This window comes from Oryza sativa, chromosome 3 (genome assembly GCF_034140825.1).
Source record: "Oryza sativa Japonica Group chromosome 3, ASM3414082v1".
In the NCBI taxonomy this organism is placed as follows: Eukaryota; Viridiplantae; Streptophyta; class Magnoliopsida; order Poales; family Poaceae; genus Oryza; species Oryza sativa.
In genome coordinates this window covers 17,012,453-17,083,700 of record NC_089037.1, presented here as the reverse complement: position 1 = coordinate 17,083,700, position 71,248 = coordinate 17,012,453, and the positions used below count along the sequence as shown (strand labels likewise).

Sequence of the window (71,248 nt, the reverse complement as noted above, 5' to 3'; positions counted from 1 at the left end):
AAATTACACATTTGATCGTTAATTTGCACATGTTAAAAGGCACGCCATTTATTTAGGAGAAAGCCGCCACATTGATCATATAGTTATGATCATAGAGTATATAGCAAATTCATGTTTAATAAAACATACCATTGTATACTCGAAGGGGAGACTCTAAACCGAGTGTAACTTAATAATTATTCCAAACGAAGTATTAATCTGTTTAAAATTACTAAAGTAACCGGAGAAGCAACAGCGATGTGTGGTAGAGTTGTGGATGTACGACTTTATCCACCAAAATTCAAATTCTAGTATCCATAAATATTATGCACATATCTATTGCTTTTAACAGTATTTTAGTGAGATAACAGATGTGCCGCTGGTTTCTGTTAATTATAGTATGTGTTAGGAGATGCTTTCATGAGGGATGGGGATGTAAGTATAGTGTTGTATGTGTAGTGGTATGTGTACATGTGCGTTTGCTGCGTAAGAAAAAAATTACTAAACTAACCAAAAAAAACTAAATTGAGACTCAAATGTGAGAACAAATAGATAGGGATTAATAAATAATGAAAATCATAACGAAACTTACAAAATAAGTACAAGAGGATATTAATTAGTTATAAATTTTAAAATTACTAAATAAAGAAATTTATAATTGAGACTTACAATCCTAGTTTAACTACTTATTAATTTTCAACTCTCCCATCTATTGTATTATTAAGACAGTTTTGAAAAAAACAAAACACCACGCCAACCAATAAGTGATTCCGGGCAATCAATTCTATCCGCGTGTGTAGGGCAGGAATTTTTATATTAATCCGAGAAAAAGACAAAATATCTACCATTAGATTGTGGTTGCATCTAATTATTGATCGATATAATTATGTGCAAAACAAAATTACATCCATAGAAATAAGGGAAAAGTCAACATACCCACTAAACTTTAGATGGAAGTTTGTCTAGCACCTTAAGCTTTAAAACCGGAAATCTAACCACCTAAACTTTTCTATACCATCCATACTACCCTCTAAGTTGGTTTTGCATACTTCGAAATCTTAAACTAACAACTTTGAATCTAATATAACATATTTGCATATCATCAGTTGTAAGTCATCAATTTATTATCCTTGAATAGTGATATCATACTATTATTATGTTGGTACTTCTTTATTAATGAGAGCTAATAAGGTGTAAGTTGAGATTTTAATATATATATATATATATATATATATATATATATATATATATATATATATATATATATATATATATATATATATATATATATATATATATATATATATATATATATATATATATATATATATATATATATATATATATATATATGTCCAATGTATATGTCACATGATCAAACTCATCCAATTTATATATAAATTAGATAAAAATTCCTATTCAAAACCATCTTAGGGTGGTATACAAACGGTATTGTAAAAGTTTAGGTGTTGAATGTGCGGTTTAAATTTTATGGTGCTAGACGGATTTCCATATAAAGGTTAGGGATTATTTGGACTTTTTTTCTCAAAATAAAAGGAAGAGTTGTATATAAAAAGGAATGCAAGTGGATATCATAATACGATCCGGACTATGAGGCCTTTAGCCGATTGGAAAACAAAAGGACAGGGACCAGTTGAAAAAATTGAGGTCCTTCCAATTGGAAAAATTACGCATGTGGGATGCCGATTGGACATGTGACCAAGGAGCAGGGAGGCAGTGGTTGCCATGAGAGAGTAAGCCGAGGAGCAATAAATGATTAGAATGGTAGTGGCGGTATCTGAAATACTATAAAATACAACCACAACTACAACTGATTTGATTTCAATAATCCCAATGAAGATGAAAGAGTAGGGGGTGATGGATAAGCCGTAAAGGCGTAGGGTCGCGGTGGTTGTCTGGACTTCTATAAAGTAAAGAAAGAATCACACGATAATCAGGTTCGACCAATAAAATTTTAATGATAATAAAGCAGGGAGGAGTGCAATGGTCAAGCCATAAAAAAGTAGGGTCATAATATTTGATTAGAATTTAAAAAAACTGTAAAAAAAAAAGGAAATCGGCGAGACAACGGACATCAGATCCGATTTTTTTAAAGGTGGATTAATATAAAAGCCATATAGGGCCAATAAGCAAGTAAAGAGACATTTAAGGAGTAAGGGATGATGGCGGGTGTGAATTTTAAAATTTATAAAATTGAAAACCCTGTGATCATTAGGTTTGATTTTTATAATTCATAAGACAACGGCATGACTATTTAACAAATTTTAAAGAAAATTTGTGTAAAAAGATTAGATATAATTTTTTATAAGTGCTAGACCCTGCTAGTTTTATTTTAAGACAGTTTACTAGACATAGACATATACTACCTACCTAGGACGAATTTTTCAGGATTTAATGGCTTTGTGCTTTCAGTGGTAGGCGACGTACCCGTCGACAGCGTGACGCCTATGGTGACTTCGTCAATCTCTAGGATGGAATTGCCGACCCAGTCTTCAAAGATGCTCGTAGAGGTAGAGTTTGTGTGCGTTCGTTCATATAAGTGAGTGTGCGTGCGTTGTGAGTGTCTGTGCGTTGTACGGTGTATTTGTTAAAAAAATATATGTAGTACTTTTTTTTTTGACGCCATATGCAGCGTCAGGATTATTAAACATCCATTTTATGGCTCGAGATATTCCAACGATAATCACGGCGATTAATTAGCGCGCGCGAGATCTCCCACGATGACGCACGCCAGGTGGAAGTCGCGCTTGCTCACACCAGTACGACCACGAGTAACCAACCCCACCCGCCGCACTCGCCGCACCGGTGACGCGCCGCGGCGGCGCGTCAGCACGAGCACGTCCTCCTCGAACGGCGCGTGCCCGCTCACCCTGCCCGGCCACCCCGCCGCCGCGGCCTCGCCGTCCACCTCCCGCTCCAGCTCCTCCAGCCTCTCCTCCGTGAACCGGTATGCGCCGGCGCCGTGCACCGCCACCGTCGTCCATCCTCGCGTCCCCGGCGAGCACCCCTCTGCCATGGCCGCCGAACGCCACGAGCGAAGGGACCACGTCGACGCGCAGCGCCTTCCTCGCCGCCGCCGGCCCGCCCGTCATCGCCGTCGTCGTCGGTTTTGTATTGAGTATGAATAGGGTTTTTAGCTCAGTTTTACAGTTGTAAGTTTGCTCGAAAATTGCCCCAAGTTTGCTCGAAACTCCTCTGTTTTTACTCTGCTCTGAATTTCTCCTCTCAGTTCTTCACCACTGTTGCTGTTTGTGCCGTGCCGGACGTGTGCAGTCTGCACACAAGGTGTTCGATGAGGGGATTTCTTCGCCAACAGCACCGGCGGGAACTCCTCCGCCGGAGCGTAGCCGGCCACCGTGAAGAACACGCCGACGACGTGCTTCCCCTCGTGCTGGGAGATGGGCACCCTGTCGCCGCTGCCGGAGACAACGTAGTCGCGGGACGGCGGCGCGGCGAGGACGGTGTGGATGGTCTGGTCGCGCCCTCGTCGCGCGTTCCGGCTCCAGCTCGTCCACCCTCGCCGGCGTGAAAGGGTACGTGTCGGCGCCGTGCTCGGCGATCAGCTCCACACCACACTCCGTGACGGCCTCGCCGGTCGTCGCCTCGAGGACGACGACGAGGCGCGGCACTTCGCCCGCGGCGTTGAACCGCGCGACGAGGGCGCGCCGGCGCTCGGAGTCGGAGAACGGGACGGCGTGCCACGCGAGGTGCGCGTCGAACGACTCCTCACCGTCGTCGCACGAGACGAGGACGATCTCGAAGCTCCGCGCCGTCGTCCGAACACTCTCTCTCCTCGTCGCCTTCCTTATTACCGATGATCTAGCGAGTGATCAGCGTGTGATTGCGTGAGGTTGCTGAAATAATTTTCTGGTCGTCCTATGAACATTTGCCAAGAAATTGGGTGAGGTGGAAACTGCTAAGCTAAGCACGGGTCAGCGAGAGGAAGGATACAGTTTTAAATAACAAAAGATGGAAGAAATTGATGGGTGAGAAGATAATCAAAATAAGTAGGTTCAGATCTTAATTATGGCGCCAGTGATTTATGATCAGATGTTCTTGTCTGAACAATGACAACAGATGGCGGGTCCAAGTCCTCAAGTCTCTGAACAATGGCTTACACGCGCAAGTGCATTATAAGAGAGCGTGGTAGAGACACCTCCTAAAAGCCATTAGTCAAACAGACTCGACGATGAACCTGACAAAAGGATTACTGTTATCACCTTGTGGATTAACAGTTTCACGAACAACATTTAGCACAAGTGTGTTTTTTTTTCCGGTTGAGGAACATTTAGATTTGGGACTGTCTAGACATCTGTCGTGTGATTTTTAAGAAAAAATCATCCAAATTTTTTCTCCCCTCAGATCTGCATCCAACGGTATAAAAAAAAACAGTACAGATAAACCGTCCAGGTAGCCTGTGATTGTGCATGTTAGTACAGTAGTATTCAGTAAAGATTAACACAAATGTTACATTTATAACTAAAATTACAGTGTTTTATAACTAAAATTACATTTGTAAAAACAGTAGATATGACATGTAAGTACACTGTAATTTTAGTATAAGTGCACTGTAGATTTTGTTAACTAGAATATTTGTCGTTTTAGTACAAATACATTGCTTGAGAAACCGTGCAGATATCTGAAGTGTTAAATGTTGCATTTATAACTAAATTACAGTGCTTTATAACTAAAATTACATTTGTAAAAATAGTAGATATGACATGTAAGTGCACTGTATTTTCAGTACAAGTGTATTGTAATTTTAGTACAAAGTGCACTGTAAATTTTGGTAAAGAAAGAAATAGAGCGAAGAAATAAATAGCTACTGATATGCGTGATGTACAGAAATCCATCAATACAAAGTCAGGTTGACTCGGTCATGGACTCAACTGACCCTGCTTTTGCGCAAATCTTGGAAAAACATCGTGCGGCTAGAAAAACGTCAAATCCTATGAAAAAAATCACCCGACAAATATTTAGCAAAATCGTTTAGATTTTGCACAAAGTAACATGTAATTTGGGCCACAAATGCCTTTGTAGTAAATGGGCCGTGAGCCCGTGAACCAAAATTCATGCTTTGGCTCAATTGACGTCAACTAATCGTCCTGAGACCTGAAGAGGTGAGACTGTCAGCTGAAAAGATGAAAAGGGCTGGCTATTACAGAATAGTAGTAACAAACAAGCAACCGGCCTAGAATTCCACTACAATTTTAACTTGAACCCGGTGAGCAATGTGAAATGTGAACACCCTTACAGAAAAACCGACCGTAGTCAAAACTGAGCTAAGGTTGTACATATATATACGCTTCTTGATCTCTATAACCTGAAGAAAGATAAGCTTTTAAGTCGCAGAACAGAACTACATACAACATTCATGCTATTTTCACGCTTCAAGGCTGTAATAACAAGCAGATCAAGACAACTACCAATCCGCAATCGTAATTACACACGATTTTGCACACATTAATCCAAACCCAGCTCATTTTAATATCCACAAATACCAATGTATCATCCAGCCCAAACATATTATAAGCAAAACCAGGAGACGATTGTTTTATTATACTCATCACATAGGATTCACATCCCAAACATTCAGGCACGATTCAACCGGCACAGAGATAAAAAGAAGCCAGGGGAAACAAAACAACTCCTTTAGACCTTTCTGCAGACGTCTCCCTCGCACACATACCCAGCGGGGGCAGCCTCAGCATTCTCCTCTCCCATCTCCACATCGCCCTTCTCCTCCAGCGCGCACTTGGGATGCAGATCGAAGTCACATTCCTTGCACCTGTAGGACCATGAGTCGCCCATCTCGTCGCATCCATCGCAGCCATACGTGGTGCAGCGAGTCAGCACAAGCTCATGATCGTGCAGATCATGCTTTAGCTTCTCAGGCCACCCCTTTGCCATGTCATTGATCTTCTTCTCCTTCTCCTTCTCCAGCTCCTGAAGCTTCTCCTCGGTGAATGGAAAAGCGTCGGCGCCATGGGCCACCAGTGGGGTCTTCGCATCTTTGGTCACTGTCTTCCCATCAGGACCAATGGCGACAAGCGAAGGGATCCCAGTGATTTTGAAGATCTTACTCAATTGTTGCTTCCTTTCGTCTCCCAAAGGAAGAGCAAGCCATGGCATGCCAGAGAAGAACTCATCGTAGGAACTCTGCTCTCGATCGCTAGAAATAAATACGATCTCAAAATCATTGTGCTTCTCCTTGATCTTGTTGTATTCGTTTACAAGTTTAGGCAGGAAGGCTCGGCATGGAGGGCACCATTTAGCTGAAAAGTAGAGGAGGACAGTCTTCCCAACAAGTTCTGATACAGGAACCTTCACATTAAAAAGCAGATGTTAATCTTCATGTACTAATCACACATTCAGATAGGTAAATAACACATCAGAGTGTAGGCGAAAATGTGCAAGAATCTACAATGAAGTCATTATAACATCTTTCTTTTGGAGCACTGCCGTTCATATTGCCATTCTCCGGGACTTACGATTGTAGCATATAATATTCTCTCATATGTAAAGTTACATCCTCGATCTATGGGAACATTAAGATGGGAACAGGATTTCGGACTTAATTTTCCTTGTTACAAGGCATTAACAGTACAATACATGCATTCAGTAAAAAAAATAAAAAATAGTACTCCGTATTACCTATGGAGCATGGGAAGTCATGATATGAAAAGTTTGTGTGCTTTGGTACAATTAACAGAATTTAGGTCCCAACGCTAAAATCAAGAAAGAGTATATCTAATGACTTCAAGCGACAAGTTCAGATGCTGTCATACTCATTAAAATTGATCATAACGGCTAAATATACTCCAATGTTGTCTGTAACAAGCATAATTTACCTAAGTTACTGCATAACGGGATTAACTTTGATACAATTTTCCAAGTCGCAAAAAAGAGATCTTAATCAATGATACCAGGCATAACAATCTACAAACATACCTTTGCCCCATCTTTCCCAAGGACAAAGTCCAAATCACCAGTGACCAGAAGGGACTCCAGGGTCTGTGATTCTGCTTTAGCTTTTGCCTTCTCAGCAAGAATTTCGAGCTTCTCTGCACTGAAAGGAAAACCTTCCCATGCATCTGGACCATGCTCATCAATTATGTCAGCAATATCGTCATTCAGTGTCTTCCCATCAGGACCAATCAGGACAAGCATAGGAAGGCCACTGAGCTCAAAATAACGAGCCAGCTTCTCACACATCTTATCTCCCTGAGGAATGGCAAGCCAAGGCATGTCTGCAAAACTCTCATTGAATGATTCCTCATCACCGTCCAATGATACCATTACAACTTCAAACTTCTCCCCAACTGCTTTAAGTTTTTCATATATTTTGGCAAGCACTGAGGTGAATTGAACAACTGGACCATAGCCATTCACCACAAAGCACAAACCAACATACTTGCCTTCGAGGTCAGAGATGGGCACCTGGGTACCATCAACAAGAAGAAAACAGCTAAGAATGTCTGGATCTGCAAAATCATGTAAAAGACAATAAAGAACTGTCATCGATCAGTTACCTTGTCTCCCTTGTTGGTGATTAAGTAGTCGCGGGTGGGTGTACCAAACAGACTATGAATAGTTTGATTATCTTTAGCTGCCTTTTCCTGTTCCTTCAATTCATTGATCCTCTCTGTTGTAAAAGGGTAAGCTTCTGTACCATACTCATGCACAAGCTCCACTCCATCTTCAGTGTAAATTTCACCAGATTTTGCATCAAGGATTACAAGGTGTGGAATACCCATCACCTTATAGCGTTCATTAAGCTTGGCGAGAGCCTCGGAGTCTGAGAAGGGGACTGCCAACCAAGGCATCTTTGCAAAGTAGGCATTGAATGCGTCTTGATCACTATCCCCTGAAACAAAGACAACCTCAAAGCTCTTTCCCTGGGAGACCAGCTCATTGTATGCTTCAATAAGCTTAGGCGTGAAGCGCCTGCATGGTGGGCACCATGAGGCCGAGAAGTAGAGGGCCACTGTGCTTGCCTTGATGCTACTGATCTTGACCTGCAGGACAATAAGGCCTTGAGCAAACAAACTTTGGTGGTGTAGAACAAATTAGTCCTACTCATATTGATTTCACACAAGACATGATTGTTTTCGCATATTTTGCGATTTTCATAGAGGCAGAGCTAAGTTGTTTAGTACTATGTGTGGTGGAATCGAACTTTGCCACATTCCATCACTTTTTGATGAACTCTACTATACATTTCACACCATGTCTTTTTCAACAAAAGGAAAGAAAAGAACAAACTCACTCCCCCTTCATTTCTCTACTGTTTGTGACAAGAAAATACGGCACCAAGCCTGAACTAAGTATGCTTGCTGGACTGAACAGGAAATACGGACATAATACTAACAGTACTAAATTTTTGTAAACATGTTCAATTAATTGTTATCTGCAATTATGCCGAAGACTAATTAGTGATTTCTTAGACACAAGCAAACGCAATCAATCGTCAATCGACCCCACATGGACACGGAAAACCCCTGATCACACTAGCACGGTACAGACTACAGACTGACAACCACCACTTCTAGTCGCCCCCACAAATTCACACACGATCGAGAAGAAACAAGGACGCGTCACGCACGCACGGTACGGTCGATCGGGGGCGAGCATCAAACAAAGAAAGCGCACAATCGCAGATTCGCAGTAGCAAAGCAAAGCAAATCCGCAAGAGCAAAAGAGAGGGGGGAGGAGGAAAAGAAGAGGGAGTGGTCGACCTTGTCGGCGGAGTTGCGGAGGAGGAAGTCCCTGCCGTCGGCGGAGGCGAGGATGGTGGCGACGCCGCCATCGGCGGCGGCGTGCGTGGCGTCCGCCATCCCGGGTGGAGAGTGGAGCGGAGTTGAGGAGTAGAAAAGCAAAGGGAGGGGGATTCGGGGTGTGGTCGGCGGAAGGAGAGGAGTGGGAGGGGTGGGGTTTATATAGGGAGCGGAGAGAGGCGCGGCGGAAGCGACGGGTCGGATCGGATGGATGGATGGAGATGTCGTCGGCGTTTACTTGGGCGGTGGCCCAACCCCCTCTCCCCTGCTTTTCCTTAGCACGCAAGATTGTGAGAGACTTTGGGGGGAGGATAGCCAGTTGGCATTTGGATTGTACAATATCCTGGGCGTATAGGATTCCACGATTTGTTTTCTAAAAAAATAATTCTTGCATGCGTGGTTATGGTGGCACTGGTAGGTAGGCTCGTTCTCGTAATTACACACATTACTTACACCTCAATTTTTATTAGCACGCTTTTTAAACTGCTATACAATACTTAGTCTGAACAAAATCTACACCTATATATTTAGAAGTTGCTTTACAACATTAAATAAAATTCATATTTTAAGTTTAAAAATAATTAAAACTCAATTAATCATATTTAGTTAATCTTGAGCAAGTTTATTCTTCATTGCCATCCCATGCATTTTCACTGGCTGAGTTCTTTTCAAAACTTTCCCAACTCGCATTCCTCATTTTCCGCGCGCACGTTTTTCAAACTGCTAAACAGCACATTTTTTTTTCAAAAAATTTTCTATACGAAAGTTGCTTTAAAAATCATATTAATTCTTTTTTTAAAAATAGTAAATACTTAATTAGTCTTAAGAAAATACGTCGCTATGTTTTGCGTGCGCAGGAAATGAGGTTCCGATCATTGGGATCCAAAATACACATTTCTTTCTATCTTGGGAAATAATCAGTCGCGGATCTAGAATTTTTTATGAGCGTGAGCGAGCCTTACAATAAATTATAAAGTATACTCAATTCTATGCAAATATATAGATTGTTTTGGGTTGAGCATTTGCTTTCTTAGTTTGTTCTAAGCATGTTAATTAACTATGTACACTATACTCCTGCTTCTCCCAATGACAATAGCAAAAGTAAGGGTCTGTTTGGCACAGCTCCAGCTCCACCTCCACCTCTCCTGGAGCTGGAGCTTAGCCAAACAGTTTCAGCTCCACCTAAAATGGGAGCAGAGCTGGATGGAGCTGGAGCAGCTCTCTCACAAAATGACTCCATTACATACCCAATTCCTGGAGCTAAATTTAGGAGTTGGAACTCTACCAAACAGGCCCTAATTAGGATTAATTTATTGGGGGCATGACTGTATGCTAGCCGGCGGAGACCGGGCAACTGCCTGCGCTAGCCGCTGTGTTCATGGGGAGGTGAAAGTGAGTTTGTTTGTTTCATTTTCCGCGTGCATACTTCCCGAACTACTAAACATAATATTTTTTTAACAAAAATGTTCTATATGAAATTTGCTTTAAAATCCATTTTTGAAGTTTAAAATAGTTAATACTTAATTAATTATGTACTAATGGCTCACCTTGTTTTGCGTATCTTCTCAATCTTCTCTTTTCCTCTCCTCTCAAACTCATACAAGAGTAAATTGTATCGGTGATACACAAACTTGTTAGGTGTGTGCAATTTAGTATATAAACTTATAAACTGCTTGTTTCGCTCCATGAATTTGTCTAGTCTGTGTGAAACAGAACCAAATTGGCTTGACAATGTTAATTTTACGAAGATTATGTTGATTACGATGTAATGTGCATACGTTTAGTGAGTATATATGCACAAAACATGCTATATTTAGACATTTTTATAAATTTTCTCTCTACTTTATTCTTCAATGGAAATGATGAATTCTATATGTTTCTAATGATTTTCCAATCTTTTTCTACGATAACTATATCTCATTCTATCATTTTATTGAAAGATGTATATCTAATAGCAACCTTCATATATATATATATATATATATATATATATATATATATATATATATATATATATATATGTTCATGTAGTATCCTAAATTCAACCCTTAAATCAAGAAGATTAGTCATGTGGTATCTTTTTTTTTCTTTCGCAACACGTATTCACGTAATAAGTTTGTGTACCATCGATACAATTTAATCAAACAATAAAGTCCTAAATGTATGATCATCCGGTACACTTTGCAGAGTGCAACTGTGCAACCATGTGGTCGATGGGTAGTTTGTCACGTGTGTGTATGAACTTCATTAGCCACTAGCCCAATACTTGCAGGTGAGTCAAGTCTTCCTTGGTCTTTCTTTCTCTCTCTGTTTTTTTTTTTTGGCTGCTTCCACTCGTCTTAAACGGCGCAAGGACGGTTTCGAGGCATATTCCGCGTAAATATGCTCGCCCGGCCGTGTACAATGTCCTGCGAGTCTGGTTCTACAATTGCTCCTACGGCTTCAGAGTACGAAGTATAAGAACAAGGCAAGACCGCAAGATACGTACTATACATAAGTATTTTACAGATGATTATGCTATTACTACTCGCATACATGCATGTGCATAGGAGTATATTTTATACTGGCAACTACTCAGGCTGTTTTCTTTTATTTATGTTTTGTTTTCTATTTACTTTTTAGAAACTTGGTCTTTAATATATAATATATCTGTTTTTTAATAGATGACACTATTATTTTTTTATCACACATTTGTTATGAGTTGTTTTATCGCTAAAAGTATTTAAACATGATTTTTATCTTATACATTTACATAAAATTTTTAAATAAGACGAAAGTCAACAGAGTCATCTATTAAAAAACGAAGGAATTACTTTACTCTTTTGTTAATCATATTCTCCATTAGAACTAGTAAAAATAAAATTATTTGACGGGATTTCTTCCCCTGTGAGCAATCAACGAATATTGTTTATATTTATCTATGAAGAAGTCCAACTTTTTTCATATATTAGTATCGAGTGATGTCAAAATTTGATTGCAAACATGAGCTAGCTATAGTACCATTATTCACTGGGACGAACACATGGATTTTGTAATTATTTTTGTGATTGTTGTATAGTTTCATAAAAAAATGTTTTTTTAGATAATTTTGTTATGGTGTGATCCTTGTATGTATGTTCTGAACAACCTTTTCTCTCCTTCCCTCGAGGGGTCTATTAAGTTATCTTGCATATTTATTGAATCTACATATGAGGGGGGATTTTTATGGTCCTTAACCTTTACTTAGATGTACTATTTTTTTTACGTGTATATGGTACCTCTGGATACTTGAGTTATTAAAATATAAAAAAATATACGCTAAACCTCTTGATACCTACTCAAACTGTAAAATCACTCACTCCTTTTTCTAGTTAATTTTTTAAGTGTGTTTTGGTAAGGTTGGGATGAACTATAGCGTAGTGTCTGGTATCTCTGTAATTCTGTAAAGGGACATTTTGGAGAAAATTATATATACATCCTTCGATCAAAAAAGAAGATCGAGAACCATGACTCGATTCCTACTCATCACTTCATCAGCGTCGAAATTTTGGGCGGCTGGCCCTGCTGACGTCAACGCAGCAGATACGGTGCTTGTTATCTAGTAGTTGGTGCTAATTAACCTTAGCACAAGCAAATCTTTTTGACCAACCGGCTTAATAAAGTTGGGAATTTGGGATTGGTAAAGGAAAGTATAACGCTCTACGTAACTAGCTATATGCTAATTAACCTTAGCTGTATGTATAAAGTCGCTAATGCCGCTACTTCACTTATCCAAGCCATGTTCTTCAATAACGCCGGTCCGAGTACACTTGATGCTGCCGAAATCTTCGACAAGCTGAGAGTCGCTCCGGATACTTACTTCAAGAACATTAAAGAAGCTGGAAGTATGGGAGCAAGTCTGGCATTGGCGATGACCAAATCCCTTTATCCAAGAGTTGACATTGATGCCATTGATGGCTTTGCAGACGGAACGAGCGAAGAAGCTGCTCTTGACCTCATCAATGATGCGCAAAAAGCCGCTGACAAGATTGCTGCTGACGTGGTTGAGAGATTCCAAGATGTTGACTTTCGGCCGACTGGGTCTGATAATTCTGATGATGAAAAAACTGATACTGATTGATACAACAATGATTTTGATGATTAATGATGATGGAGGCTCAATTTGTACAATACTGATAAATTTATGCTATGCTTAGTGTTCCATACTTAGCTTCTGATTTCTTAAAAGCCTTTGTCAAGCCTTATTGAGCCTAAAACCCGCAAAAGCTTATTAAAAACCTTCAGTCCTCATTGACTAAGTCGAAAGACCAAGCAGAGCAATGATAAATCAAGTAAGCAAATTGAATTGATAAAAATCACACTCCATTATTATCATGGTAGCCCCTCGACTGAAAACTTCAAGGAAAAGCTTGAAATTAGCAGTCAAAGAGAAAAGATACAAACGAAATGCCTAAGCATAAAATCGACGAAGGTGTTCAATATTCCAAGAATTGTTGATAAGAGTACCATCTTCGCGCTTGAGTCGATAAGAACCTGGCCGAGTGACTTCAGCAATTATGAACGGTCCTTCCCACAAGGGAGATAATTTATGCCGATCCTGTGTGGTTTGAATTTTCCTCAGAACCAGGTCGTCGACTAAAAAGGCTCGCGATCGAACATTCCGATTATGATAACGGCGCAACCCTTGCAAATACCGAGTCGACTGAATTAAAGCTGCTTCACGGGCTTTTTCTAGTCGATTGATGTCGTCTACTCGGCCTTCTTCATAGCGTTCCTCGTTGAAGTTTTGAAATCGTAGTGATTCAAATTCCACTTCACTCGGCAACATTGTTTCTGCACCATAAACAAAAAAAAACGGCGACTGGCTGGTAGCCCGACTGGGAGTAGTGCGTAAAGACCAAAGTACGGACGGCAGCTAATCTACCCACTTGCCAGCATAGGGACGTAGTCGGTCGAAAACTCGTGCTTTTATCCCTTGAAGTACCATGCCATTGGCACGCTCGACTTGTCCATTACTCATGGAGTGTGCCACGGAGGCATAGCAAATTTTAATGCCGAAGTCTTCACAAAAGTCTTTAAATGCTCCGCCAGTGAATTGAATGCCATTATCAGTGATGATCCGATTAGGTACCCCAAACCGATGCACAATGTTGATGAAAAAATCTCTAGCTTTATCTGCTATGATCGTGATGACCGGTTTAGCTTCAATCCACTTGGAGAATTTGTCAATAGCCACAAAGAGATGCGTGTAACCGCCAACTGCCCTTTTAAACGGGCCAACCATGTCAAGCCCCCAGACCGCAAACGGCCAGGACAACGGGATGGTTTGCAACTCTTGGGCTGGCAGATGAATTTGTCTGGCAAAAAATTGACAACTTTCGCATGTCCGCACAATCTTGTCAGCATCAGACACAGCTGTAGGCCAGAAAAAACCTTGCCGGTAAGCTTTGCCGACAATGGTCCGTGCAGCAGCATGATTACCACAAATACCAGAATGTATATCCTTCAACAATTGTCTCCCTTCTTCCAAAGACACACAGCGCTGCAGTATTCCTGATGGACTTTTCTTGTACAGCTCAGTCCCATGAATAATGTAAAGTTTGTTGCGCCTGGAAATCCGCTCGGCTTCATTTTTGTCTTGAGGGAGTTCTTGTTTGGTCAAAAATCTTATGAAAGGTTCTCTCCAGTCGGCTTCGATCATGCTTACGCCTTGAGTATCCATGGCTTCAATTGTTTCTTTTCTGGGTACAGTTGGTTCATAAAGATGCTCAACGAACACATCAGAAGGGGCTGCTTCCCGTTTTGAACCAAAATTTGGCCAGTCTGTCGGTTGCCTCATTGTTATGTCGGAGGACATGGGTGAGCTCGAGTCCATCGAATTTATCTTCCAACTTGCGTACCTCTTGTCGATAAGCGGTCATATTATCATCTAGACATGACCACTCTTTCATGACTTGATTAACAACCAACTGAGAGTCTCCACGGACGATTAATCGGCGAATGCCTAGAGAGATGGCAATCCTTAATCCGTGGAGTAGCGCCTCGTATTCCGCCACGTTATGGGACGCAAAAAAATGTATCCACAATATGTAGTTCAATCTTTCTCCAGTCGGGGAAATTAAGACGACCCCAGCTTCAGTGCCTGTAAGCCTCTTCGACCCATCAAAATGCATAGTCCAATATTCCATCTTTTCCTCTGACATGTCTTCTTGGCACTCGGTCCACTCGGCAAGGAAATCAGCTAAAGCTTGTGACTTGATCGAAGTTCGTGGCTTGAACGATATGTCCAAAGACATCAATTCTAAGGCCCACTTCGCAATCCGTCCGTTTGCTTCGCGGTTATGAAGTATATCCCCGAGTGGAAACGATGTGACCACCGTGACCGAGTGACTTTGAAAGTAGTGAGATAATTTCCTGACGGTAATTAAGACACCATATAATAACTTTTGAACCTGAGGATATCTTGTCTTGGAGTCAGCTAAAACCTCGCTAACGAAATAAATTGGTCGTTGGACTTTTTGAATATGGCCTTCCTCTTCACGCTCGACAACCAGGACCGTGCTCACGACCTGGAAGGTCGCCGACATATATAACAGTAGCGGCTCTTGTGGATGCGGCGAGGCCAAAACTGGCGGAGTGGTGAGAAGTTTCTTGACGTCTTCAAAGGCTTTTTGTGCTTCGGGTCCCCACTGGAAATCGTCAGTCTTCTTCAGCAGCTTGAAAAAGGGCATCCCCCGCTCACCGAGTTGTGAGACGAACCGGCTGAGCGCCGCCATGCAACCAGTTAACTTTTAGACGTCTTTTTGAGAGCTTGGCGGTTTCATGTTGAGGATGGCGTTGATTTTCTCCGGGTTGGCCTGTATGCCTCTTTGAGATACCATAAATCCGAGCAATTTCCCTGACGGTACTCCGAAGATGCACTTTTCAGGGTTTAGTTTCATCCTGAAAGCACGAATGCTTGCAAAAGTTTCTTCTAAATCCGTGATCAGGTCATCCTTCTGCTTAGTCTTGACGACTACATCATCAACATAAGCTTCAACATTGCGGCCGATCTGAGTTGAGAAACATCTCTGAATCATGCGTTGATAGGTTGCTCCTGCGTCCTTCAATCCAAAGGGCATGGTGATGTAGCAGTAGGCCCCAAAGGGCGTAATAAACGAGGTCTTTAAGCAATCAGATTCTTTTAGTCAGATCTGATGATATCCCGAGTAGCAGTCCAAGAAGCTGAGTAACTCGCAGCCGGCCGTTGAGTCAACCACCTGGTCAATGCGAGGTAACCCGAAAGGATCTTTAGGGCAAGACTTGTTGAGGTCGGTGTAATCGACACACATGTGCCATTGCCCAGTCTTCTTCCAAACTAGGACTGGGTTAGCCAGCCAGTCGGGATGAAGGACTTCCTTGATGAAGCCCGCTGCTAACAGCTTGGTTAATTCCTCTTTGATCGCATCCTTCCTGTCCTATGCAAAACGGCGGAGTCGTTGCTTGATGGGTTTGGCGTCTTCCTTAACATGTAAAGAGTGCTCAATCACCTCTCTAGGAATACCAGGCATATCGGATGGTTTCCATGCAAAGATATCTTTATTATTTTGAAGAAAGGTGATGAGCGCGCTTTCCTATTTACAATTTAGCTTAGCGCCTATTACAGCAGTCTTATCAGGATCAGAGGGATCTAAGGGAATCTTTTTCGTCTTAGCATCGCTTTCTTCGGTCTTCGTCAGCTTGGTTGCAGGCACTTCTCCCTCGCTTGCCGTGGTCGCAGCCAGTCAGATCTCTTCGCGAGCAAGGGTGATCTCGCAGATTTGGGCCATCTCGCAACTTTCTTTGTCGCATGTGACGGCTTGCTTGATGTCGCTCCGTAGTGATATGACTCCTCGAGGACCAGGCATCTTCATCATCATGTAGGTGTAGTGTGGGACGGCCATGAATTTGGCTAGAGCCGGTCGTCCGAGTATAGCATGGTACGCTGTCTCGAAATCAGCGACTTCGAAACAAACATTTTCTGTGCGAAAATTCTCCCGAGTGCCGAAAGTGACCGGAAGAGTGATCTGGCCGAGTGGTGTAGCTGATAATCCTAGGATAACACCATGGAAGGGTGCATTACTCGGCTTTAATTCCGTGCGAGGAATCTGCATATCGTCCAGGGTCTTAGCGAAAAGGATGTTAAGTGCACTGCCATCATCGATGAGAGTTCTTCGGAGCTTGACGTTGCGAACCACTAGGTCTAGTACCAGGGGGTACCGCCCCGGGTGGACCACTCGGTCGTGATGATCCAAGCGGTCGAACTTAATTGCTATCTCTGACCACCGAAGGTATTGGGGCGTGTTAGGCTGAACCGCATTGATCTCCCGTTCTGTTAGCTTCTGCTTTCTCTTAGATTCATAAGCCAGAGGTCCGCTGAAGATGTGATTGAGTTCTTTGCGATGGTCTTGAAAACCAGTCGGGGCATCGTCTTCATCATCTTTCTTCTTTGACGTGCTTTGATCTCCGTCTGAGGGCTTACGTGCATTCTTGACGTATTGCTCCGCAAATTGTTTGTAGACGAAGCAGTCTTTGGCCACGTGGTTGGAGTTGGGATGATGCGGACATTGGGAGTTCATTATCTTGTCGAATGTGTTGACGCGGGGACGTTGTCGGGACGATGGAGAGGTTGTTGCCACAAGTTCTTCGGGCTTATGCTTGCGATCCTTGCGGTTGTTACTTCCACTCCCTCCTGTGGTCGGCGTATCCTTCTTTGGCTTCCAAGTGGTGCCCGACTGCTTGGACGCCATGATAGCATCTTCGGCTTTGGCATACTCATTGGCTTTTTCAAACATCTGCTTAACCGTCTTGGGAGGTTTTTTGTCCGAACTTGCCGACTAGGTCGTCGTGGCGAATGCCTTTAGTAAAGACGACGATGATGACGTCATCGGTGATATCGGAGATCTTGTTGCGTTGCTCGGAGAAGCGTCGGATGTAATCTCGAAGGGATTCTCCAGACTTCTGAATGATGTTGTAGAGATCAAAGTGTGTACCAGGGCGTTCGAAAATGCCTTGGAAGTTGGCGATAAAGTGGTCGTGTAGTTCTGCCCATGATCCGATTGTGCCGCGGGGTAGCCCGTGAAGCTATGACCGGGCAGAATCCGCTAAGGCCACAGGTAGATAATTCGCCATGGCTTTGCTATCTCCTCCTGCTGCGCGGATTGCGAGACCATAGACGGTGAGCCAAGACTCGGGGTTGGTGGTAACATCATATTTCTCGATTCCAGTCGGCTTAAAGCCGGTTGGCCAATCCACTCGACGCAGATCGTTTGTGAAGGCAGCAACTCCGTCCATGTCGTCGTCGTAGCGATCCGGTGAATGATGGCCTCTTGCCGCGCGGCGCTGGTTGATGGTGTCGCGAAGATCGACGGGGCACCTTCGATGTGGTGAGTGTGGTCGTTCAACTCGGCGCTCCCTGTATCGTTCAGGAGGCGAACGAACAGATAGTTCATCATGTCCCCTGCTCCTGCGACTAGATCCGGCGCCGGTAATGCTGAGGCTTGGCTGGTGATAGTCTTGAGATCGAAGATGAGGGACTCGGCTACCAGTCGGGGTGCGGGTGCTTGCGGAGTTGGCTGGAACCGAGGTAGCGATCATGGTCTTCGTTTGGTTCAAGATGTTGACAACATGATCAGCTTGGTTGAGTGTGTCTTCCTTGAGGAGGGTGTCGAGGAGAGTGATTGCTGCAACCGCGTTCTGCTAGGGGGTGCGAAAAACCGCTGTTCCATCGACGTCTTGTTGCCCGATGAGGTCTCTCGCTTGTCGCCCGGATTCCAAGGCGCGCTGCCGTCGATCTTCAGCCTCCTTTGCAACTCGCTCGCGGTCTTGCTGCTCACGTTGTAGTCGTTCCCGCTCCTGTCGTTGTCGTTCTTCCTCCAGTCGGCGACGTTCGGTTTCTTGTCGTGTGCGCTCTTCCTCCGCTTCTCGCGCTCGGCGCTGTTCCTCCGTTTCGTTGTTAGCCATGAATACGCCAAAAAAGAGAGGCGTTTAGTTATCCTCATAGCTGTCGTCGAAGTCGCCGTGGTCATAGTGGTAGCCGAAGTCGTCGCAGTCGAGGATCTCGGTTGGTCAAGAACTGACGCCAGGGGAGCTAAGGTAGCTATCCAACTCTTCCGTCGAGACTGTCCCAAGAGGTTGGAGTATAACGCCAACCTCTCTGGATCTAGATTGGATCGGGGCCGAAGCCGGAGCTTGCCTAGATCTTCGAGTGGGAGATGTCTTGGTTGTGAAGACAGCGGCCAAATCATCAGGAAGTCTCATCAGGATTGAGGGATAGGGCCCGTCGTCTTGATCTGGTCGCGGAGGAGTAGATTGGATCTCGTCCGAGTGGTTTGGAGCCGACTCGGGGGAGATGATCTTAGAGTAGGCCTCAGCCGAGTTCGGAATACCAAACGGCACGGGGACCTGGTTTCTCCCAGACTGGTTCGAATCCTAGTCAAGGAGAGAGATCTTGCGGAAGTCGTTGGTGGTGAAGTTGAGGCTGCCGAACCGAAACGCCTGCCCGGGAGGGAAGGCGAAGTCGTCGATGCCGGAGATGGAACCCATCGCACTTAGTCGGCAAAAACTTGACGCAACCCCTACCTGGCGCGCCAACTGTCGAAAAAAGATTTCGGCAATAATAAAAGGGGTGGCTATCAAGCTAGGAAAGTGGATGGGTTTGGAGACAAGGAATTTTATACAGGTTCAGGCCTTCTTATTCAAGAAGTAATACCCTACTCCTGTCCGGGGATGATTCCGCCGAGTGTGTTATTGATTGTATAAACTGGGAAAAAGATCACACCCCAAGAGGCACACAGATCCCTTCTTATATAGGGGAAGAGGTCCGCTTTACAAAATACTGTCCATATCCTAACGGAATATGGGATTATAGATAAAATACAATCGTAACCGACTAGGATCCTGAGTATTTCCTTGACATACAAGTTTAGAATTTAACCCGGGTCCTCAAGAAGATATTCTATCTCTATTCGGCACCCAGTACCCAGCTGGAATATAACTGCCATGTAGATATGGGGTATCCATAATCTCCATAGTATTATATTTAAATTTTGATTCCGCCACTAACATTAACGCGCAATAGAATTTTTTTTGGCTCCGCTATTGTTTTTTTTAATCCCTTTTTGACGTTGTAATCTTACTCCCCATCCTCTTTTCGCGAACCATGTGTTCTAGCTCGCTAATATGCCGTAATATTCATATCCTGTTTTTCATTTTTAAATAAACATGCGAAATACACTTACTTAAAAAAAACTGTAGTCCTCTCTACACATCTATATTGCTCTCATAATGAAAATAAAATAGGATGACACAATTATTATCAGGAGTATATATATCAATACTCATTTAATGGAAGTAAATGACGGTGGTGAGTGATAAATCTGTTACTACTTTACCTAAGCATCAACTCCCTACTCTTTTTAGAAATAAAAAATATTGTGACACCCTACATATCAAACACCCCATCGCCTACTCTCTATTTTGTTGTGGAAGAAAAAAAAAGACAGTGTAGGGCGAGACAATGTACATATCAATAAAAAAAATATCCCGAAGAAATTAACGGATGATATATATAGAAAATGATGATAATAATATTTTAATGATATTTGTTTTAGTTAAAATTTTGTTACAAAACATGGGTAATATATACATTAATCCTATAAACATATAAACAGGGTGATGACTCGTGGATGTGAAAGCTTGGTTGCCAAGAAATGTATGCGCCTTCATTGATTTAATTTGTTGTTTCCTTTTCACATTGGCCTCTGCGACCTTTTATTACTCTACTCGATCTTATTCATTTTGTTTGACTGTATATTACAATCTCCTTAAAGATAAGTGATGACGTCGTCCTAATCAAATGGTTGGGTTAATTAGAGAAGATATCGCTCAACCATTGACCGCTGAGCTGCATGAGATTCCCTTGCAAAATAGGAGGTTCACTTGGAGTAATGAGCGGCAATGAGCCACCCTCGTCAAGTTGGACCGTTGCTTCTGCAATGAGACTTGGAACCTTGCCTTCCCCCGTCAAGTCCTTCACGCCCTCCCCACAGGGCCTTCTGACCACTGCCCCCTCATCCTGTCCAACCCGCAATGCCCGCGCAGGTCGAGAAACTTTAAATTCGAGAATTTTTGGACAAGGATCCAAGGATTTAAAGACAAGGTCAAGGCTGCCTGGAGTCAGCCTTTGTCACACATTGAGCCTATACTCGCTTAAATGAAAAGCTTAAACGTACCGCAGCCTGCCTTAGAGAATGGGCCAAAGGCATCTGCACCGAGGCCAAGCTTCAGTTTCATATGGCCCTTGACGTCATTCAAACGCTGGATGTAGCCCAAGAGCACAGAGACCTCTCTATCCCAGAAACAAGGCTAAGAGCAACCCTCAAACGCAAGATCCTTGGCCTTGCCTCCATAGAGCGGGCAAGGAAAAAGCAGGCCTCCAAGGTAACCCACATCTGCAAAGGCGACGCAAACACAAAGTTCTTCCACCTTAAAGTGAATGTGCGAAGAAGAAAGAACACCATTCAACGGCTGAGGAAGGACAATGGTTGGGCGATGACGCATGAGGAGAAGGAGGCAACAATTCATGACCACTTCGCAAGCATAATGGGGCAGCCGGAGCCAAGGCCAAATGAGCCAAATTGGGAAGCTCTCGACATTTCGCCAATCGACCTAACCACTCTAGGGGAGCCCTTCTCAGAGCAAGAGGTGCACCATCAAGGAAATGCCCACCGACAAAGCCTCAGGGCCAGACGGCTTCACAGGGATCTTCTTTAAAGTCTACTGGGAAATCATCAAAGAGGACATTCTTCTGGTCTTCGATTCCATCTGCAACCTCAGATGTGCACACCTGAATCTGCTCAACTCCGCGAACGTCGTCCTAATACCTAAAAAAAAGAAGGGGCCGAGGGGGTCGTGGACTATAGGCCAATTAGCCTCATTCACAGTATCGCCAAGATCTTCTCCAAGATGCTTGCGGTGCGGCTAAGGTCATACATGCATACGTTGATTTCGGTCAACCAAAGCGCCTTCATAAAAGGAAGAAGCATTCATGACAACTTCCTTTTTGTGAGAAACATGGCCAGAAGACACCACCGCCTGAGGCGGGTAATGTTGCTCTTCAAACTAGACTTAACTAAGGCCTTCGATTCAGTCCGCTAGGACTACCTTCTAGCCTTGCTACAGCGAAGGGGTTTCCCAACAAGATGGATAGATTGGCTAGGGTCTATTCTGTCAACTTCAACCTCTCAAGTACTCCTCAACGGCTTGCCAGGGCAGTGGATCAAGCATGGCAAAGGCCTTAGGCAAGGGGACCCCCTCTCACCACTGCTATTCATACTTGCAATTAACCCCCTGCAGCGAATCCTCTCCAAGGCAGCAGAGCTCGGCACAATCTCAAAGTTGCGGGGGAGAACGACCCGACTAAGGATCTCGATGTATGCAGACAACGCCGTCATCTTCATTAATCCCACCCGAGGCGATGTCACAGATTTTGTAGATATCCTACATCGCTTTGGCACTGCCACTGGACTCGTCACCAACCTTCAGAAATCCCAAGTGGCGGCCATCAGATGTGACGGCATTGAGTTGACAGAGGTTCTTGAGGGCGTCCCGGCGGCAAGGGCAAACTTCTCCATAAAGTACTTGGGCCTCCCCTTGGTATTGGGTAAACTACGGAAGGCGGATTTGCAGCCTGTCTTCGACAAAATCTTAGGAAGGATAACAAATTAGACGGGGAAAAACATGGCAGCAGCTGGAAGAACCACACTCGTCAAATCTGTGCTTACGGCCTAGCCTATCTATCTCCTGACTGCCTTGAAAACTATGAAGGAATCCCTCGAGCAGCTAGAAAACCAGTGCCGTCGCTTTATCTAGGCCGGCACGGGAGACATCACCGGAGGGAAATGTAAAGTCAACTGGACAAAGGCGTGATTGCCAACCAGTTAGGGAGGCTTGGGAGTCCTAAATCTGGAGAAATTCACGAGGGCCTTGAGGCTGCGATGGCTATGGCACGAGTGGAAGGACCCAACCAAACCTTGGGTGGGACTAGAAACGCCCTGCGATGAAATTGAAAGGAATCTTTTCGCCGCCTCAACAAAGATAACAATTGGAGATGGGAACACGACGCGCTTCTAGGACTCCGCCTGGATCGAGGGGCAAAGACCCAAAGACCTCATGCCGCTAGTCTATGCGATCTCTAAAAACAGAGGAGATCTCTTCGAAATGGAAAGGAGGAGGACGCCTGCGTTCAGGACCTGGCCCTGGAATCGCACTCACCTATTACAGTAGACCTCGTCGAACAACTAGTTGCCCTGTGGTAAGCGGTCCAGAATGTTCACTTAGGCATTGGAGAACCAGACCAGATTACCTAGAAATCCACAAGTAGCGGATGCTACACGGCCTCCTCGGCCTACCATGCGCAATGCCAAGGAACGCCGAGCACAAGCTTCAACTCCTTAATCTGGAAAGTTTGAGTGCCGGGGAAATGCAAATTTCACGCTTGGCTCATCATCCAAAATAGAGTCTGGACTTCAGATCGACTTGCGACCAGGGGTTGGCAAAACAACGGTTGTTGTCCTCTGTGCCGCTGTGAGGCTGAGACGGTGCTGCACCTCGTTGCCACTTGTAGATACACCAAAAGAATATGGGGCCTTGTTGCTGGATGGGTGGGCTATCAGCAGATAGAGTCAGCTCAATGGGAGGAGGCATAGTCAGTTCAACAATGGTGGGAGAGCCTTGCAAACACGCCAAATGTTCCGAAAAAAGGGCTCCGATCACTCATCCTGCTAGTCATATGGGAAATCTAGAATGAGAGAAATCGGCGAATCTTTGACCACAAAGAGGTGGCAACGAGTTTCCTCCTGTCGAGAATCAAAGAAGAGGCTAGCCTTTGGGCTTTAGCAGGGGCTAAGCGGCTGCGCGAGTTAATCCCGCACTATGTATAGAGCATAGCTACAGTGTTCAACGTTTTCATTTGCCCCAAGGGGTTGTATTTTCTTCTGCTCTATTCAATAAAAAGGCACTCTAGTGCTGTTTTTCCGTTCAAAAAAAAGATAGAGAAGATATCCCGTGCATCCAGCCTCCAGCTGGCTCTTGCATCAGCAAATTAGGCTCCCTTTGTTCGGGTTTAGATTTATTGGTTTCGATTTTTATGCCAATCTTTTCTTATATGTTTGAATGTTTTATAAGCGGGTGGTTTTGAAGTCTCAATTAAATATAGGAAAAATTTGAACCATGCCACACAAATTTCCACTTCACATAAGTAAAAAAGAAACTTTTAGCTTCACAGTGTAAAAGTTAGTTTTGACTTTAAAAAAGCTACATGAAAGCTGCTTGTTTATTTAGGATTAAACTTTTCGGTTTATACATCTTAAAAAAAAGGCCGACCGCATTTTTTCTGAGGAAAAATCTATGAAGTACCTTTGTTGTTGGCTAAAAAAAGAACTATTTTTGAATTAAAGAAAAACTATTCAGTCAACCTGGAAATTCCATCAAGAACTTTTACAGGCAGAACGCAGAGGTAATTCGGATGGACCAAAAAGTAGTAACATAGGCGTTTGATGAAACGAGATAGTATTAAGAGACAACACGAGGTTTGTCTGTGTGCATAGCACAACGGAAACCCTTATAAATACTCCATATTACTGCAAAGGTCGGTTTGTGCGGATAACATGTACTCCCTCCGTCCTAAAATATAGTAACCTGTGACTCATGTGGACTCAACCTAGGAGGGGATGTGCACCCCATATGTCCATATGGGTCACATGTTGCTATATTTTAGGACGGATGGAGTAGTAATTAAGTACAGTACAAACTCTTTTCTGAAACTATTGACGATTAATTTTTTATATTTTGGGACGGAGAGAGTTGTAATTAAGTATAGTACAAACGCTTGTCTGAAACTGTTGACTGTTTCGATTGATTAATTTTGTGGCGTGCAGAGATTAGTGGCATGCCAAGATTCGATGCTCTGTGTCGTCGCTAACTAATAGCTAGGCAGCGTTGCTCACAGACTTGCTAGTTGACATGCAAGTTGTTTGGAAAACCGCTCCCACGCAAATAAAATTACGAGAATTACTTAATCTGACAGATTACATCACCATCCATAGCATGTGTTTGCGTCATGGCATCGGCGTCACACAGTGTGAAGCTGCGAGTGGCCTTTGCTTACCGCCATGGATTAACGTTGGCAACTTGGCCCGCACAACCACAAGTTGATGATTATTTTTTAGGGGGTTTTGGATCCACCGGCAAAATTTTTTTCCCATTACATTCAACGTTTGAACACATATACGGAATATTAAATATTAAAAAAAATCAATTACACAGTTCGGTTTACGTGTAAATTACGAGACGAATCTTTTAAGCCTAATTGCGCCATGATCTGACAATATGGTGCTACAGTAAACATTTCCTAATGATGAATTAATTAGGCTTAATAAATTCGTCTCGCAGTGTACACGTGGATTATGTAATTTGTTTTATTATTAGTCTATGTTTAATACTTTAAATATGTGTCCATATATCTGATGTGATCCAGTAATTTTTTTTTGCCTGTGCAACTAAACACAGCCTTAGTCCACAAATAACACAACTACTCTACTCTGTTAGTACTTCTTCCGTTTCAGGTTATAAGTGTTTTGACTTTGGTTTGTTTTAAGTTTGACTAAGTTTATAAGTTTATAGAGGAATATAGTAATATTTATATTACCAAATTAGTTATATCAAATTAATAATTAAATATATTTTATAATTAATTTATTTTGGGTTAAAAATATTACTATTTCTTTCTATAAACTTGGTTAAATTTGAAGCAGCTTGACTTTGACCAAAGTCAAAATATCTTATAACCTGAAACGGAGGGAGTACTATACTACCTCCCTCCCAATATAACTGCAGTTATGGGTTTTCGTGTCCAATATTTAACCGTCCGTCTAATTTAAAAAATTTATGAAAACTTTTTTAAAAAAAGTTTGTTCTATCACTTAATAATAACAAAAATACTAATCATAATTTTCTTAAATAAGACGGACGGTTAAACGTTGGACAAGGAAACCCATAATTATACTTATATTCTGATGGAGATAGTAAATCTGAACCGTGTATAGATTTATATACTATATTAATTTATTTTAGAACGAATGGGTACTAGCTACCTCATCTATGTGCACGTGAAACCTGATAAATTACTCATTTGTAAGAACCGGAGCTATCTTCTTCACCATCTATTCTCAATTTTTACTCTCTCGTTTTTTACACGTACACTTTCTGAACTGCTAAACACGGTGATTTTTTTTTCAAAAATAAAGTATGATTTTAAAGTATGTACCGCGTAAGCAAATCTTGATCAGAGTCCAATTTGCTTTATTTCACTGGAATGCGCTAGTTTAACACTGAACTAACTAACAAACATAATAGATTTAACCAGGTTCAAGCCTTTGAAGGATAACAACCCTACTCATGCTTTCTCGATTGAGCTGTAGAAGTTTATACCAAGCCCAATGCTATCACTGTTGAAAGTGTATAAAATTGATTGAGCGGAAATTAACACAAGAATTTAACACAAGAATGTAGGAAATGAATGAGCGGAATCTTTTATTGATCAATACGGTACAATATATAGATGGGGAAGGGGTGGCAACCGGAGACGCGATGGTTGGGAAGAGGCGCGGTTGCCTTCGGTTGTGATCCATCCTTTTATATGGATGAGATCACCCTGTTGTTTCATAACACTCCCCCTTTATCGAATCCAGCTTTGATCATTGCTCTTTCATTGTTCCAGATATCTGTAAATTAAGATAATCTTAGAAATAATTATAGTTACATCACGTAAAACTCCTCGAAAACCCAGTGGGAAAAATAAGGAGAGAATCGTGATATATATTATTGACTATTTTAGATCTATGAGTAAAGCTCATAGTATGATCCAAAATAGTATAATGTCTACAATTATCATTTAGTAAAAACCCCAGTGGGGAAAAGCCAAATGATAAGACATATAAGCTTATATTGATATTACCTCGTTAAAAAGTTTGGATGAGAAAACCTAAAGGGTAAAACTCATACAAAGGAAAAAGAGTATAATATGACGAAAATAGGTTATTTTCCAGAGGAAGATACTCCCCCTGAATCCTGCAAATGTTTAAGTCGTCTCATACCAATTCCTTCGACACATTTAAAGAATGTGGAGTATGGTAGAGATTTTGTGAATAAATCAGCAAGATTATCACATGACTTAGTTTGCAAGATGTTTATCTCTCCATGTTGCTGAAGCTCATGAGGATAAAATAATTTGGGAGCAATATGCTTAGTGATGTTGCTCTTAATATAACCAGTTTCCATCTAAACAACACAAGCGCCATTATCTTCATAGATAATGGTAGGTGATTCCAATGAACCAATACTACAAGATGTTAATATGTGGTTAACCATACTGCGAAGCCATACACATTCACGTGATGCCTTATATAATGCAATTATTTCAGAATGATTTGTGGAAGTGGCTACTAGAGTCTGTTTAGAAGACTTCCATGAAATAGCAGTTCCACCTTGTAAAAATACGAATCCTGTTTGTGATCTGGTGTTGTGGGGATCAGATAGATAGCCAGCATCAGTATACCCAATTAAAGTCGAATCCTGATTCTTTTTAAAGAAAAGTCCAAGATCTCTTGTGCCATTAAGATATCGAAAGACATTCTTAACTCCAGTCCAATGGCGTTTGGTAGGAGCAGCGCTGTATCTTGCTAATAGTTTTACCGAGAAAGCAATATCTGGCCTCGTACTATTTGCAAAGTACATAAGTGCGCCAATAGCACTAAGATATGGAAAATCAGGTCCAAGTACATCCTCACCATCTTCTTTTGGTCTAAACGGATCTTTCTCCACGTCTAGAGATCGAACCACCATAGGGGTTTTGGAAGGATATGACTTGTCCATATTAAATTTTTCCAAAATTTTCTAGGTATATGCACTTTGGTGCACAAGGATTCTAGAAGGTAAATGCTCAAGTTGTAGACCTAAGCAAAATTTGGTTTGACCCAAATCCTTCATCTCAAATTCCGTCTTTAAATGATGACGTGCTTCATTAATATCTTGTGTATTGCCAATGATGTTGAGATCATCGACATATACCGAGATAATACAAAATCCTGTGGGGGACTTTTTGATAAAGATGCACGGGCAATCATCGTTTTTAGTGTATCCCTTTAGTGAAAGGAACTCACTTAATCGGTTGTACCACATCCTGCCCGATTGTTTTAAGCCATAAAGTGACTTCTGCAACTTAACACAATACATGTTATGATTTACCTTCTGATTCGGGATGTCGATTCCATCAGGAACCTTCATGTAAATATCATAATCAAGTGACCCATAAAGATATGCTGTCACTACGTCCATCAACTGCATAAATAGACGATTTTGTACTGCCAATGATATTAAATATCGGAAAGTTATACCACTCATAACTGGAGAGTAAGTTTCGTTGAAATCAACGCCAGGTTTTTGCGTAAAACCTTGTGCTACAAGCCTTGCTTTATATCTCACCACCTCGTTGTTTTCATTCCGTTTCTAGACGAAAACCCATTTGTATCCCACAGGAAAGATACCATGAGGAGTAGGCATTACAGCCGAGAATACATCTCTTTTGTAAAGCGAGGCTAATTCTGCGTCAATTGCGTCCTTCCATTTGTTCCAGTCAGAGCGCTTTTGGCACTCTTTTATAGACCTAGGTTCTGGATCAACTTGGAGGCAATCAGCAATTTGTTCAGAAAAAATTAATGTCGACAATTGTAGCTCTTCTATCAAAAAATTCTCCAGTTTCAGAGTAGTTGATGGCAATTTCATAAACCCTTATAGACTCATCGTGATTTCCCGAAACAATGTGCCTATAGTCTTCCGAATTCCTAGTCTCAGCATTGTGCACCACCGAGCTAGGTTGCAGACTATCACGATCTGCTTGATATATAGTATCAATTTGGTGTGTACCAACAAAAGGTTGGTTTGCATTTACCGTCTTTCTTTGCTTATAAGCAATTGTTTCTCACTGAGTGGCCATACTTCTTCCTCTCTTTTTAGTGAGTGGAAGTTGAGTGGTTTTATTTGGTACCTCCACTCTTTCTGGCGCATTCTTAGCGGGAATGAAAGATTTAGTCACACCTTTATAATTGGTAAATGCATCTGGTAGGTTATTTGCAAGTCTTTGCAAATGTATAATTTTCTGAACTTGAAGTTCAGTTTCAGTAGTACGTGGGTCTGAGGCGGGAATACCTTGGACATCCCAATCAATTTCCTGGCATTCTTTCTGGTACTTGAAGTCTCTCCCTAATGCCGGGAAATGTTCCTCATCAAAGATAGAGTCAGCGAACCGGGCAGTAAATAGATCACCTGTTAAGGGTTCTAAATACTTTATGATCGATGGAGATTTGAATCCCACATAGATCCCCACTTTCCTGTGTGGGCCCATAGCAGTACGCTGTGGTGGTGAGATCAGTATGTATACAGCACAACCGAACTTTTGCAAATGGGAAATACTTGGAGGATTTCCACGTACTAACTGCATTGGGGAAGTTTCATGATATGCAGTTGGTCGTAGTTGGACAAGGTCAGCAGCGTGCAGAACTGCATGACCCCAACACGACGAAGGTAATTTGCAATTCATCAATAATGGTCAAGCAATAAGCTTAATTCTTTTGATCAATGATTCAGCCAAACCATTTGTGTGTGGATATATCGAACATAGTGCTGAACCTGAATTCCCAATGCCATACAATAATCATCGAAAGCATGGGATGTAAATTCGGCAGCATTGTCCATACGGATTAATTGAATCCTATGTTTAGGGTAATTTGCCTTCAGCCTTATAATTTGAGACATTAATTTGGCAAAGGCATGGTTTCGTGTCGATAGAAGACACACATGAGACCATCTAGTAGATGCGTCAATCAAAACCATAAAGTACCTGAACGGTCCAGATCTTGGCACAATAAGGCAACAGATATCTCCTTGAATGCGTTCAAGGAATTTAAGTGGTTCGGCTCTAATTTTGAGATAAGATGGTCTCAAAATCAGTTTCCCAGTAGCACATGCAGTGCATACGAAATCAGAGGATTTGGGAAATTTGTCAGTGATCAAATGATGACCAATAGAGTTGTCAATAATTTTTCTCATCATCCCGATACCGGGGTGCCCAAGTCGATCATGCCAAGTGTGGAATGCATCAACATTTTGAAAAATTACTTTGTACGCAACATGTGCAATGGGCTTAATGTATGTATAGTTCAATCCCGATGTGAGAGATGGAATTTTCTCGCAAATGCGTTTGCCATATCCGTTTTGTTTGGTTAAGAGAAGAAATTCTTCTCGATTATCCATATGGGTTTCAATGTGAAACCCATTTTGACAGATATCTTTGTAACTTAGTAGGGTACGGGTTGAATCATGATACAATAAAGCATCCTCGATTGTAATTTGTGTACCCATTGGGAGTGTAATAATTGCTCGTCCTGAGCCAACTATCACAGTATCGCGCCCAGCGATAGTCAAAACTTTGCCTTCTCTCTTTTTGAGAGTTTGAAAGTCTTTGATCTCCTAAAGTATAGAGTTTGTGGTACCACTGTCCACAAGACATAATTCCTCTCCAATCGGAGCGATATCATTAGACATCTATAATGAAAGAAGAATTGCTTGATTAAGAATTCTTTATCCAATATAAACACATACATACAATAATTAAAACATCAAATACATAGTATGACGTTTACATATGTTAAAAGTACATACTCTAATGACTAGCAAGCCATACAACCTTACAATATAAGAGAGTTCGTACTTATCTACTTATTACAACCAATATTGTTTGGCAAACTTATAGGATATCAATATACTGTTTCAATGCAAGCACACTGAGATAAGAGCAGCTTCATCTCCAAGTGGGACGCACCAAGATCATTGCAAATCTCCAAGTGGGTCCGTTGAGCAGTATTTGATGAACATATCGTCTATCACAGAGAGTGGAGCGACATCTTCTGGGAGAACATTGAGGTTGCTCTCTGGTTCAACAGGAGCCTGGTGAGAACTTGCAACCTCAGGGCGCTCTTCATGTGTAAGATTGAAGTGGGCTTCAAATCTTGGGTTCTCAGAAGACTTTTTGTCCTTGAGGGATTTTTGGTACAAGAGAACAAGATGTTTCGGGATGCGGCAGTCTTTAGCGACATGAGTGTCAGATCCACACCTGTTGCAATGCTTGTTGCCATTGCTACGAGGTTGTGGTGCCTAACCCTTCCCTTTTCCTTTCTTTCGACCCTTGAATTTGCGCCTGTTGTTGTTGCGTATGCGCTTTCTAGTCAGATTCTTAGGATTATTCGAAGAATTTTCTTTGAATCCTTTCTTATTCTCAGCATTATTCTGTACATTGAAGTGCACCTCAGGCAGTGAAGCAGAGCCCGGTTGGCACTGTTGGGCATTCTTTAAAGAAAGCTAATGGTGTCTTTCTGCCTGAGTCAATGTATGTATAAGCAGAGAATGTTTCTGGAAATTGTTAGCGCGATACTGTTGAGTTAATAACTTGTCCTCCGGAAGCATAGTTGATAGAGTTTTCTCTATCTTCTCTGCCTCCGTTGGCTCTTGTTCGCAAAACTTCAACCTGGAACAATGTTATGAACAGCATGGTTGTATTCTGCCATAGTTTTAAAGTCCTGTAGGCATAAATGAACCCACTCATAATTAGCCTCAGGCCAAATGAGTTCCTTTTGCTGATCATAACGCTCTTTTAGAGCTTTCCAAAGGTTGAGAGGGCTCGTCTCTAACATGTATTCATGTTTGAGATCCTTGTGAATGTAGAGTCTCAAAAGAAAAAGGGCTGTATTGAGCTTCCTGGGCTCAATTTCCGGGTCCCCATCATTGGGTTCCTCAATTGTATTTAAAATCCCACGAGAGGCAAAATTGATTTTGATATCAGAAGCCCAGATGGGATAGTTAGTCCCATCGAGGGTGAGTTCGTCGAACTCTTTTGTTGCCATGTCCCTACAATCATGGTTAACATTATCAATTTACAGAGGTAAATTAATAAAAACATGATATTAAGGTTGTAATCTCAATGCGAAATGTAAGACTTCATATTTTGTAATGTTTCGAAAAAAAATGCAGGTAATAGACCTGACAATTTGAGTTAGAATTCGAAATTAGGTGGCACAATGTGGATAATCTCCAAGTAATTAAATAGTGGAGTAGATCTCTTAATAGTGGGCAAGTTATACTTGCTGCCTAAAACACGGTCTCCAGGCAAATATATTCTGTTGAATATACCGTAACCAAAGTTTAGGACTCCACTACCTTGTGCTCAACCAAAATTCAAATAATCTCATTTTTCAAAACTTATTCTTGGAAAATAACACATGTGGGTAATCATCGTGAGATATAGACCTCTGTGAGATGGGCGAGGTGCTCGCTGCCTAGGTTATGACCAGTGCGGCCAATTTGTAGGACTCCATCAGGTAATCATCTCAAAATGTAGACCACTTGATGATGGGCGAGATACTCGCTGCCTAAGTTATGGTCGATATGACCAAAGTATAGGACTCCATCGACATGTGTTTAATTTCCAAGTCAAAGTGTGAAGTGAAACATGCATTAAATCCTCCAATAATTATGTTGTACATAATTAAGAGAATTTGCTAAATCAAAGTACAAAATTTATAGAATTTTGTAAATTAATAAAGCGAGAAAGTAGAGCGTGTCTTGAAATAATATGCAAAAGGCATGTTATTAAGACAACAAATAAATTTAGTGAAACAGGGTATTTAAATAAACACCTATGTTAATAAACACATAACATAAGTGGTCTACACACTACAAGAAATATGCTTTGTAGAGACATTTTTCTAGTACTATATAGAGACACTTTTCAAATGCCTTTACAATACTATAGAGGCATTTTAAAAAATGTCTAATAAGTGCCTTATGGTGAATTGTCTCTACAAACGAAGAGGCATTTTATAAAATGTCTATAAGGTGGTAGAGGCATTTTCTAGAGACATTAAATTGTACCACAACCATATGAAACCAATATGAAAATGAGAATAAAATATTTTCTCTTATTTTTGCCAATCCTTGAACTCATGATCTCTTGAACAAATCATTCTTTTCTTCAAGGCACTAACCAACTCAACCCCATGTCATTCATTGTATATGTTTATGCCTTAAGTTACTTATATTTAGCCATTTATTATACTTTTATTGTAAGAAGTGTCTCTACAGAGTTTAAAGTGTCTCAAGCAAATGACTTTACATGTTAGATACATTTTAAAGTGCCGAAAGAATGTCTCTACAAGATAAAATCTAATAAAATGTGCTGAGAATATTTTTAAAGTGTCTCTAGAGTAAAAATTTTCTAGACAATTTTGAAAGTGCCTCTATAAAGTGTCTCTACGCTATAAAACTCTTGATCTTAGAGGCAATTTGTAAAATGCCACTACAAAAGTGTCTTTATATAATGTTTTTGTTGTAGTGACAGGACCATTACTGCCGCCACGGCCGCCCCTCCGTCCGCCGGCGGTTGGCCGGCCGGATTAGGCCGACGGCTCCCGATCCTTGTCGGAGTCGGAAGCCGGCCGTGCCCGGACGCCATTCCCCGGCACCCTGTTAGGGAGTGTACGGCTAGGAAAGCCATGGGGAACGGCAATGAAGGTGTGGCGGAGGCCGGGACGGCGAGCGGCGGCTTCATCGGCGTGACGACGAGACGAGGACGGATTGAAGAAGGGCGGCTCCCCCGTGCGCGCAGCCAGGGTACCGGTCCGGCCAGACCCCAGTGGCGCGGGAGTGGGGGAACGGCGTTGGCGTTGGCGTCGGCTTGGTGTCGGTGGAGGTGGTGGAGGAGCGGTTGATGGTGGCGGCAGCGACTCCATCTCCGGGGGAAGATCGCATGGCTCGCCGGGCAGTGTCACCACTGCAGTCCATCCGTGGTAGGCACAGTACTGCACCCCCTGCACAAGGATCCGGCGAGGTGCTTCGGTAACCGAAGGCGGAGGAGGAGGCGCGACAGGGACGGGCGGGGGAACCACAACCGGAGTTGCAGTCACACGGCGGCGAGGGTAGTGGCGGCGGCCACCAACCCTAGCCCTGCCTCCGCGGGATCCCCGGTGTGTGCTCCTCATCGGTCGACGAAGAAGATAGCGGAGCCGGCGTGGGTGCTGATGGCGAGGGAGGCCGAGAACGGCATCCATGATCCAATGAAAGGTAGGCATCGTACCTTCTCTGTTGATTCTTCTATTCACTTTTCTGTTAGATCAAAAGTGATGTTTCTTTCTTCTTTCACTTCGCGATCTTCGCGAGAGCGAAAGTGCTGATAACGTGTTGAAAGTGTATAAAATTGATTGAGCGAGAGAGATTGAGAGAGAGAATTTAACACAAGAATGTAGGGAATGAATGAGCGGAATCCTTTATTGATCAATGCGGTACAATATATAGATGGGGAAGGGGTGGCAACCGGAGACACGATGGTTGGGAACCATCGCGTCCGTTGCTAAGGAGCGCCTATCCATCCTTTTATATGGATGAGATCACCCTGTTGTTTTGTAACAATCACAACGTAGACATACATCATTGCCTGCAAGGTTAGAGGTGGCAATTTCCAGTTAAGGGTGGAGACCCGTCCCTACGGGGCCGGGGTCGGGTCTAATTATCCACTCGTGAAGTAATCGGGGTAGGGCCATGTTCTTGAGTTGGGCTGCGGGTGAGTTTGCAGTTTCACTCACGGGTGAACCAAGGGGTCCGAAAATGCAAAATAAAAAAACCAATTAATAACCCATTTCAAATGAAAGCCCACTGGGCCCAACTCATTGGAGCACTTATACATCACAAGTAACCATAGATCAACTCAGTCCCTGATCGTTCCCCACCCCCGTGCGTTTTCATGGGCTTCTCGCGATTTATGAGTCCTGACGCCGCCCTCTCACATCGCCCCTATCACTCCTGACACTCCAGCTCGCACATGGTTCCGCTAGTGGGAATCACCGCTTCTCAGTTCGTCTCTTCTCGTCGCAGGAAGCATCTCCCAGTTCACCGCCATGAGCTCTACAATTGGAGTTCGTTCGACCTTCTCTCAAGTGTCTATCGCACCCTTGTGTTCCAGCTTGTCAGCTAGCCGGTAGATACCTTCGATCTCCTCTCCCTCCATCCTAAAAGCGGCGGCCGGTGTTGGTGGATTGCCTCATATTCTTAGTTTTGGTTGTCTTCCCCTACGGGGCCCCGGCCAGGGGTGAGAGCAACTTTGCCTCTAAGTTGGAGTTCAGGGTCAGGAGCAGGTCAGGAGCGTGTTCTGGCCCTACCCTCCCTAACTCGCCCCATGGCCACCCCTATGCACGGTTGCTACTGTCAGGCCCTCTGTTCGCAGGTCATTCCTTCCTGAGATGCTAAGCAAACCCGACTCGAGCCTATCACTAAAGTGACCGTAACTTTCTCTCGATAGAACCTTTCTCTAGACAGAACAGGTTGGTCGGAGAGAGATGGCTACGGAACGCATGATTCACCAAATTTAGACCATTCGATCAATATTGGTCATCAAGATTTTTCTTCCAGCCCTGAATGCGAGTAGAGAAATTAAAGAGCAGCTATCCAAAGAGTTCAGACCACACTGTCGTCCCTTCAGCTTCGGTAGTTAAACTACAACACCATCACTTTATTGTTCTTTCACCCTTCACTTACACGGTAATTACTATCTCTGCCCGGCCTCTTCCATCCACAACGATTCTCATCTCCATGCCCATTTGGTCATTTGTGGAGCTAATGGGTGAACTAATTGTCTTAGCTTATTTTTCCATGATGGCATTCACAGTTCAGTACAAAGGAGGTGGAGAAGGTTCGTCTCTCATTTGCAATAGTCCATATTGTAGCATCTATATTTTTTAGTTGTATATTGCTGGTTTGGTTATGATTTTTATCATTATTTTTTTGCCATTTTTATGCAGAATTGCAGGAAGAATCATTTTCGGTTTGTTGGCAGCATTTGACTGTTGCAATGCAGAATTTGTTCTGATCTGCCCGTGCCTCTCATTGTTATGATTCATGTTAGATTATACTGAATTGTTCATTTTTGCACTATCTATCCTCACTCCTCATTGCATACTGCATAGGTGACGAAGCTCAAAAAATTTTCATTAGTTAAGTCATGTTGTCCTCTGCGCTCACAGAATTATTTGTATCATTAATGTTAGTTTCTTCTCTCTTGGTTCTTTTAAAGTGCGTTGATTTGAAAACTTTGGTGAAATCGATCGAGGTAAGATCAGGGAATAAATTGCAGGAATTTTAATTATTATTATCTTTATGACTTTCCATTATAAATGTATGTTTTCTCTCTTACTCCCTCAATCCCATAATATAAGATGCGGTCAAAGTTGGCACGGTATCCAAAACTAATCTTTAGCTTATAATTTCTCATATACTATAAGGTTTGTAGCAATAAAATTATAACCATACACTACTACGAAAACCATCTTTCGTGGCGGCCATTTTAGATTTTCGCTGGCGGAATTTGGAGCCGCCACAAAGAAAAGGCCAGGGGATATCAAGATCTTCGCTGGTGGTGGAGGGAGGAGGAGAGGGTAGATTTGGAGGGAGGAGGAGGAACGAGAGGATAAGGACTGGTAGGTGGATAAGAAGTGGTGGGTGCTGATTTTTAAATGGGCGGTGATATTTTTAAGAGCGTGATTTTTTTCAAGGGCGGTGCTCTTTAGTACCTGCGCAGCGAAAATCCGTTTTTCGCTGGTGGTAGGTTAAGAAGTCCGCCAGGAAAAAACGGGTTATTTTGCAAGCGGATTTCTTAAGCAACCGCCAACGAAAATGTATTTTCACTAGCGGTCCTAAACTCATCGCTAGCGAAAATGGATTTTCCCTAGCGGTCCTAAACCCTCTATCCCTCGTTAGAATTTCACAAGCGGATTTCTAATATGACCACCAGCAAAAAAAAAAAAATAGGGTACCGCCATGAAAAATTGTTTTTTATAGTGATATGAAAGTAAATTTAAATCTCATTCTAATGATATAATTTTTAACAAATAAAATTTATTTTATATTATATATAAGTGTTGGTCAAATGTTTTAAAGTTTGAATCTTGAAATATATGCCCGCCTTATATTATGGCATGGAGGGAGTAGTGATTACATCAAAATAGGTTGTGTATCTTTTATGGTTAAGCAGACTCCTATTCAATAAAAAAAAAGCAAAGTCCATTAATAAATAGTTTATTTTGTTAAATAGGAAGTGAAGGAGAACACAATGATACAACTTAGCCAGCATTGTGTTCAAACCTACCATACTATTGGACAAAAGTATTGGAACAAGCTTAATATACTTCTAGTAGCAACTTAAGTTAGATCTTTCCATGTTAATTGAGTTGACCACAATTACAATAATCATTTGTTTTCATTACAAAACAGTCTCCTAAAGAGATCCGCGATAAGACGACAGTCCGTGGAAATCAATTTTTCACGGGCGAGCAGTGACCAAGGACCCAATGTATTTTAAAACATGGATCTTATTTTATACTTCCTATGAAGTAAAAGGGGTGTTGAGTCTGTTGACAAAATTGTATTTTATTTTATGGTGGATGCCAATTATGAACCGGTAGGGATCGACGTTTCTATATGGGTGTTGAAATTGAATCACTTTGTCATAAACTCAACTATGTTTTTCAGTTTGCACACACATGCCCTTTCAACAAAAGAAAAGATATAAGAAGAGAAGAAAAGAGAAGCAAACAACACGTCGATGATCGATCGGGGCAGCATACTCGGATCTACTCCGGTCCAGAGAAAAAGAAAAACGAACGCATGATCGCAGCAGCAAGCAAATCCGTACAAAGCAAAAGAACAGAGGTAGTGCGCAAAGAGGTTGGTTTGGTCGACCTGGTCGGCAGAGTTGCGGAGCAGGAAGTCCCTGTCCGCGGCGGCGAGGATGGTGGCAATGCCGCCGCCGCCGTCGTCGGTGGAGGTCGAGACCTCCGCCATCCGGTTGTGCGGGGAAGCGCTGTGACTGCGACTGCGAGTGCGAGCAAGCAGGGGGCGGAGGGAGTGGTGCGGAGTGGGGGATGAGGAGCGGAGGCGGAGGCGGAGGGAGTAGTGCGTTTGGTTGGGTCGGCGGAAGGAAAGGTGGCGCCGAACCGCCGCGGCAGCGAAGCCGTGGGTGTCGTCGTCGTCGCCGCCAGTTACGTGACCGGCCGAGAGCCGGCCGGCCAACTGCGCCTGCTTCGTCCTTAGCATGCCCGAGAATTTGGGAGATACTCCAAAGGCCTTTGGTGTTTTGGCTTGCATTATTGTCAAGCTCAAGCCCGTTTTATTATACGGCTCCTTGATTTCTTTAGAAAATCCGCGCATGGCGATCGATCACCACACCTCCCACGCGCCAATCATGTGGGAACTGAACTGGGAAGGGCATCCTGCTGCACGCCTCAATGTCAACGGCATACGCAACTTTTATTTATGTGTAAAATTCAGAGGGACTACTAGTCTATACATTTGTCCATAGATTTTGGACATGGATTTTCATCCCTCGAGAGAATATCCACTCGTTGTTTGCATGTCATCTAAATAGTTATTAAAATATAGAAAAAATAACAGGATAGATTAAAATGTAATATATCACTCCACAAACATACAAGACCAAATTCAACTTCTACAAGTTGCAACAAAAAGAACAAATTAAATTGAAAATAGTTATCGTACATTCGCAGCTATATTTAACTGAAAATAGTTATTTTTATTATAACTTGTAGAAGTTAAATTTAAACTTATATGTTCGTGGAGTAATATATTTCATATTAATCTATGTTGCCAATTTTTTTAAAATTTTTTGATGACTATTTAGGTGGCACGAAACGAGGGTATATCCCCTCTAGGGATGAAATCACTTTCCCATAAATTTTTATAAACTTGAAAGGAACTCTCTCTTTCCTTAATAAAATGCACATTTCTTTTTTTTTAATACAATCATAAAATGCATGATCATCCAGTACACAATTTTAATTTACAGAGCGCAACATATGCATCGTCGGTAGCTTGTCATGGGCGCGTGCAATTTCCTGGAAGATTATTTGGCTAAGGTTAAGGTCAAGTCTTCCTTTCTTTTATTTTGTTTGCTTCCACGATAAACGGCGCCAGGAAGGCGGTATATTCTGCATTATATGCTCGCTTACAATTTCCTGAGTTTGTGGCTGTACAATTGCTCCTATGGAGCAAGTACCAAGCTATTCTACATTACCAAGATACTACTCCCTCCGTATTTTTAACGTATAACGCCGTTGACTTTTTAACCAACGTTTGACCATTCGTCTTATTCAAATTTTTTTATACAAATATAAAAATACTTATGTCATACTTAAAGAACATTCGATGATAAATCAAGTCACAATAAAATAAATGATAATTACATAATTTTGTTAATAAGACAAAAGGTCAAACGTTTATTAAAAAGTCAACGACGTCATAAATTAAAATACGGATGGAGTACATGCATACATGTACGTGGGAGTATATTATTCAGTATATCTTATAGTACTGGTAACCACTACATCCATCCATTTAAACAGAACTTTTAGGATTACCCATATATATATTTATTCTTAAATGTTTTTTTTAACAGAGGGTGTATATATTCCATGACTCCAACAACGGGAGGCCCCTGCCACCTGCCTCCTTAGAACAAGATCAATAATGATGTCGACTGTTGGCTCCAATCTATTGTCATGCCATTTAATCGACAACTAATATATAATACGATAACTATAGGCAACACTTCATTCGTTTTAAGGGAAAATTGGTTCTGTAGTATCAAAAATTTACGACTTCGCACTCAAAGGTTGCAGTTCACTTTAATAGCATTAAAAGTTACCCTCCATTTCTCTATTTAGCATTCCATCCAAAAATCTGTTAGCTTTCATGACTTCAAAGATGGTAAAATTACCATATTCCTATGAGAAATTTCTCATAGGAATTTGGTACTTCTACGGTCATTGAGAAAGGATCTTGATATCAAAACTGCTGTAACACTAAGCAGATCAAGATACTTAATTACTACTAATCTGAAATTATCCTCGCATATGGTTTTGCACACAATAATCCAAGCTCTGGTCACAACCAATGTTGATCACCACAAATACCAATCCATTGTAAGCAACGCCATATCTATTACTCACAACATGATTCACATCCCAACATTCAGGTACGCTTCAACCGTCAGAAGATAATATAATAACCAGTGAAAGAACAACTCTCTTAGGCCTTCGGGTTTGCCCTTAACGCCGATGGCTTGGAGTGCTCCAAATCCACTTGTGAGGAGATCATGCCAGTCGTCATCATCTCTAGTGAGCAAAGGTGCAAGATTGGTGAGCCCATATGGTAGTGATTGCAATTTAAGAACGAAATTTCTGAAATTTAGTCCCCCACTGGCAACCACATATCTCATCCGAAATTTTTCCTCTTTTTTTCAAAATTTTGTGAATTAGGTCAAAACTTATTCAGATTCATTAATTTTTTTTCAAAATTTCAAATTGTTTCGGACAAAAAATAGTACCGAAATTTCAGAAATCTGTTTTTTTTTTAAAAAAAAACCTACGTGTCAGTGTCGGTCATGATCCAAACCCCTGATGAGCGATTTTGAAAGGTTGGTTGTGTTCTCTTTGCCCACTGATGGTGGATCTTCGAGGGGAAGTTGTGCTCTGCCTGCTTTGTCATGAATGCCTCATTCAGATACCCACCTTAGCTCTATCCTCTACAGCTTGCCATGGATCCATCATGTCCACTGCTATCAACATCACCTAAACTAGCATGGTGGCCCGCGCAAATTGCGCGGCTAGTATTATTATATTTTTTACACATAATAGTATATATGTTTTCTCAATGTATTATTCAAATATATTAAAATGACAATATAATTTTAAATTTTGTACTAACTTTACAAAACTACTAATGTTTAATATTCATATTGTATTTTATATACGTGTTAGTTATAAATTATTTTTAATATCAAATTTTAGTTATTTCTAAATTATATGCCTATATGGACTCTAGACTCGTCTTTCAATATTTCTTATTTTTTGGTTCCGAATTTTCGTTATCTGTAAATTGTATTTCTATATAGACTCTAGGTGCTTTTCTTCCAATATTATTTTTTTAATTCTGAATTTTTATTATTTTTAATTGTATTTCTATGTGGACTCCAAACTCATCTTTTAATATTATTTAATTTTTAATTTCGAATTTCAGTTACTTCTAAATTGTATTCCTATATTGACTTTAGACTCTTATTCCCATGTTTTTTAATTTTAAATTTTAGTTATTTATAAATTGTATTTTTATACGGACTCTAAACTCTACTTTAATTTTATTATATTTATTCCGAATTTTAGTTAGTTTTAAATTCCTATATGTACTCTATACTCTACCTCTATTATTCCTTATTTTTAATTCTGAATTTCTATTATTTATTAATTGTATTTCTATATAGACTCTAACTCTTCTTCTAATATTCTTTATTTTTAATTCCGATTTTCAGTTATTTACAAATTGTATTTCTATATGGACTCTAGTCTCCTCTTACAATGTTTCTTATTTTTTAATTCCGAATTTCAACTATTTCTAAATTGTATTTTTATATGGACTTTGTTTTCTTTTTCTCCGATTAATATAAGAATTTTTAGACCGTGAGAGCGAACGTGGAGGCTCCTTTTTCTATTTCTTTAATAAGTTAATATAGATAGATTTCTGACTGCTCTAAGATCTATTACTCACAACATGATTCAAGATACCCAATTACCAATCCGGACTCATACTTACATATGGTTTTGGTTTGCACATAATAATGAATAATCCAAAGCTCTGGTCTCAACTAATGTTCATCAACACAAATACCAATGTACCAGCAACCCCAATACCACTACTTTGTAAACAAAACCATATTTATTACTCACTACATAATTCTCTAATTTCACATCCAAACATCCAGGCACGCTTAAATCAGCAGTAGATAACCAGTGGAAGAACAAGTCTCTTTTAGGCCTTCCTGCAAACGCCTCCCTCGCATGCTGGGTCAGCCTCAGCCTCAGCCTCGTCATCGCCCTTCTTCTCCTCCTCCTTCCCCAGCGCGCACTTGGGGTGCAGGTCGAAGTCACACTCCCTGCACCTGTACGACCACGAGCTGCCCATCTCGTCGCATCCATCACAGCCATACGTGGTGCAGCGAGTCAGCACGAGCTCATGCTCATCGTGCAGCTCGTGCTTCAGCTTCCCGGGCCACCCCTTCGCCATCTCGTCGATCTTCCTCTCCATCTCCAGGAGCCTCTCCTCCGTGAACGGGAACGCGTCGGCGCCGTGGGCCGTCAGCGGGGTCTTGGCGTCCCTGGCCACCGTCCTCCCGTCGGCGCCGATGGCGACGAGCGAAGGGATCCCGCGGACTCTGAAGGTCTTGCTCAGGTGCTGCTTCCTCTCGTCACCCAGGGGAAGAGCGAGCCATGGCATGCCGGAGAAGAACTCGTCGTAGGAGCTCTGGTCTCGATCGCTGGAGATGAAGATGATCTCGAAGTCGTTGTGCTTCTCCTTGATCTTGTTGTACTCGTCGACAAGTTTAGGCAGGAAGGCTCGGCATGGTCCGCACCATTTAGCTGAGAAGTAGAGGAGGACAGTCTTCCCAACAAGTTCTGATACAGGAACCTTCGCATTGAAATAGCAGATGTTAATCTTCATCAGGTACTAATCACAAATTTAGAGGTAAACAACATGTCCAACTGTAGGCAAAAACCACTGCAAGAATATCCCAAGCTGCCAGTATAAATTAACATCTCCTTTTGGACTAGAATATTCCTTTCATACCTATATTCACCACCATGACAAATTGCGCTCTATCAAAACATAGTTGGGAAAAGGGTGATAGAGTGTGCCTGATGACTTCAAGCAACAAAATTGGATGTTTTCATATTCATTTAAACTAAGCAATGAAGGACAGTATATATTTACTCCAATGCTGTAACAAGCATAATTTGCTCGAGTTACTTCATAAAGGTATTACCTTGCATACAATTTTCCAAGTGGAAAAAAGAGAGGATATTTTAGTCTATGTAACCAAGCTTAACTAACACATACCTTTGCTCCATCTTTTCCAAGCACAAAGTCCAAATCACCAATGACCAGAAGGGACTCCAAGGTCTGTAACTCTGCTTTAGCCTTTGCCTTCTCAGCAAGAATTTCCATCTTCTCTGCAGTGAAAGGAAACCCTTCCCATGCATCTTGACCATGCTCATCAATTATGTCAGCAACATTGTTGTTCAGTGTCTTCCCATCAGGACCAATCAGGACAAGTGTAGGCAGGCCTCTAAGCTCAAAATAACGAGCCAGCTTCTCACCCATCTTGTCTTCCTGAGGGATGGCAAGCCAAGGCATGCCTGCAAAACTCTCATTGGATAATTCCTCATCACTGTCCAAGGATACAGCTACAACTTCAAATTTCTCCCCTACTTCTTTGAGTTTCTCATAAAATTTAGCAAGCAATGAGGTAAATTGGACTACTGGGCCATAGCCATTCACCACAAAGCACAAACCAACGTACTTGCCCTCAAGGTCAGAGATGGGTACCTAGGAAGAATCAACAGTAGGAAAACTGCTAAGAATGTCTGTATCTGCAAAATCATGTAAAAGGACAATACAGAATTGCCATTACCCTATCTCCCTTGTTCGAAAGTAAGTAGTCGCGGGTGGGTGTACCAAGCACACTTTGAACAGTTTGATTATCCTTAGCTGCCTTTTCCTGTTCCTTCAATTCATTGATCCTCTCTGTTGTAAAAGGGTAAGCTTCTGTACCATGCACAGTCACAAGCTCAACTCCATCTTCCGTATAAACTTCACCAGATGTTGCATTAAGGATGACGAGGTGTGGAATGCCTCTCACCTTAAAGCGCTTATTGAGTTTGGCACGGCATTCGGAGTCCGAGAAAGGGACTGCCAACCATGGCATCTTTGCAAAGTATGCATCGAATGCCTCTTGATCCTTATCCCCTGAAACAAAGACAACCTCGAAGTTCTTTCCCTGGGAGACCAGCTCATTGTATGCTTCAATAAGCTTAGGCGTGAAGCGCCTGCATGGTGGGCACCATGAGGCCGAGAAGTAGAGGGCAACGGTGCTTGCCTCGATGCTGCTGATCTTCACCTGCAGGACAATAAGGCCTTCAGGTAAGGTAACACATCTATCTACCTATCTATCTATACCTATACTAACCGTTGATTAGATTAGTCATAAAATTTGAACCGTAGATCCATTATAATTTAACGTATTGAGATAATCTTTCTTTTAGTTTTGTAATTTTGTGGGCCCATCAATCCGTAGAGACGCAGTTGTTTGGGACTTCCTGTTGATCTCATCTTATCACTACCAATAAGATCATCACCAAATCAATATCACACAAGCATGGGACGTCGGCTGTAATGGGATCGAGACGATGCTCCAGCTCTCCCCCCCACACCCCCGGCTGCTACTTCGCAAGTGTCGGTCTTGCCACAACAGATGGGATTTTGGCAATCACGCTTCAATCTGTCTCTACTTTAACATGAGGTAATCAACTTAATCAATTGTTGCTTAGTATTCTTAGTAATGCATCCATGTTAAAAAACATTAACCACTATATTTTCCATCCAAGGCACGATTTGTGAGTAGCGATATCAAAAACAACTGTAGATAGAAAACTTTTGCGCTTCTTCATTTTGATTTATATATCAAAATTCATTTGGTTTACCATTAGAAGCACTAGCTACCGTCTAATTCAGTAATTTATTTCCTTGCCGTACTTTGCATACTCTATAGATATGCACGATTAAGGCCATTAACCACCACATGCAAGATTTTCAATTATCTCTATCATTTAAATTTTCGCTTGTGTATTTTTTATAACACATTTGATAATAAGTGCTACAGTTGAAATTAACTATATATATATATGTACGAATTCATCATTCATTACTTTTGGTTTCTTAAAGACTGATAATTTCAAAATTCATAATTAATAAATATGAATCTAAATCAATCTTATGCTCTTGATATATTTTTTCATTAATTCAATCCAAAATTTAAAATTAATAGTTAGCAAGTTATATGGACTCTTCATCCGATCTAAACCGCTATTTTTGTTTTTTTAAAAAAAAACTAATGTGAACAAATTCAACAATTGGCTCTCTATATCAAGATAGATTGACCAAACATCAATTAGATTGAATATATTATGACAATACTACCTCCGTCCCAAAATAAGTGCAGCCGTGGAAATCCGTGTCCAACATTTGACCGTCTGTCTTATTTGAAAAATTTATAAAATAAATAAAATAAATTAGTCATACGTAAAGTACTATTCATGTTTTAGCTTCTAATAACGATAAAGATACTAATCATAAAAAAAATTTAAATAAGACGAATGATCAAACGTTGGATATGAACAATGCAAAAACTGCACTTATTTTGGGACGAAGGGAGTAGATCTTACATGGATTTTGTGTCAAATAAAACATACAAGTGAAAACTAATATCTTGACTCATTTTATTATTCTTTAATCTAATTCTGAATTTGAAATTATTAACTGCATGTTCTAATTGAATTGTGCAGTTTTTTCTTTGAAGAGCATATAAGCACATCTCTCTAATTGAGGCATCGGCTCTTTGTTTAATCCAAACAGTTGTAATTTAGAAAATAACCAATACGTTCAACATGTAGTTAAAGTTCAGTATTTATAATACCAATAGTAATAGCCCGTGGAACGCACGGGTCAACGTCTAGTTGAACAAATTTGGCATGACCACTATTTAGGGAAGTCCATTTTACCCCTCCAACTCTTCACTTTGTATAAACTACACCCTCTAACTTTAAGCCGAGTATTTGACACCTCAACTTTCAGTATGTTCACTTTATCCCCTTGAGCAGTTTACAGCCAGTTTACACTTACGTGGCGCTGGTGTGACAGTCCATTCAGAAGATAAAAATACAAAGAAATTAGGGCCACAAATTCAGTGCCTAGCCACCTCTTCTTCTTCAGCTCTCCCCTTTCTAAAAAATGGCGAACATTAGGGAAGGATCTAATATCAAATAATTAGGAGGGGTAAGACTTCTAACCTAGGTCGTCTAGCCCACCACCTTGTGGAGCTAGTCAGTAAGCCGGAGGACCCCTAGGTGTTTCTCATCTCTCCCCTTTCTCTCCTTCATCTTTCTCTCTCTTTCTATCCCTATGGTGTTTTCGCATAATTTGGCATATGTTATGATCTCACAGATATATTTTTTATGTGCTTAGTGGAATCGACCTATGCCACTTCCTTAACTTTGTGTGTTTGTAATGAACTCAACAGTATTTTTTTTACACCAAATCTTTTCCAACAAAAGAGAGAGAAGAGAAGAACGACTTTTCCCTTTTATTTGACTACTGTTTGTGGCAAGAAAATACTAGACCAAGTACTGGAATAGTACTATGCACTACACCAGTACACCCCCAATCCATATTGCAAGGTGTTCTATTGATCATGTTTGTAGAAAAATAATTAACATTTATGCCACCTAATAAATACATAATCGAAGACAAATTTTAGGGTGTATTTAAGAAATAATTTGTATTGTAGATATTGGTCGTGGTGGAAGTTGGAGAAGTTTAACTTAGGACAAAGTAAAACACCTTTTAGTAGTCCCTCCATCTCAATTTAAAATTCAACCCTTTAAATATTTTTTGACCAATAAATATTTTAGTTTATTATTTGATGAAAATAGTATCATTGGATTGCTATTTAAATTTATTTTTATATGATGGTGATTTTTTTTGCTACAAATATAATAGTATACAAGAAATTTAACGTCAAAAAACAGTTTTGAAGATTGTGCCAAGTTTAACTGTGCCTTATTGAGCGCGACGGAGACGGATGAGTACGATGAGTATGAAATGGAGGGAGAAAAACAAACAGTAAAGGGTTCAGCTGCCAGCTAGTACTCGAGTAGTAGTAAAAAAGCAAGTCAGAAATCACTGGTATCACCGAACTGTAAACTTTAATAAACGCAAGTTGGAATTTGTTCACCGCAACGATGTACTAGTCCTATGTCGAAGACCGACCGCGGGACTAAAAGTAATTAATTACCTTCTCATGGCTCATCTCAATTGCGCAGCACCGCACCGCAGCTCGCGTTGCTGGCAATTAGGTGCAGAGACGATCGGGGTCAAGAGAGAGAAACAAAACGCACAATCGCAGCAGGAACTAGCTAGCAAATCCGTAGACCGTAGGACCAAAAACAGAGAGGGATAGAGAGAGAGAGAGGGTGCAGGGGGCAAACAAAACCTGGTCGGCGGAGTTGCGGAGGAGGAAGTCCCTGCCGTCGGCGGCGAGGACGGTGGCGATGCCAGCGGCGTCCGCCATCCGGGAGCGTATAGTGTAGGACTAGTACTAGTAGTAGCGAGGGAGTGGGCAAGTGGTGGCCGGTCTGGTGGAGTGGAGTGGAAGGATCGGGGATCATGAGATGGGGTTTATTTATAGCCGCCGGCCGGCCGCTGGTGCGCGGAAGCGACGATGGGTTTGGGTGTCGTCGCCGTTTTTACTGCTTCTGCTTGGGCCATGTTTAGATCCCACCCTAGAAATTTTGTCACATCAAACATTTAACACCTGTGTAAAGTATTAAATATAGACTAAAAAATAATTAATTGCACATATTACGATTAATTTGCGAGATGAATATTTTAAGCCTAATTGTCTATGATTTGACATTGTGGTGTTATAGTAACCATTTGCTAATGCCAGATTAATTAGGCTTAATAAATTTGTTTTATGATTTATTGACGGATTATGTGATTAGTATTTTTATTAGTGCTTGAATACTCTATACGACCCCCTATATAATACCCGATGTAACACGACAAAACTTTACACCCTGATATAAGCACCCCCTTGCTTAGCATGCAAGATTGCTAGCTACCCAGCATATCATTATTAATTTAACTTCTAACGTTTCTTTTCTTAGGGCATGTTTGAATAATTTGCTGTGGCAAATTTTTTTTTGACAAAAGTTTTAGTGGCAAAAGATTTGGCATTGAAGTTTTCTTAGTTGGTGTTTAAATGTATGGTAAAGTTTTACCATTTTACTAGTAAAGACAGAGAGAGCACAGCTCCCAACATACTTTTTAGCAAAATTTGCTAGTCTAGACTCCTAAATGACAAATGCTGAATTGTCAACTTTTACTACTAGTGTTTAGATCCATTTTAGCAAAAAAATGCTCCAAAACAGCAAAACTTTTACCATTTTGGAGCATAAGTAGTTACACTAGAGCAAATATGAGCAGATGCAAGATAGGCATATCAGTTCAGATTTGAATTTTATTTATTATTTAAACCATTTTAGATATGAGCAGTTTGAACAAGGGCAGGATGAATGATGGGTTATATGAATTTGTGATAATATAAAAGGGTATGAATGAATGAATTAAGAGAATATTGGTCGTGTATCCTTGAGTACTTGCCATAGAGTTTATATGCCCTTGTGTTTGTCTTAACCACTGCATGCTCATGAGTTCTTATTTTGATTCTCTATACACATTTAAGAACTTTTCTTAAAATAAAAATATTTCCCCTCCATTGAACAGAAGAGCTAGCTTAAAAGCACAATTCTCAAAAGTAAAAATAACTTCACATCCAAAATATTGCAGAGGACAGAATATTTAACCGCAAATTGAAAAAAAAAATCTCACAAAACTACACAGTTTGATAAATCTATTGCAAAGCTACATATTTAATTGCGTGTATCTCAAATTATAGATTTAGAATTTTTTTTATGAAACTACAAACCTAAAGCATCACACCATAATATTACTGATATAACATCAATTGTATTACAAACCTATACCTTCCATGACTTTAAACCATTAAAAAAAACTATAGTGCTATGGATTGAGACTCTGAAATATGTCACTAAATCTATATAAATTTATATAGTTTTATGATACGACGTCTTATATCCGGTGTTAAATTTACGGTTCTATTATAGTTTGATTAGTTACGTTAATTTTCGGAAGGACTACATTACAAGGTCAGCCAAGTCTTCCTTGGCCTTTTAGCTACATCCACTCCACTCATTATTAGTTCTTAAAAGGAAAAAAAAAAACATACACTCGTTTGTAAACGATAAAACGACGCCAGGACCGGACGACTCCGGGGAATATGATGATGCGATTCCTAGTCATCAGCGTCGGACTTTTGCGCTGGCCGGCCGCCTGACGTGAACGCGGCCACGTCGTTTTGTTTTGTTTTCATCTATATCTATAATATAGCTAGCTAGCACGAGCAAATTAATCTTCATCTTCGCATATAAGTATTGACCAACCAGCTTAATAAAGTTGGGATTGGTCAAGGAATAGTGTATATGTCATTCTTTGTACAAGTACGTACACGTATGATCAACGACAGTTTCGATTCATTTATTTTTTATTTGAGAGAGCATGAATATAATAGCTTAGTATATCCTATCAAGGACGGTTGATTTTACATATTGGCACGTTCAATACTACCTCCGTTCCAAAATATAAATGATTTTAACCAAACTCATCCTTCTTCGACACCGGTAATCTTGCTACCTGTCTTTTTTTTTTATAATCATCGGATCGCTCCAGTTACACTTCCCAGTGCAGTTTCTAATTAAACAAACACGCGAAATACACGTATATCAAGAAATTATAGATCTTCCTAGATATAAATTTATTCCGATAATGGAAACAAGAAAAGACAATGTGTTTATTACTAGGAGCATACATTATATAAATACTACCTCCGTTTCAGGTTATAAGACTTTCTAGCATTACTCATATTCATATAAATGTTAATGAATCTAGGCGCACATATATATCTAGATTCACTAACATATATATGAATATGGAAAATGCTAGAAAGTCTTATAACATGAAACGGAGGAAGTATATAACATATAAAGGACATACTTATAATCTTATGGACTTATAGAGATTATGCGTATCACTGTTCCTAAATTACAATGTATTTAGAAGTTTCACTACTACAGAAATACAAAGGATACGATACTATAGGTGTCGAAATAGCTAAACCCGACACATATAGTGCTTTTCCCACCTCAGACGCACTCCCGCGAAGTACCGTTAGCTAGAACCGACACCTTCGTGAATAAATAGGTGCCGGTTCTAGAGAAAAACTGACCAATAATATATATAGGTGCCGAGGTTTTTACAGAACCGACATTTTTAATTTATTATAGGTGTTGTTTTTTTTAAAAAAAAACCAACGCCTTTAATTTACTATAGGTGCCCGTAATAACTAAGCCAAGCCGGTTGGCCACTTGCGAGCGATAAGTAGAGGGAGGCCAGCCACTTGTGACCCTTATCCTCTTGTCTCCCCTGTCTCTCTCTCTCTCCACTCGCCTCCCGGCCATAGAGGAGGCGAAGCGGCTGGACTGATCTGCGGCGACGGAGGAGGTGGAGAGCGGATCCAGCGGTGACGGTAGCTTCCCGCGTCGGATTCGGCGGCGACCACAGCAGATCCTCGGGCCACGCTGCTGCCGATGGATCCCTCAAGTCCCCTGGCTTGGTGGTGCCCGCATCGCCGCAGCCCGCGCCTCGTCAGGGCGGCATCCGGTGTCATGACCTCGCCCCACCCCGACATCGTCTGCTCCTGCTAGGACTGATGGGGCTTCATCTGGCTCTGGTTCCGGATCATCCTAGGAAGAGGAAGGGGAGGGCCCAAGCTGTTCTCGTCCCTGTTGCTTCTCCGACCAGTGGTTGTTGGTTGGGTCGATGAAGCCAGTGGCCGAGAAGGATGTTCTTAGATGTTTGTTCAACCTGTTTATGTATTCTTGGATGTTCTTGATGTTTCCAGATACCGATTAATATTGATGGAATATAGTTGGGGTGAAGGGAAGTTGCTCGATGAAATCGAGCCACCTTTTTTAAGTTCCTGTAACCTCAATAGTGCCGGTTCCTAGACCACCTCAAAGGTGTCGTCTACTGGTGCCTGTTGTAAAATCCGGCACCCATGAGGGTTTCCCAACCGACATATATAGTTATTTCTGTATCAGTGTTTCTATATCTGCATTGCTTGGATAACTTGTATAAAACTATAATGGCTTTAATATATAATTTTTTAACTTATGTTTATAAACAATTTATAATCTATCAATCATCCATAAAGAATAGAGCCTGATAAGTGATGACTAGTGTGAACTGTTTAGTAAGTATTTGAGGGAGGGGGAAGAGTTTTAAAAAATAAAAAAAAAAGAACCGCTTGTCTGAAATCGTTGACTGTTTCGGTGATCGATTTTGTCTGGTGCCTGCAGAGAGTAGTGACGGAGTACCAAGACTGCATCAGTGACTAATAAAAAGCAGATTCCGATAATTACGAGAATTTCTTGCTTGATGTGAAAGATGGCATCACCGCCCATCGTTTTCGTTAGCGTCATAGCATTGACGTCACGCAGTGTGATGCTACGAGTGGCCTTCGTTTACTCTAATACAAGACGCAAACAATCCAAAACCAACCACTGACATTATTTCTAATTGGAAGACGAAACCAACGCTACCTGAAGTGGGACATTACATAACCACAAGTTGAACATTTTTCGGTTCACAGGTAATCATGAAAAGAAAACAACTCAAGTGTTAAGTAGATCTAGCAACCTCATCTTTGTGCGCATGTGGGTCCTGACGATATTTCATCGTAAAAAAACATGCTATTATGTACATCATCACTACCAGCGTAGGCAAATCGTGATCAAAATCCAGTTTGCTTTATTTAACTTGGAATGCACTAACAGCTGAATCGAAAAAGCGATATATATTGGAAATGTCGAGAATGAAAAGTATCAAACGCACGCTTATGCACTTCATTTCTTGAAAAGTCTGTTCAGGACACCCTGTAGGGAGCCCCCCATGCCTGCACCGACGGCTTCTGCTAGATACGCGGCCTGCAACACAGGATCGCTTCGGGTCAGCAGGTTGATAACGTAGAATGAGATGATGAGGTCTAAAATAGCATACGACTTGAGCATGATGTGCTTAATACCTCCTGAAAAGTTTTCTGAAGATCAAGAGCATCCTTGATACGGCGGCTCACAAATGTCCATGTATCGCGGAAATCTGTCAAGCGTTGACAGGAAAGAGGAAACGGTCAACAGAAGTATATATCGAATGCCGTTTGAAGAAAATGTGAACGTGGTATCGTTCTCTATGATGTTCAGAGGCAGGAAAAAAGGAAGACGTTCACTCAACAGGTATATGCTATCAGGAACGAGGATGCGTGTAACAGACCACATTAGTTACAGATAATACACTTTCCTTATCATTGCCCTTAAGTTTCTCATCCTGCTTTCAGCTTTTAGATACTGAAGGGCACAGAGGCCCATATTTCTACCAAAAAGGATGAAATGCCTTACAGAACCACATATATATCTACATAAGGATCTATAAGGGTCCCAGATATTTACTGATTCCATTTTGTTACGTTATGTGTACACATTACCATGTTGAGTTCTGAACTTCCAAAACAACTATCTTTAAGACGGTGGAAGGAACAAATAGAAAAGGTTTTTAAAATATATATATCAACCCCTGTTCACTATGATTTATTTAAACAGAAAACTAAAGCTGGTACATTATCTGCATTTAGAGCCATTTACAGTTTAAATTGAGATTCAGGCAATGGAACATTTTCTGTTGTAATACTCGCTGTCTAAGTATTCCAAAAGGACGCTTTATTAAAACTGGTTTTAAACATTAAGCATAAAAGGAATCGGAATTGAACTATCAAGCTTAGGAAAGCCAACCTGGAGAATTGTCAGTTAACATATACACCTCTGAGGTAGAGTAGATACCACCAAGCACAGTACGCTTCACATACCAATCAATATCTGATCCAGCATCTCCAGCAGCATGCCAAATCTCATCAACAAGGACAGCTCTCTGCTTTAAACTTGTTGAAATGTTTGCTGGTTGGGACTGTCAAACAGAAAAATAAAGTTAAGACATACAAGGATCAGATGATTTAGTTAAATGCAAAGGAAAATAAGAGGTGGTGATAATGGAGTACTTGGATACTGAGAGCTTGAGGCCACTTTGATATATAAGGTCCCTGCATTTCCAGCCTCATTCGGACAAGTTTGGAAAGTCTCTCACTCAGTACCAAGTTCTTCAACAGCTCTCCCTCTCCAGCATCAATGCGATCAATGAGTTGTTGAAGGCAGTCATCCATGAAAAACTGCACATAAGTAAACAGAACGGTCAGAGTAGGCTCATTGAGGCTTTGTTTCATAGTATACACTGTTAACGTGCAAAAGATTACTACTTCTATTTTTATGTCATGAGTCTGCTACACTGTCACTGTTTTTCAGAAGGTTTTGGAACATCCCAAAACATATTGTAGGCTAAGTAAACTAAGACATCTCCCTAGAATTCCTATCGAGTATTTTAGTTCAATTACCTGGCAGACCTGTTTAAGTTAAGAGGTCATACTATGTTTGAACGTGGGAAGAAGCCATAATAGAAGGCGCAATCATGAAAATTTGTTTTGGGCACCAAATCACCATTACAAAAAAAGGAGAGAAAAACTAGATGAACTCAAATTACTTCATCTATTTTGCAACATTGATAGTAATAAAAATGAAAAAATAAGGATAAATATAATTCGAACATTCTTAGTATTGATAGGAAACCTGTCTACTTTGTTTCTTCAAGATAACAGCAAGGGCTTCACTAGAGAGTCACAAACAATGCATAAATAAATTTACAGCCAAATACTGTCACAACTCTTAAACAGGAGACTTTGTAATGTACCCTCAGATTTATTTTTAAGTATTTCAACTCTAGAAACGTTTGGTAGCTGTAATTAACCCAACCCTACTGCTTGTCACTCAAACCAGTCAAAGTATTGTGGATTAACCATTAGCCACTAACAATGCAACATGTGATTCGTTTTCCTTCTTGCTGAGTTCCTTCATATTCTGTGGCTACTCCCACAAATTGTCTATCCTTTTCCCTCTTCTTTGTTGCCCTCTTTCAAAGAGCATCTATTTTTAAAAAATTGATGAGTAGCACCCTATGTTGCCCAGACATGCACATACAGAAAAGGATGCACAACTATGTTTTCTCCGGGAATGCGCAGAAGACTTGGCAGGGCATCCATCTATCTATTATATTATGAAGATAACTCTAAAAAGAGGCACCACATTTGCTCTGGAGGCCTAGAAATTACCACATTAATCAGAGAGAAAAATCTATGCCATTAGATCATGGTGGGACCAAGTTATAACAGTGTAGATTGGTAGCAATAGTTGTATACAATGTATGCCTAGAGATTACCATATTAATCGGAGAAAAAGTATAAAATCTATGCCATTAGATCGTGGTGGGACCAAATTATAACGGTGTAAATTGGTAGTAATAGCTGTACAGAAAGTACAATTGTATCTATAGAAAGAGAAGAGAAGAGTTGTATAAGTCCAATTTGAGTATCCGACTTCTAATATCTGGTGTGTACAAAATATAGTTAAATCCAATTCAATTCAACTAGTCCACGCAAAATTTCGTGGGGATATCCCCTAGTTAAGATTAAGAGAAAGTTAACAAATAAACATCGACCTTACTGCACAAACGGAAGCACTTAATTCTCACAGAAACATTTCACAATCTGAACTCTTATCTAAGAAGTCAGATTAACAATCTAGGCTGTTTCGCTCAAGCATAGCAGCTGGTGACGATTCACAATTGATGAGGATGAGAAGAATTGTAGCAAGTTTGTCATGGCCAGCTGTGACAACAACCAGGTTTTCAAATTAAACAGTTACATTCATAGTGATTGAAAATATACAACTAGAATTATGAATTCTTGAAGGAAGATGCAGCACTATTGGCTGAGCAAGGGGCATCCCTATGTAATTTGTGATGTTTTCCATGGTGAAGCAGGAAAGGTGTCAGAGCCAGAGGAATAGTGTTTATTTAAGGATCAAGGAGTCTTCTGGGAAAAAAAAACATGTTTTCCTCTACAGTGTTTCTCAAAACTGAGCTGCTGACCATTAAACAACTTAGCATAGTATAATCATGCAACTCAGTTTTTTTGAGGTACCCAATCAACATGTCATAGTCCAGGAAAATGTACTGACAAGTATACTCTCTGTCACCTATGTATAAATTTCAAGTTCGTGGAATTAAGAGTAACAAGTAAAATAAATCAAGGTTATTAAGTAAATCCTATTGTTCCTGTATTTTTGTTTTCTTCAAAGGCACTTTGAGTTCGCAGCTGAAATTTTGAAGTGCCAGATTTCCATAGCCTATATCATTGATTCTTATGTGAGCTTTTCAGATTGATTTGGTACCCCCAACTGAAACAGGGTTGAATGATAGCATCATAATGATGGGTTGCATCTGGTATGCTCCCAGCTCTTGGTTCCATAAGTTCCACTTCCCTCATCCTAAGACATACCAAATCTCATCTTACTATAAAGTAACCCATCCCTCATTATAGTTGACTAACAGATATTGCCCTATGGGACTGGCATCATAGTTGACTAACCCATCCCTCACTTCCCTCATTAATGGGACCCCGCACTTCCCTCATTATAGCTGACTAACAGATATTGCCCTATGGGACTGGCATCCACCATACTGACCCAGCTACAGCATGAGACAGAATGAAAACATCTGCATGCCAATGCTTTCATGAAACAATGCTCACTAGTAACCAAATATGAAACATAACACAATATAATAGCACTATTGCCGAAAAAGATCCATGGTTTGTGCATATGGAGAAATGGGTTACATTGCTTGTATTTCATCAATATTTCCCCAGATTTTACCTGCTATGATGGTCATGCATTTATAACAATTCAATAAAATTGTCACTCAGAAAACATTGAACTGTTCATAACTTCACATAAAATGAGCACTTTAGTAGGAGAGGCCAATATTTAATTTGTAGTGATACCAAGTCAATACCAAAAGTGTAAAGAAAAATCAATGCTTCAATTAGAAGTTGAAACTAGAAACTGGGGGAAATGCAGTTTTCTTTTGTAGAACACAAAGCATGTATATTCAACAATAAAAATGTGCAATTTAAGTGCACAGGACCCCTACTACCAAATTTAGATAGGGATTTGTCTATGTATTCCCGAAATACATGTCACTATACTTCCAAGCAAAAACAACACCACAACATTCCCAAACCTAAAGTGGGTCTGGATATCAAGCAGGTCTGACTTTTATGATCACCTTATTTACAATTGATTAGCATTTTCAGAATCAAGATATGAACGTAATTAAGTTTAATCCAAAATCTATTCATTTCAGTCATGAACCAACTTTAAGAATAATCTAAGATATTCTCAACAGATACCACAAGCCCTATTATGAATGTGAAATAATCCATATATCACAGTTATAACACTCTAGTAGCTTCTAGGTACAAATTATTCATGCTTTTATCCATGTAGTACAACAACGCTTGCCTGGAAGGTTTATCTACATTCTACAACTACAAGTGCTAATATCAGTTCACAAAATAGAAGTCGTGAATCACATCACAAACTTGAAGCACTCATGTTCATCACGAGCATCATCCATTAGGTGCACAACAATTATCATACCAATGAGGCAATGACTGACAGCATTCGTTGTGTTAGCTACCTATAGGTTCTGATCCAAATTCAATAGATGCATATCCAAATCATCATACCTCGAGTACACTATCACTATGTCCCCTCCTTACCTCTCCAGTACAATGTACTAGCATCCCAGAATATTCTTTTCTTGCCAAGAACATTGCGAATCACCACCGATTGAAAAAGATACACAAGATAGTCCCACCACCGTAAGCAAAGTTACCTCAACGAGCGCAGCCTCCTTCCTCGGGAAAGCACCGACGATGGCCGGCGACACGCCCACGTCCCTCGCCCCGGCGATCATGGCTGACTCGCTCCACCCCATCCTTGGCTACAACGCACAACCAAACCATCAACCAGACGTTCAGAAAATTACTCACTACGCTGCTAGATAGGCGGAAATGGAAGCAGATCTCGAGGGAGCCCGAAACGATACCACGTGGAGCAGCGACGCGCGGAGCACTTTCTCCTGCTCCTCCTCGTAGCCCGTGCCGCCGGCGCGGCGAGCCCCCGCCGAGGCCCCCGGCGCCGACCGATGGGCTCCTCCGGCGCCGGCGGAAGACGAGGCGGAAGAGGAGGAGGCGCCCTCCGACTTGGGCGGCTCGACGGTGGGCTCCAGAGGCGGCGGCGGGAGTGGTGGCGTCGGCGGCGTCGGTGGCGGCGTCGAGGCTTCCGCAGAGAAGAAGCGGCGCAGAGCAGCGGGGGCAGCGCGCGGGGTCGCGGACGAGGCGCAGGGGACGAGGCGGCGGGACGCGGCGGCGGCGGAGCGGGAGAGGAGGCGGCGCGCGGCGAGGGAGGAGGCCATCGTGGGGGTGCAGCGGAGCGGCGAAGTGCGCGTGCGCCTCACCTGCTCGAAGAAATGGCGAGGCGGTGGCGAGGGGGGGGGGAGGGGGGGTGAGGAGTGAGGAGGACTAGAGGTGGCGGCGAGATCGGATCGTCCGCCGCAGGTTGGGCCCACGGAGCGGACGACGGAGATTCGCTCGCCGCTGGGAAGGAGACCTGGGGACCCCTCGCGTGCCACGTATAGGCCTTCATCGCCCCAACACGTGTACATATGACTCACTCCACCCCCAGACCAACCTGCACTGGGGCCCTGCTTCGTTTTAGGCTGGTAATATTTGGTTAGCTCAAATTTATTTACACCAGTGAAATTACAACCACTGGATGAGAGTTCGTTCAGATAATAAAGCAAGATTACTGCCAATATTTCATCATGTTGATTGATGAACTAAGAAGAACAAGGAAAAGCGATGACCGATCTTAAATCCATGTGAGATGAGAAACAAGATATTGACAATTCTTCGAAGAGACTATTCGTCTACTTAACAGCCTACTGTGGCTACACGGAATGAACTAAACCTAATATGCAAGCAGCGTTGTATCAAAGCCGTACAGAGTCAAAATGTAATAGAAATTGTTGGTGATCAAAAAGAGACTACAACAACGTAAATCATGAGGTGCGACACGACGAGGCAAGAGGACAACTGTGAGCAAGTAAAGCAAGAGGATGGCAACAATGCATTGGCACTAGTGCCGTTTCAACTTACTGCAGCGATGCCTATGGACACCACTTATATCTTCCTGTAGGCAGTGGCACGACACTCCTTCTCTCTACCTTGCCTTGGCCTTCAGGTGGAATCTCCAGATGAAAACCTTATTCCGGATGACCATAATAGAGATGGTGACATTTTAAATGTCATGACCTTCTTAAGGGCATCACATTGGATGTTTCTTGTTGGTGCGACGTCCTTGTGGTTGTCTCCTTATTGGTAAGGTGTTCTTGTGGTGATGTCTTTGTTAGATCGGGTTAGCTGGTAATGGCGGTGGCATGACCTGGTAATAGCTGGTAATGACTTATTTATAGCTCAGTTATTCTCCGATGTTGTCTTCATTTTGGCTCAACATAAGTTGTCCACGGTGATGAGAGTGAATTCGATCAATACAAGAAACCTGCACGAATTTGAAAATTTCCGCTTTTCTGGTTTGAGGAAGATAATGACTACATACAATTCTTATAACTTGTTAAAAAACCGACAATTATACATAATCTAGCCAATTGTAGATGGGAGTATATGTCTTAATGATGGTGCTATAAATAGTTTTGTTGTTTTTAATCGAGTTATAATTTTGTATCTCTGAGTCATTCATTCTAGCATCTTTTGTGAATTGGTTGTAAATTTTTTAAAGCAAAAAAACTAGAATAAATTTTATTATCTAATAAAAAATTGTGAGGTATCAAGCATCAAAACTTCATAACATGCTGGCCTACACGACAGTGTAGGCAACAGCCTCTTTGGGGTTGAAACATTTCATTGGTCTCCTTGCCACAAATGCAGTCCTTGTGAAGGGAATTTTAACCTATGTTCTTCCCCCACCTTTCCCGACTTACCTCCCTCGTTTTCCGCGCGTATGTTTCCCAAACTACTAAACGATGCGTATTTTAAAAAAAAATTCTATAGGAATGTTGCTTTAAAAAATCATAATAATCCATTTTTCAAATTTATTTTAGCTAATACTTAATAAATTATGCACTAACATTCGTTCCGTTTTGTATGTTGGGAATGAGGTTCCTAACCCTCGCTCCCCAACTCAACCTTAGGCTATGTTCCAATGTCATGGTTCCCAACTCCCCCTCGTTTTCTGCGCATACGCTTTTCAAACTGTTAAATGGTGTGTTTTTTATTAAAAGTTTGTATACGAAAGTTGCTTAAAAAATTCATATTGATCCATTTTTAAAAAAAACAAATAATTAATTAATCACGCACTAATGGATTGCTCCGTTTTCCGTGCAGGAGGGAAGTGTACCCAACCTAGACAAACGAACATAGCCTAAAGTGTTGCTATCAATGAGCTCTATTGGTGCCTAAAAAGCAAAGTCAAAGCCAAAATTTGAATTTTCTAACTTAATTTTTAAGTTGTTTCTAACATATTTTAAACATAATTTCTTTTTTAACATTAACTTTTAAGTCGTTAAAACACATATATAAAAGGTTTACATACAAATTATTTTCATTATTTTCCGATCGCTTACGGTCCGAGGCCGATACCTGGAGGTTGCTATTGAGTTTCTCAACCGTTTGTGAAGTCGAGCCATTGAACAACACTACTTTGAGAGCTGTGTGTGGCTAGCTCATTCAAGGGATATACAGAGAAGTTACTAAAAAATGGCTCAATAGTTTGTAGGCATTAAAATGTGTGATAAGTTTTTTTTTAAAAAAAAAATCTCGTCTTTCCTGACATTGGCTAGTCAGAGAAACATTGGCAATGGTAAAACTCGTCTTTCCTAGGCACAGGCACTCTTACAGGCTTGGTAAGTAAGAACTGAAAAGGCATCCATCTACACAATAATACAATGAGCAAAAATATCTCTTTGAAAAAATAGTTCAATTCCCTACAAGCGCATCAACCACTGTAAGGAAATGTCCAAATCTGAACCTCTAAACTAATTTACAACATTATAGGAACATTGGCTGAAGTTCTCGGAAGAAAAACTAGCAATGGCTGAAATTGAAGTTAACCTCACTAAATGATGCCATTCAATTATCTGCATGCTTCTGCCTTGAGGATTTCTGGCCCTGAACAAAGTGCGTAACAACCGAGCATGCATTACCCACCAAATCATCGATGGTGTCCTCCCATTTCTCATAGGCTTTGAAGCCTAGGAAAGCCATAGAAATACCTATTCTCCCCATCAGATAGTTCATCATCAGTCATGTGCTCATGCTCCTTGTTTTGCAGGATTCAAAAAGAGAAGCATGGTATTTAAAATTACCTATTTTAAATGCAGATTGCGAAGACATGGAACTAAGGATGCTCACAACCAATAGGGAGAATACCACCTGGCAAGAACAAGCAGTTAGAGACTGGACACAAAAATACATCACTTTTGTCCTCAGAAATTTATAATTATAAAACTAATTTAGTCATGTAGACATATCACATAGGTGCCATGCCTTGAAAAATAGTGGCCAATCATTTCCTCTGCATAAAGATTTTAGCACACCAACTAAAGAGTTCCATGTTGAGCTGACTGAATGAGCAATATGATGCGCCTCCACCTGTGTGATGTGAAAATTTGAAGGCTCGAGCTTCTCAACCTTGTGTCCAAACCTGCATAAGTATTATTCAACAATCACTATCTGGAAACAGAAGATGGATAAAAGCCTAGATGGTGTTTCACCAGCTGATAATAGGCATATTCAGTTAAAGGGAAAATGACAGAGGACCATACACATTTGCAGGCAGAATCCCATGAATGAATAAAAACAGTGCGGTTAGTGAGAAAAGCTTTGCCATTGCTGTAATGAAGGTGTAACCACATGTAAATAAATGATAGTAGATAACAGCCAGTAGCAGTAGTACAGTCATTGTTTGCTTCATGTCTTCCCAGAGAACTGTCTTCGCAACTGCAGCCAAGATCAATATTCATTATAATCTCAAGAAGGGTGTGAAGGCATGGGCATGCATGCATGTGTGTGTGAGAGATATTCATACGATTTCCATTGCCAAGGAAAATTGAGGCTTTTGATATGCTCCTTTGATTTTGTGCTTGCAGATGGGGATATGACTCTATTGTTCTCTTAAGTCCATCCTGAATTTTAGAATTGGTCAGTTGCATGTGTGAGAACCTTCAAGAAGGGAAGTAGGTATGGACTATCTAGAGTTATTGAGTAGGTATAAACCACCACAGTACCACACACACAAATATATCAAGAGCTATTACTAATCACATTATGAATCACAGATAAACACCTTGAGTGACACAATGGGTTCATAACCAAGCTGATCTTTTGCTCTTGAGCAGCTGAATGTTCTATTGCAAGACAGGAGCCGGATCCTTGAAGGAGTAAGCTGAGGAATTTTCATTCCATAGCGAGCGAACGTCTTATAAGTCCATTCTACCATATGAGCCACTGGCATCATAACAGAAACTGGTATTTTTATTGAAGGCCTGCCACAAAGTTCTAATGCATTAGTACAATGGTAATTGATAAACTCATATATGTATAAGATGTATCCTTCACTGTCCATCCTCAAACTCATCCTGCAGGGACATAGATACAATAGCAGAAGACCAAATCTACTCCAGCAGATACTACTGAGAGCTGTAACACTCGGTTTGATATCAGTAGCACATGTAATCAGGAGATCCAGCTAAGCTAAATTATCAATTAAATGAACTGTAATGATTCCGCTCCTCATCCCTTAAGATATTAATATTTTGGTACACAGTTAAAATGCTCTCCAGAAAACTAATGACATAACCAACAGAAATCATCTCAGTAGGCTATCAAACTTATATAATAATTATTTTTCAAAAAAGTGCAATTATTTCCATCAAAAATACCAGCTTGCTGATACTATACTAGGAGTTCGAGAAAAATACAATGTTAGTGAATGATTTATCAGAACACTGCAACTCCATAAGACAGGTCCATCCTTCACGAGCATGGTGCCAAACTGTAATGGGCATTGGGCCGGAACTCCTAGGCCCAATTGGAACCCCTTGCGGTAAGTACGTAGTTTAGTTGGATAGGATTGAGGAGCTCAGTTGTAGCTCAGTTGGATAGAGTCTGTTAGGATAGGGATTAGATTAGGAATTCCTCTCCATCTATATAAGGAGGGACCTAGCCTGGATCAGGATAGGCATTAGATCAAGATTTATCTTAGTGCCCATCGGCCCTGCCTTCTCAGTGCGACAGAGAGCATCGCGCTGTTTAGGTTCAGGGCCATTCCTTGTTATTTCCTCTATTATGATCCAGTTTATTCCCCTTCATCCCGTTTCATCCCAAATAATTCTAGCACGTGACACAAACTCAGACCATCAAAACACCCCCTTTAATGGTGTAAAGGTGAACACTGCATTAGTGTATTAAAGGGGGACACAGCCTGCCAAACTGCCCGAGTAGTAAAGAAGCTGTCATGTTCTATTGTCATACCTTGATGAAGTTGTAGAAAACTGAAAGTTTTGACATAACCTCTAAAACTACAAAGCATAATTCAGTGAATGTCCACAATGCACTATTTCCTTTTATCTGAAAAAAAGCACCTTTGGAGGAGATTATCAGATTATAGTAATCTGGGTTCTAGATTATAATAATCTATCTGTTTGTTTCATATTACTGCTAATAATCTGGATTATAATAATCTTAAGCTAAATCAAACAGGGCCTAATTATGGTACAGCATACTGAGACACTATCAATGATGTTCCTCAGAAAATAAATCTAAGCATGTAGAAGACCATTTGTATTTTCAAATCAATACCTTTCATATCCGAGTCCTTCCAAAATCAACGACATGAACTCCCAGAATTTTATAGCCTCCATATTTGTTATGAAATAGGTCTAGAAACAAATAAAAAACAATAATATTATGGACTCCTGGTTGTTAAAAAGTGAAATGCAAAGAAGGGACCATACTTTTCCAGCAGCTCTCTTTGCACCATCTTCAGATGATAGAGTTTTCTCTGCACAAACATGGCCATATGCCACATTCTCCACATAGGTGAAATCATAGTAGTTGCTCCCATCACCAATAATGTACTAGCGATGAAATTTTGGAACAAGCATAAAAAAGTAATTCAAGTGTTAGTTTGTTCAATATTATTTTTGCTACTTATAAATAGCATTCTGATCCTACAATATTGAAATAGTCCATATCAACATGTGAACATGGACAACGAGAAATGAAATCAAACCTAGCATACCAATGTTTACAGACATGCAAGCCATTCTTACCTTAGACTTTCCTGCCCTTGCAGCAGTAACCAGAGAAGGAACCAGTAGCTTATCACCAGGGCCAAAAATGCTACTTGGGCGTATACAACAAGTAAGAAGCCCATCCCTACCATTAGCCTTCATGACCAACTTTTCTGCATCTGCCTTTGTTTCTGAATATGAATCATTAAACTGAAGTAAGAAAAGCTCTTGTTAGGAAATATGGGATAAAGATGAAGCAATGACAAATCACAAGAATGTAATCCATGAAAAATAGGAAGACCTTGTCTGGGTAAGGCATTGATTCATCTGCATCAAAGATTCCATGAATTCCATCGAAAACTACACTTGGTGAACTGGTGTAGATAAGTCTCTTCACCTTGCAACGGATGCAAGCGTCAATGACATTCTTTGTTCCTGTGAAATGCATTGTACAAGTCTCACATAGACAAACTTTAATGCAGTACTATATCATTGAAAATGATTAGAAAAAATAATCCAAAATTAATGTTACTAATATTGAAAAAAATTGATATTTATTGAAAATGATTATTAATGATTAGAAAATGATTTACCACACCATGTCTCACTGACATGTGTATCCTGGTCCCACATGTCAGTGTCACATGAGTGGCAAATCCTCCATGTTATAGATATTTATTGAAAATAAAAATAACTGGATCGATATCTCATAAACAACAATCTGTACAATGATAATTAAGAACCAAAGCTGCATGGCATACAAGTTAGAAGTACCAACCCTCAACATTAACTGAATAATGAAGGTGAAAGTTGTTGATAGACGAATCTGGTGCAGCCATGTGGAAAACAACATCAGCCCCCTCAAAAGCTGCACATTAAGAATATATATGCATTGGACATCAAACAATGAAATTGAGTAATGTCACACTATTTTATTCGGCTCTAAAGAATAAAGTAGTGAGTCAATGTGTGTTTTGGAGGTTATGTCAATACACAAAACATCAATTTTCCTTTAGTGGCCAGAGGTAGTAACTTAAAAAACACAAGTATCAGGATGACAGAACCTAGTGGAAAGACCGCAGGAAATTAACAAACTAGATAACTATAAAATTGTAAGTAACAGAAGATGTGTGAAAGTAAATCAACAGACAAGTTACAGGAGTCCCCAATACATATTATCTCCCCCCCCCCTCAGATATGCAGCATAATATGAGACTTTTTTTCCCTAGCCATTTCAAGGAAATGAATAAATGTCAGCTGACCAAGCCCCTCTAGGACAATCGCAGTTCTAGTTACACAGTAAGAAACATTAAGTAGGCAGCAGAAACTCCATAATTAGGCTCAGTTTGTGCTTGCTACGCTGTGCTGTGCTGCGTTGTACTTATGTTCTAAGTTGCTACAAAAATTAAAACTTGAAATGTTTATACTTCATTATACAGATCAAATTAAGGTTATAGAAAACATGTTATCTAACTCATGTCTCTCCCAATTATTTCACATTTTTGGAACATGACAGTATTATTGTTTGCCAAACACCAAACTGTCTAAAAGCTATTGCACCAAACGAGATTATCATAATCCATCGCAATGCAAACAGACCTTAATTGCTGGTCTGGTACCACCACTTCTTGAATCCATATCAGGAGAGACCCTCATTGGAACAACTATTTAATTAGTTCCAGTCAGTGTGCCATTGCAACAAATACAATGTCAAGCTAATAGAGTGCATTGGCAACAATGACACTAACATCATGTACTTTCAATATAGGTATGATGAAACTAGGATCAGTCCCAGCATACCAACACATCGAACTGAATGGATATTTCGACAAAATGAATTCGGGCTCGATCTGGATTGCCAACTAAATCACGCTGGCCATGTCTAGCCGATACGCTCGTGTGACACGCCGTACTCTGACCTTTTACCCCAGTAAGTACGAATCAAACACATCACCAACCACAACCAAAAACCTACCCGCGCAGCGATCTGGGGGAAGCGAAAACGGGGAGATGACACGCACCTGCGGCCACCTGGGCCTTGTTGCGGAGGTCCGCGGAGGCGTAGGCAGCCCGGCCCTCCCGCAGGGCGGCGCCTAGGATCCCCTCCTCCTCGTCGCGGTCGAGCGCGATGGCGGGGGGCAGGTCGGCCACGCGCACCAGCCACTCGCCGGAGCGTAGCAGCATCGCCACCAGGTGCCTCGCCGCGAAGCCGCGGCCGCCCGTCACCACGCACCATCTCCCGTCGCCGCCTCCCGCCGCCGCCGCCGCCATCTCGCCGCTCGCCGTCGTCGTTAAATTCGAGGCACACACAGTTTATCGGCTGAGTCCGCCGGCGGCTTGGCTCGCGATCTCCTGACCTCCGATCTGTGGCTTTTTGCGGCACCCCTGTGGGCCCATCTCGTCAGAGAGCAGAGCATCAGTGTGCGTGGCCGGGGCGACCCTGTTTTTTTTTTTTTTTTTCTGAAACTGGGTGACCTGTTCGGTTGACCAATATCTTATTATTCCATCGGTTTCATATTAAGAGTCATTTTAACTTTTTTATTGATTTTTTTTCAAGTTTGATTAAGTTTATTAAAAAATTAAATAGAGTAAATTTCACATTGGGCCACATATTTTGACCAAGATTTCATAATAGACTAGGGTTAACCCAATGTTTTCACTTAACACCATATATCTTTACATAAGTTTTTAGTTTGGACTAGGGGTGAATAAAGCAAGGGAATGTGAAAATTAAAAGTTTATATGATTTACAAAGGGATAATTATAAAAGGCAAAACATTTTATGTTTTCTTCCTTCTTTTCAGTGTGAGTGGTAATTAACTATTTTCTATTTTATTTTTATTCATTTGCCCCTATGTATAGATCATTTTGTGCCACTTTTAAACATGTTCGCATCATTATTTTAGTGTGATTTGCTGAAAAAAGTTGTTTTGTGATTTGCTATTTCTTTCTAAAGATATTTATCTTAATAGTATGGAACTAAAAATAATGATTTAAACTAGCTTTTCTCTGACAACTTCAATTGATGTGCTCAACCCTAGTCTAAAGTGCCAACTAGTGCAAAGATACGTGGTGTTAAGTGAAAAGGTTGATTTGGCCCTTGCCCATTGTGAAACTTTGGTCAAAATATATGGTGCATTGTGAAATTTACTCAATTAAATAATAATTTTAACACAAAACAAACATATTACCAAAATATATTAAAAGTTAATTTTAATGAAACTAATTTGGTATTTTAGATATTGCTAAAGTTCTTTACAAATTTAGTAAAGCATAAAGAAGGTTGATTAAGAAAAAAAAAGTTAAAAGCCAATTATAATATAAAACGAAGAGAGTATCAATATCTTCTATTCCCTTCATCCGAAAAATATACTTAACGATAAGTGGCTTTGGACGGAGGGAGTATATGGTTAGTATGCTATCTTTTTTTAAGGCTAAAATATATTAATTTGAAGATAATAGTTTACGCATATGTGTATTACTATTGAAAGTACATGTCTAACCTTTTTATACAATTTTCTTTGATATTTGCTAGTTGATATGCATTAGGTATGCATAGAAAGTTTACGTACATAGGACACACTTTAAAAGTTTTTGTTATATATAACTGTTGAAATTATAAGCACACATAATGATTTAATTTATACCATAAATAAATCATGACATCGCAGATGCAAACTAGCATAAACGCATTATAAGATCTACACATGTAAACTAGATAGTAAAGCATGAACAAATCGAATATTCACAACATGCATGAAGGACTCGCAGTTGCGGGCATTGACGACGACGTGCAGCACGCGAGCGAAGAGGAAGACGAGCCGTTGTGGTCGAACAGGGAGCAGTTGCGCAAAGCGCTTTCCAAAAACCTTATTGCCGCCTTTTCCCGATTCAGGACGTTGAAGGTGAAGGTTCCGGAGACCTGCTCACCCGATCGCCGGTGCACGCCGACGAGCGGAATGGAGTAGACTAACAGCGATGGTGCAGTACAGAAGAGGAGGCAAACCATAGATTGATTTCACGTATATTGCGTGGAGGCGGCGGCTCGACTTATATAGAGATATCAGGACGCTTGATCAGGATGCTTGCATGATCTCCACTCCGCATAACCGAACCGGATAAGTCGTGCGTAATTTATCCGGACTCCATGCCGTTTTACGCACCGGATTATTCGGAGTGTTTCCAAAAAATAGATCCGCACTCTGCATAACCGAACCGGATAAGTCGTGCGTAACTTATCCGGACTCCATGCCGTTTTACGCACCAGATTATTCGGAGTGTTTCCAAAAAAAATAGATCTGAATTTTCCGCAACAAAACAAAATTGTGCTGCCATGCCAGGCCAAGCGATTGAGCATGCGCGTGTGTTCCCCCTCTTCTCTCCACCTCACATGCCTCAAGTGCCCAGGAGAGCATCCTCCCTTATAAGGACCTCTCTCTCCTAGAATTGGCAAGGTGGTACTAAGCTCTCCATGCATGCCATCCCATAAGGTGGGCTTTTGTGATTTTTCAAAGAATTAATCTTCGAATGGGCTAAGGCCTATCTATTAACTCCAACGATCCCCCACCAAATCTCAAAATCCCATTGAGATTTGCCTTTTTTCCAATGTACCATTTATATACCAGCGGTTGAACATCCACCTAGAACTCCAAGCTACACTTACTCACAACTTGAACAATGGACTATGCCTTAAATTGCAAGTCTTGTGCAAGCAAGTTTCACTCAGAGTCTTATCTAGTACTAGACCGTCAGTAGACTACCCCTCGGGTGAAGCATATAAGTCATACTCCTTGGTCTCTTAGTAAGCTTCCTAGAAGATTCACCCAAAATCTTCATAGACTGCGACCAACAATGAAGCTCACAAAGGTGAGTTCTTTCAAGAATGCTCTTCAGGACAACATCTTCGCTAATTAAAGCCAGCAGAACTCATTAAGGCACAGCCAACCTACATTGCAGCTCACGAGAGTACATGCATCTTCACTTAGAGAGAGTTTAGATTGGTACTCTCCTCCAGTTAACTAATGTCTTGTTCTTCCTAGGATCTAATTCACGGGATCTCCGATCACATAGACTAGGTTACTATTGGTATTTCTTAATGACATCACTAGAAAATTCATTCCCAGCAATGACGCAGAAATAGTCCTGGTATATTTATGGTTTCAGAAGTAATCCACAATTGCACGGATATACCATTGTAGCATTTCACCCAGAAGTAATTCAAGGTATCATATTTATTTAATCCCAAGAGAAGATTGTGAAAGAGAGAACCACGCTAATATATACACATATATATTACTTGCCTTTATCAAAACCTAGGCAGGGGTTAATTTAATATAAGGGTAGAGTGATACGAAGCGAAGCTTATAGATTTCCTCAGATAAATAATTCTAACTAAGTGGAAGAAGAGATAGAAAGAACTCATTTCCTATACTTCTAATTACAATCAACTTTACTCTACACTTGCTAGTATACAATCATGTGGCCAACACCCCCTAACAGTGCCCTCCTGGTGTTTCGAGAGATCACCCCGGGTTGCCGAGTTTCTTACGACAACCTGTCATGGCCGTCCAACCGGGGCTAAATACGGAGGAGTACCCTCCCCATGAATTTGTCTTAGGAATATATATACTAACATGGAGGAATACCCGTTCTGAGCTGTCATCATCAGCGGCCCACCACTACTCTCCCGCAGCATATATGCCCAGATAATGATACTTACTAATATAAGCACCATGCTTACATTAATAAATACTACTCTACACCTCTGCAGATGATATAGAGCAACCGATAAATCGGACATTAAACCCACACCATTGCACATCTCTAGTAGGCTACACACACAATTATACTGACACATATGTAAAGTAAGAGCAGTACTCATACTATGTAAAGTACCGAGAATATATAAAGAAGAATATTTCATTAATTTGGAAAGTATTACATAAGAGAATAGAAAAGCTACTAGAGCCATACCGAAACTCCTCCGGAAGCTCCGAGGACTCCAAGAACTATTCTATACTACTTCCACTTAGCACTAAACTACTAATATAAAGTATGAAGAGGAATCTTGAGCTTGCTTGAGTGTGTTGAGAGAGTGAATGAGCTCCTCCTTTTATAGGACAGTTATGACGGTTGTAGCCATGCGTAATGTTCATTTTGCTCCTGCAACAATCATTGAGAGAGCATCTGGAGCGTCCACGTGGAGGGCTGAGCTGACTAGGCGCTGCCAGGGTTCGGGGTTCGGCCGAACTTGGGCCGGCTCGGCGGCTGTTAAATGCCGATTCTATACCGCCAACATCTGCATAAAGTCCAAATAATAAAACATCCAACATAGTGATAGGTGTTTAATCCCACATATTCCACAAGTATTGGTGTATATTTGTGTGCAGGTGTTAAACCCCGAAGTTGGGAAGAAATCTAGACTAAAGTGAGGAGAAATATGTATCCATACAAGGATGGGTTGTAAACATCATCAAAATATCAAAACTCAGCCCAAAACTCCGAGAAATGGATAAAGGAGGACTAGAGGAGGAGATGAGCCAAAAGCTAGGCCGGGGGGCCCATCCCAGGTTCGGCCAAACCAGGGGGTTTGGCCGAACCACCATCTCCACCGTTGGATGCGGGGTTTGGCGTGGACGTCCCAGATGCATCCCTGATGATGGTTGGAGGGCACTTCGGATAATTCCCCTTCGCTAACCGTCATACGTACCCCTATATAAGGACATCATCTCACTCACTTCAACACACACTTCCAAGCTTGAGCTGAATTATGAGAGGCTCTATTGTACTATATTGTATACTAGAATAGGAAGAGAGTAGAGTAGAAGAAGTCAGAAGAATTCCGGAGTTGTCAGTTATGTTCTCTCTTTTCTTTTATTCTGTTTATTACTCTGATTTCAATATAATATTCTTCCTGAGTAATTTAGATTTATCTTGTGAGAATTATCTCTTGGTTAGTTCCTAAATAGCATATGGGATTATTGTTCACTATAATCAACTAAAATATAGTGATTACTTTGGTGAGTTATAAACACTAAGGTAGATATTAATTGCTTAGACGTGGTGTTTAGGTAATTGTTATCCAGTAATTGCTGCGTATCTCATAGTACATTTGAGGTAGGTGTAGAGGTGGTGACAGCCCTTGAGATCACTTAAGTCCTCCCTGTCCGGGTACGTAGCAGAGCGACATCTGGGAATAGCGGTTGCCAGTGCCTGAAGTATTGCGTTAGAATTAAACTTAAGCTTTCCCTAGACACTGTTTTTCACCAATAAATCCTTTCTATCCTGGCCTATCCTTAGCTTGGTGTCCTTGGATGAACCAGAGAAAGATCTGACCACACACGTTCCCTTAAATTCGATACCCTTTGAAATACTCCGTAGGGGAAGTGCTACATCGGTATATCCGTGCGCTTGCGGATTTTATCTGTGACCGTAAGAATTACCAACACCCAGCAGGCCTCCAGCTTCGGCAGGGTGGCTGATAGGTGGGTTCCAATGACGGTTGTGGCAGTTAAGGCGGTTTCCGGCGGTTACACCTGTCATGTGGGCCCTCCTTATCCATTTGCTTGCTTAGGAGTGAGGTTTCTTCACTTTCTCTTTATTTTATTTGATAAATTCCTGCAACATATTATTTTCCATGTACAAGTGGAATTATATTATTCTGAAATAAATATGCATTGCAAGCATAGCTAATTCTTCATTATTGTCTAGACTTGGGAGGCAAGTGGTATGCATATGGTGGTAGTTGCAGACCAATAGGGGGAGTGTTCGTCTGAGTTGATTAAGGACTGAACACCATGTCATTAAGTATTGTTTAACGCGCAACCACATGTGCTAGTTATGGGATAGCCTTAGCTTATTAAGTTGTTTATTGTCTATCCTTGCATTCGGGATGCCGTTGTGGTAGAGGTAGTGGCCACAAGTGTACTATCACTACTACAATAAGGATTTTCCCGTGCGGATGAATTCAATTTTCGCGTGCAGAACATTCGACCGTCTGGAAGGAAGTGTCTGCGAAAATCGCGATTTTCGCGTGTGGGCGCTCAAGCCGCCAGCACGGGAAAATGAAAAATCGAAACAAAAAAAAGAAAAACCAAACCCTAACCCTAATCCAGCCGCCGCCG

At 41.1% G+C, this 71,248-nt stretch overlaps 5 protein-coding genes, 1 non-coding gene and 1 pseudogene across 8 annotated transcripts; 1 reads left to right on the top strand and 6 right to left on the bottom strand.

The window, feature by feature from the left end:
* Window positions 1–5,398: 5,398 nt before the first annotated feature.
* LOC4333077 (probable nucleoredoxin 1-2) lies at window positions 5,399–8,907 on the bottom strand. Its single transcript, NM_001417824.1, has 4 exons — window positions 8,739–8,907; window positions 7,533–8,018; window positions 6,952–7,440; window positions 5,399–6,324 (listed from the first exon to the last, which is right to left on the bottom strand). The coding sequence occupies exons 1-4, from the start codon at window positions 8,835–8,837 to the stop codon at window positions 5,653–5,655; spliced, it is 1,746 nt and encodes a 581-aa protein (NP_001404753.1). The 5' UTR covers window positions 8,838–8,907; the 3' UTR covers window positions 5,399–5,652.
* Window positions 8,908–16,519: 7,612 nt separating this feature from the next.
* Window positions 16,520–17,524, bottom strand: LOC136355640 (uncharacterized). Its single transcript, XM_066308469.1, has one exon. The coding sequence runs from the start codon at window positions 17,522–17,524 to the stop codon at window positions 16,520–16,522; it is 1,005 nt and encodes a 334-aa protein (XP_066164566.1).
* Window positions 17,525–21,068: 3,544 nt separating this feature from the next.
* Window positions 21,069–23,482, top strand: LOC136355639 (uncharacterized; annotated as a pseudogene).
* A 2,860-nt stretch (window positions 23,483–26,342) lies between these two features.
* Window positions 26,343–38,198, bottom strand: LOC9267474 (uncharacterized). Its single transcript, XR_010740212.1, has 2 exons — window positions 37,671–38,198; window positions 26,343–26,557 (listed from the first exon to the last, which is right to left on the bottom strand). It is a non-coding gene; the product is annotated as an uncharacterized protein (transcript).
* Window positions 38,199–41,463: 3,265 nt separating this feature from the next.
* On the bottom strand, window positions 41,464–47,267 carry LOC4333075 (probable nucleoredoxin 1-1). Of its 3 annotated transcripts, none has more exons than NM_001417815.1 (5): window positions 47,107–47,267; window positions 45,036–45,092; window positions 43,471–43,956; window positions 42,897–43,385; window positions 41,464–42,467 (listed from the first exon to the last, which is right to left on the bottom strand). In NM_001417815.1, exons 1-5 carry the CDS (start codon window positions 47,182–47,184, stop codon window positions 41,811–41,813), a joined length of 1,767 nt encoding a protein of 588 aa, NP_001404744.1. In that variant the 5' UTR covers window positions 47,185–47,267; the 3' UTR covers window positions 41,464–41,810. The 3 variants fall into 3 exon arrangements, with proteins under 3 accessions (NP_001404744.1, NP_001404745.1, XP_025879445.1); XM_026023660.2 differs by lacking the exon at window positions 45,036–45,092 and adding an exon at window positions 46,909–46,958 and having other exon boundaries at window positions 41,542–42,467; window positions 47,107–47,263; NM_001417816.1 differs by lacking the exon at window positions 45,036–45,092.
* Window positions 47,268–51,352: 4,085 nt separating this feature from the next.
* LOC4333072 (uncharacterized) lies at window positions 51,353–57,300 on the bottom strand. Its single transcript, XM_015774932.3, has 6 exons — window positions 56,862–57,300; window positions 56,649–56,756; window positions 52,861–53,028; window positions 52,598–52,769; window positions 51,838–51,911; window positions 51,353–51,739 (listed from the first exon to the last, which is right to left on the bottom strand). Exons 1-6 carry the CDS (start codon window positions 57,228–57,230, stop codon window positions 51,659–51,661), a joined length of 972 nt encoding a protein of 323 aa, XP_015630418.1. The 5' UTR covers window positions 57,231–57,300; the 3' UTR covers window positions 51,353–51,658.
* Window positions 57,301–59,778: 2,478 nt separating this feature from the next.
* On the bottom strand, window positions 59,779–65,512 carry LOC4333071 (3beta-hydroxysteroid-dehydrogenase/decarboxylase). Its single transcript, XM_015777682.3, has 12 exons — window positions 65,147–65,512; window positions 63,904–63,993; window positions 63,427–63,560; window positions 63,165–63,335; window positions 62,847–62,969; window positions 62,692–62,771; window positions 61,178–61,376; window positions 60,920–61,016; window positions 60,657–60,831; window positions 60,379–60,535; window positions 60,198–60,264; window positions 59,779–60,104 (listed from the first exon to the last, which is right to left on the bottom strand). Exons 1-12 carry the CDS (start codon window positions 65,394–65,396, stop codon window positions 59,962–59,964), a joined length of 1,686 nt encoding a protein of 561 aa, XP_015633168.1. The 5' UTR covers window positions 65,397–65,512; the 3' UTR covers window positions 59,779–59,961.
* Between the last annotated feature and the right edge of the window lie 5,736 nt (window positions 65,513–71,248).

Excerpts from the sequence above, each read along its gene's own strand:
- LOC4333075 (NM_001417815.1), bottom strand. The coding sequence starts at position 47,184 with ATGGCGGACGCCGCTGGCATCGCCACCGTCCTCGCCGCCGACGGCAGG. Across the intron at positions 43,957-45,035 it reads GCACTTATTTTGGGACGGAG|GTGAAGATCAGCAGCATCGA; the intron begins GTAGTATTGTCA and ends ATTGTCCTGCAG. Across the intron at positions 43,386-43,470 it reads TTTCGAACAAGGGAGATAGG|GTACCCATCTCTGACCTTGA; the intron begins GTAATGGCAATT and ends GATTCTTCCTAG.
- LOC136355640 (XM_066308469.1), bottom strand. The coding sequence starts at position 17,524 with ATGGCGTCCAAGCAGTCGGGCACCACTTGGAAGCCAAAGAAGGATACG.
- LOC4333071 (XM_015777682.3), bottom strand. The coding sequence starts at position 65,396 with ATGGCGGCGGCGGCGGCGGGAGGCGGCGACGGGAGATGGTGCGTGGTG. Across the intron at positions 63,994-65,146 it reads CAAGGCCCAGGTGGCCGCAG|CTTTTGAGGGGGCTGATGTT; the intron begins GTGCGTGTCATC and ends CTTAATGTGCAG. Across the intron at positions 60,105-60,197 it reads GCAATCTGCATTTAAAATAG|GTATTTCTATGGCTTTCCTA; the intron begins GTAATTTTAAAT and ends TGGGGAGAATAG.
- LOC4333077 (NM_001417824.1), bottom strand. The coding sequence starts at position 8,837 with ATGGCGGACGCCACGCACGCCGCCGCCGATGGCGGCGTCGCCACCATC. Across the intron at positions 8,019-8,738 it reads TCCGCAACTCCGCCGACAAG|GTCAAGATCAGTAGCATCAA; the intron begins GTCGACCACTCC and ends ATTGTCCTGCAG. Across the intron at positions 7,441-7,532 it reads TCACCAACAAGGGAGACAAG|GTGCCCATCTCTGACCTCGA; the intron begins GTAACTGATCGA and ends GATGGTACCCAG.
- LOC4333072 (XM_015774932.3), bottom strand. The coding sequence starts at position 57,230 with ATGGCCTCCTCCCTCGCCGCGCGCCGCCTCCTCTCCCGCTCCGCCGCC. Across the intron at positions 53,029-56,648 it reads AGGAGGCTGCGCTCGTTGAG|TTTTTCATGGATGACTGCCT; the intron begins GTAACTTTGCTT and ends ACTTATGTGCAG. Across the intron at positions 51,740-51,837 it reads TTCAGAAAACTTTTCAGGAG|GCCGCGTATCTAGCAGAAGC; the intron begins GTATTAAGCACA and ends CCTGTGTTGCAG.